The sequence below is a fragment of the Castor canadensis genome, chromosome 3 (genome assembly GCF_047511655.1).
Source record: "Castor canadensis chromosome 3, mCasCan1.hap1v2, whole genome shotgun sequence".
Classification (NCBI taxonomy): domain Eukaryota; kingdom Metazoa; phylum Chordata; class Mammalia; order Rodentia; family Castoridae; genus Castor; species Castor canadensis.
The window spans coordinates 167955465-168027553 of NC_133388.1; the positions used below are offsets into that span (position 1 = coordinate 167955465).

Below are 72089 nucleotides of genomic sequence, written 5' to 3' on the forward strand. Positions count from 1 at the left end.
ATGATTAAAGATTAGATAATAATTTCCAAGATTCCCTGCATAGTTGAAACCTTCCTCCATGTAAGATGGGACACATGAGAACTTGAAAGAGCCAACTGTTTCCTTACTCCTCACAAACAAAGCTAGTTCATAAAGCAAGTACACTTCCTCTTTTCCCATTTATATAGGAGGAATTTCACAAAAGACACTTCCAACCACTAAAATAATAATAGTCATGATGATGCCAAGGAATATTTAATTGGTCAGGCCTCTTTTTGCAGAGCAAGATGCCAAGGACAGTTAATTGGCCAGCCTACACTTTTCAGGGTAAGGTAGAAATCTAATGAGTCTGAAGTGTGCAGACAACTGTTCTTTATAATTATGACAGAATATACATCTATTTTTCCTTTTAGGGTAGGGTACAGAACCCAAAAGTAACTTAATCACATCTTAAATAAGCTATTTTAACTTCCATTTTAACAATATTTTAATAGCACTAACAGTGATCTTATTGACAGAATAAGCATACAATAAATGAAGGATTCATTCTTAAATTAACATGAAAATAAATTTTTAATGTTTGAATTCCTCTTGAGCATTTATGTGCTTGGCAATAAATTAAGTATTTATGTTGGCTTATCTTCATTAATAAAACTGAATTTTAAAAGAGGATTATATCTGTTATACATTTCATCTCTATATTAATGTTTTCCATGGTGTCCCAAAGTCATTAGTTCTAAACATCCAATGAAAGTAAGTGTCTTGTGATCAAAATCTGAAATCACTTTTCTCTTAGAAATTTAAAATGCATTTTATGAAGGATATATGAATTCACTATATAAATGGGCTAATAAGAACACCAACATGACTTTTTAATAGATTTAGAGAAATAATTTGGCAAAACTCAACATATACTTAAGCTAAAATCTTTCTGCAACCTAAGAATAGAAGGTAACTCCCTCAACTTGATAAAGTAAATTTACAAAACTCATATGGTTACCTATTGTATTTAAATGTAAAGGATTAAGTGCTTTCTGCCTAAGATTGGGAATAAGGAAAAGATTTCCCTTCATTACTTCTCTTCAACATTATCCTGGAGCTTCTGGCTAATGAATTAAGTAAGAAAAAGAAATACAATTAGTTCAGACCAGAAAGGATGAAACAAAAGTTTCCTTATTTACAGATAACATTTTTTCAATATAGAAAATCCTGCAAGTCTACCAGAAACAAAACAGAACAAAAAAACCCCATTAGAAATAATAAATGAATTTAGTAAAGGTACAAGATAGAATAGTAATTACACAAGTATCAATTATATTTCTAAAGACCATCAAAATAATTGGAAGTTAATGTTTAAAAGTTTAAAATAAGTAGAAGTTTAAAACATTTACAAATAATATAAAGCATAAAATATGTAGGATACATATTTTGAAATATGTAAGGTTTATACATTGACAATTATAAAACATTAATTAGAGAAATTAAAGGAGGTCTAAGTAAGTGGAAACATACACTGAGTTCATGAATTGGAATCTCAATATTGTTAAGATGTCCGTTCCCCCAAAATTTATCTCTAGTTTCAACAAATTCTCAATCAAAATCCCTGTAGTCTTTTCTGAAGAAATTAACAAGCTGATTTTAAATTTTGTATGGAAATACAAAGTCTAGAATAACTAAAACCACTCTACGAAAGAATGATGTTGAAGAACTCACATCAAGTTCACCTGACATCAAGATCATAAAGCCAGAAAATTACAGTAGTCAGTGTGTTATTGGTCTAAAAATAACATAAACAAATGAACAAAAAACCATGGAAATTCAATAGCAAAAAATAATTATCATATGACCAAAGAATCCCATCCCAGTTATTTTTCAAAGGCAATGAAAATATAGGCATACACAGACTTGTTTATGAATATTCAAAGCATCTTTATTCATAAAAACCATAAACTGGAAATAACACAACTGCTCACCAACTTCTCAAAGAATAAACAAGTTGTGGTACATCCAAGTAACTTACCACCACATAAAAATGACTTATTTATTATTATTATTATTATTATTATTATTGTGGTACTGGGGTTTGAACTCAGGGCTTTATATTTGCAAAGCAGGCACTCTTCTGCTTGAGCCACGCCTCCAGTCCAGGAATTAATTATTGATATGTACAACATAAAGATGAAACACTATGGTAAGTAAGAGAAATTGCATACAAAAGCTACAAACTATAAGAAAGCTAGAAAAGACAAATTATTGGGCCAGAAATGAGACCAGTATTTCCCTGGTCTGGGGATGGAAATAGGGGAATGACTTCAAAGAAAACGGAGGTAACTTTTTAGAGTTATGTAAATATTCTATCTCTTGCTTATGGAAGTGGCTATACAACTATACACATTGTCAAAACTCATAGAATAGTGCATTTTAAAAGGGCAAATTTCACCTCAGGTCACAAAAACCTAACTTGAGGGAAAAAGATTCTCAAAAATACTAAAAATCTGATTTAAATATTTTTTAACTCGCAGTTTTCTAATATGTTTATCATTGAAATTCTTTGTTATTTTATCATCTTATAGAGCCCTCTATAATACTCTACTCATATTAATTCTAAAATGTTAAATGTAGTGTATTCACTGATATACTACATAGAAATTGGCAATACAAGAAATTAATGATTATTAAAAATGGAAAGTTTTGGGGGCTAGTGGAGGGGCTAAAATGGTGACTGCCTAGCAAGCCTAAGGCCCTGAGTTCAAACCCCAAGATAACCAAAAAAAAGAAAAATGGAAAGTTTCTTAAGTAACTTTTAGTGTTGTAGGTATAATAGAGGCATAATATTCTATGTATTTGGATGTTACCTACAGAGAAGCAATATAAAATTGTTCCCAAGAGAAAATGTTTCACAACTTAAGAATATCTACTATTGATAAGATTCTCAAAAGCTATTGAGAATACAGTTGCCTTCGGGTTGCTCAGAAATAACTGTAGAAAACAGACTAGTCAATTGTCCCTGAAAATTCAGCACCATCAATGGAAACACTAGAAGTGTTTGCATATTGATGTGGATGCACTCAAGAGGGCCACACAGTTCTAACACAGAGAGGGGAAGGCAAAGAAGGCTCAAGGAGGAGTTCCTGCAGGTAACTTCTAAATGAGGTTTGTTAGCACAGGTTGACTTCAGGTAGGCACAGAATGTGGGTAAGGGGAGACAAAAACATTGCACCAGAAGAAAAAACATGTAAGCATACAGAATAAAATTTTTGAGAGAAAATTCAAGAAGTTCAGCATAATTGGAATACAAAGATTTTCAGGAGATTTTAATTGGGGGGATGATATCAACTTTGGGTTTTAGAAGGCAATTTTAATTGCATGTGGTGGTGTTTGGTAAGACTAAAACACAGAAACCAGTGAAATGGCCTGTATGGTGTATGAGGGGAGACACTAGGGTGTAAACCTGGGTGGTATTAATTGATATGGGAAAGAGGAAATGTTGGACAGAAATACTTAGAAGGCAGATTTGATCCTAATTGGATACTCAGTGGATAATATGAATGACATAGAAGAGGGGACTTATGGTAATCAGCTTTCCACTACAATAACAAAATATCTGAGATATTTAACCTACAAAGAAAAAGGTTTACTTTGGCTCACAGTTTTGGAGGTTTCTGGACCAAGACTGAGTAGATGCACTGCTCCTGGGCCTATGTCATGGCAGCACATTATAGTGGGAGTGTGTGGTGCAGCAAAACTGTTTACATCACAAGTCAGGGAGGAAAGGAAAGGAATGGGCCATAGTAATCCCTTCTGGAGGCACACCGTCAATGATGTATGGACCTCCTACTATATCCCACCACACAAAGATTCTACCACTTCCCAATAGTGACAAACTGGGGATCAACCTTTAACACATGGACCTCTGGGGGAGTTCCAGATTCAAATTATAACAGGGTCTTTTCTGGAGTTACTAGCACAATATATAAAATAGTACTTATACATGCTTATTCTTTACAATTCTCTTCAGTGCTCAACAGTCAGGACAGTCTCAAGAACTGCTTGTTGGATCAATGACAACATGAATGAATTAGAATAGTGGAAAACCATATATTCATACTTTCAGATTTGGGGAATTGCAGACAAGAGAGAATTTTTAGAAACTATAATCTAGAATTTCAAGAAATTATAATTATTTCTAAATTCCAGAAACTGAAGAAATTCAGTTTTAAAGAACCAAAACAATAAAAGACTTTATAAGACTAAAAGTTCAGTGTCTTTATTTTTGATACTAAAATATGTTATAAATCTGAATATAATTAATAAAATGAAGTTTTTGAAATACTACCAGTTACTTAGATGTACCATTTTAAAAAATCTTTTCAAAGCATTTTCATTTTCATTTCTCTTATAAAGAGCTGTTACAATTCCCCATTGATGTTTTATAGAGTTTCTCCCTGAAAAGACATTTACATGATTTGGATATATTTTTAAAAAGTAACTTTTAATAAATTTTCCACCTACTATTCACATTAACTTTTCCATTCTTCCCAACTGCTCATTCTTATTCTTATTCCTTTTATTTTCAGTTGAAGATCTTACCTCTCACTTCGCTAAGAAAATATAAAGACACACATCTTGGGCTGGAATTTAGTTCGGTGGTAGATGGTAGAATACATGCCTAGCATGCACTAGGCCTTGGAATCTGATCACCAACAACCCCGCTCCCCACAAAGAAAGAGGACATTCAGCCAAGCTTCCTCATTGTCCTTCTCTATGCCTCTCAAACCACTGAAAGATTTTCTTTAATAGGAAATTATTTCAATAATTCTAGTGAAAGTGATTGATTTTTTGTAAACATTGAACAAAAAATATGAACTCTCTTGATATTATGTATGCTAGAAAATTTTAATGTTTATTTAAAGGATGAGCTGGATTTTCAACTTCACTTTGATTCAATTATACGTGGGGGAAATCTATTTTTCTTTGATTAAAAAGAAATTTTATAAGAGAAAAAGAGACAAACCAGCTACAGTCTATCAAATTAAAAGCAAACTGGTTATTTACAATCTAGCTATGAATAGGTTAAAATAAGTGTGATGGGGGTGCAAGTAAGTGGTAGAATGCATGCTGAACACGTGCCAGGCCTTGTGTTTGATCTCCAGAACCACATCAACAGCTAACAAATATATGTCAGTGGATATGTGGGGGGAGATATTAGGAAAGTGGGAGGATGAAAGAAAGTGGCCATTTAGACAGAGCAAAAGTTTTGAGGATTTCTAGTAGGTTTTATGAGTAAGAGACCAGAGCAAGAGGCGATTGGACCACTGGGGCTTAAGGGGAGATGAATAGGGAATAAGAATAACAAGGTATTAGACGAGCAAGTTGCTGTAAACCTTTCTATTCAGAGCATGACAGGAGCTCCAAGGGGGTGGTGTTCAGTGATGAAATTATGGAATCTAACTTAAAACCCACTGACTTTTATATTGAGGGTAAACCAGAACTAGTAAGAAGGCAGATGTAATAATCCAGGTGAGAGATAGATATGGTGAGAAGTGGTTAAATTCTGGATATATTTAAAAGGAAGAACCAAAAGGATTTGGAGAGTGACCAAAAAAATGATAAGGTTATTGGCCTCAACACCTGAAAGGATGGAGTTGCCATTACTGAGAAAAGGGAAATGCTGGGAGAAGCTGGTTTAGAACAGGAATGGAAGAATAGACAATTGGGAATTCAATTGTAATCATGGTAAGTATGAAATTCTTATTAGAAATACTATTGTGATTATCAAGTAGGCAGTTAGATATGTAAGTTCTGAAGTCAGAAAAGAGCTGTACAAACTTAGATGTCACCAGAAGATGGGTGGCATTTAAAGCCATGGAATTGGAAGAGATTATCAAGGGTGAGGATAGACATGTTCACAGACTCAGCTTTAGAACCTTAAAGTTAGGCCAAAGAGATGTGGGAGGAACCAATAAAAGAGCTTGAGAAGTGGCCAGCAGGGCAGGAAGAAAGCCAGTAGTGTAAGTGTCCTAGAAGTCACTGTTTAAGATGCTACTCATAGGTCAAACAAGATGAAAACTAAGAATGAACCACTGGATTTAGAAAGGTAAAGGTCATTTGTGTCCTTGATAAGATATCTGGGAAATGGGGAGAAGGGTTTACAAAAATCTGATGGGAGAAATAACAACACGGTTTTATGTTTATAATGAAGCAGGAGAAGAAAGAATTGCTGGATGGATGGCCTGAGTTGTTGTAGGGATGCAATCTAGAGATCAACTGCAGAAATTGGATTTATATTGGAGCGCAAACAACTCGCAAACAAATGGAGAAGACATCAATGCTATTTTTCTTAGATCTCTCTATATATTATATTGGTTGTATTTATTTCAAAATAACAAAAAGTATTATTGTAACAAAAAGCATGTTACAATACTTTGATTTGATTATTAGTGGTATGGGGATTGAACTCAAGGCCTTAGGTAAGCACTCTTACCACTTGAGCCACATCTTTCCAGTCCTTTTTGTTTAGAGTTTTTCAGATAGAGTCTCCCACTAATTTGCATGGAGTGACTTTGAACCATGATCCTCCTGCCTCCACCTCCCAAGGAGCTGGGATTTTGGGCATTTGCCACCACACCCAGCCCTTATTTTATTATATATATAATAAAACAGTGGCATTGTGGTTTTCCAGATTCAAGAATATCTTACACTGAATTCAATCAATCCCAGTATGCTATAACACTTTTCAAATGTCATAAATACTTGAATTCATAGAGGACATTCCAAGACTCTTTCCTGTTTTATCTTAACTTAGAAAAAGTAACCAGCACACCTCATAATGGAATTCTACAAACAAGGCTATGACAGGTAATATTTATTTTCAGTCTATATTATTTATCTTGGATGAATAATTTTTACATCAAATATCTCCTTGTATGTTATATTACTTACTCAATGTAATAATACACTGCAGTATAATACAATACCCTTAGGGTAAATAATACACTAATAGTGAGGTATATCGGTTAAGTAAAATGCATACATCCTCTTTCTTACAATTCATAATTTGAAGCAGGTAAGGGAAATTATGCAAACTTTTCTATGTATAACATGCTTACTTTTCAAATATTGTTGATTTATCAATAAATAAATATTATTAATGTAAGTAACATATCAGAACTACCACGTTATTTCACAAATTCCAATTATATCTTAAAGTGAAAAGCTATATTTTTCAAAAGTTATAATTTAGATTTTTCTGCTTATAATTTACTTCACATATGTGTGTGTACACAGCTACTATTCAGTTCCTTTGTCCAGCAGAATTTAAGATTTTCATCCAATAAATTGTCTGGTAAAGCAGAAAAACAAAGTTAAATTCTATGTGTACTGTGATGATGCTGACTGCATGACTGGATAGCAGTTTTATTCATGACTATGAAACATTATACCTTATTTGTTAGTAAAATTTAAACTAAAACCCAATTATGAATAAAACTTTAAATTTATAAAATTACTAATCTTTTTCCATTTGTAGAAAGTATGTCATTTTTTTCCTTTTTCCTTTATATATATATATATATATAATTCTGCTTTAAACAGCCTATTAGTTTGTTAGGACTGACATACAAAGTACCACAGACTAAATGACTTAGCCACAGAAATTCATTTTATCCATTCTGAATGCTAGATGTCCAAGTCTCTCACCTTGGCTTGTAGATTGACCTCTTCTGTGTCTTTACATGGTCTTCTCTCTGTCTGTGTTGGCTGTATACCAATCTCCTCTTTTTGTAATGACACCAGTTAAATTGGATTAGGACCTAACTGTATTATTGTATTTGGCCCTATGTCCAAATATAGTCACCTCTGGGAGTTAATACTTCAACATATAAATTTTGGGGAGACAGTTCAGCTCATAAAAATAGTGTAGTAACAGAGAAAATGCATGACTTGGAGAAGGCCTTAAGATGTTTTATGTCATCTGTTACAGTTTGGATCTTAAATGTCCTGAAAAGGCCCATGTGTTAAAGGGTTGGTCCCCAGCTTAGCCCTGTCAGAAGGCATTGGGGCCTTTAAGAGGCAGGACCTAGTGGGAGGTCTTAGGTCATTGGGGCATGCCATTTAAGGAACTAATAAGATCCAAGCCTTTTCCTCTTCCTAAGCCATGAGGTGAGTGGTTTTGCTCCATCATGTGATCCTGATGTGCTGCCTTGCCACAGGTCCAAAAGCAATGGGGACAACTGATTATAGATTGAAACTTCCAAACCTATGAGCTAAAATAAACCTCTAGTCATCACAGCTACTTGTTATAGTGACAGCTGCCTAACAAACAGTTATACATCTTAAATTGTACTTCCATCAAATTAATTCATAGGCATTCACTTTATAACAATGATTAGAATGTTCATTCTTTACCATTTTAAGCGTAATCATCACTCAGTGTTGTTTAAAGAACTAAAAATGGTAGAATAGACTACAGAGATTTTTAGTAATTTATAAAGCAATTTGTATACATTTATTGTTTTAATCTAACAACCATATGAAATTGGCACTCATAGAAATTAAAAATTATGGCTGGGTCTAAAATTGTTTTTATCTTAACCCAATAATCTTAACTACATTGTTAGACTTAAAAAAGAAGATGAAAGACGAAAATTCATGTATCTGAGAATTTGGGAGATTCCAATAACATAAGCCATAAAGGATTTTCTAGAATACTGATTTGGGGCTAAATCCACAATTACAAAACTCTTTTTTAAGGACTATAAGAAAGGTTGCCTGTGTTTATGAGAGGTGGCAAAAGGAAGGTTAAATTAAGATGAAGGGACGTTCTGATTTCATAAACTAGACTAAGTAATCTTCCTCAACACTTAAGGTAGCATAAAGTTTACAATCAGACTTTTCTCAGACTTGTATGAAGTAATTTAAAATTTTTTGTCAATTATAAAACTTCAGATGACTCCCAATGGAGGACAGTGTCTAATAAACTAAAAATCTGAACTCTATTTTTAATGGTACAGTTTAAACGGCAGGGCACAACATTTCAGGGGATCAGTGGCAAACACATGGTATTTCCTACTCTGGGGATTTCCCCAGAGCTCCATCACTCAGCTTGATCAAATTAACTTAATCATTGTTCCACTCATTGAGCCAGGGTGTTCATTGCCTAAAAATTCACAACTCTGCCAGCTGTGGCTATCATCATTATGGTGTGTTTTTTCCTGTTGGCTAACATTATGCTTTTTAGTGAATAAAACTATCTAATATTATAATTAAATTCAGGAAAATTTTTCATATTGAAATCCCTACAGCATTACAACCTAGATATAAACTAAAGTCCTGGCAAGAAGAATGAGTATAAGTATCTTAATAAGGGAACTTGAGTTTATACTTCATGAAGTGAAGAAAAAACTTTTAGTTAAACATGCCTCTGTTTCACCATCCTCTGGAAGTCCCCATAAACCAAATAAAGGAATAATAAAAGTCCAGAAATATAATAAAAGTGAAGGGAGATAAAGAAGCTGAAAAATTTAACTGTCACCAAGAAAATATTACAAAGTTTGATAGTTCTTCCTGTGCTAGAGCTGAGTGATGAATGGAAAAGAAAACAGAAAGACATGAAATTATGACTTCATAAAAGTGATTACTTTTAACCACTTAAAATGTATTCATTTGTCAAGTATTATGCTAAGTCTTCACAGATATTTCAACTTAACTTTCTCAAGAACCCTCTAATGTAGGTATATCTTAGATAGAATACATCTTAGGTATTACCTTTCATCAAATAAGATGACCAAAGATAAGGCTGTATGATAAATAACTAGCAAAGCCAAAAACCACACCTAAGTTTCTGGATTCCAAGGAATATAGTGTTTTAATATATTATCTGCAATTGAAGAAAAATAACTATTTTAACACTTTCATTTTGACAGTGAGAAATGGCATGTCCTTATATCTCCTTATGTTTATTCAGTTCATTATTTGCATGTCCATGATTCATTTGCATATCTATTCCTTAGTGATTTCTTTAGAAACAATGGTCGCCTCATAGAAGCTCAGCTACTCAAGTCTTTCAACAAGAGGTTTTTTTTTTTTTTACATTTTTTACATTTTTTTCTAATTTTAATAAACCACCTATTTGTTATGGTCTTACATGACCATAATCTGAAACTTTGTGAAATACTGTCAAAATCAGACCAGTGCACTCTGGTTGAACTTTCATTTTTCAGTTAATTCTGCTTAGTGTGCAGCTTATGTTGATAGTCTTGTCTGCGTTGACACTTCAGTATCTACTCATTGACATTATACTGCCAATTACAACTATTTTCATAAATGAAAACTAAATTTAGCTCCTGATAGTTCAAAAATATTTAACTACCATCATTAGCATTTTCAAAAAATGGTATTGGGATCATTTTGTTTTTCACTTCCTAGAATTTTTAGAATGAGAAAACTGGTGTTCAAAATTAGTGGTTTAAGGTATTATTAACCTACCTATGTATGAACTAAATGAAAATCTACATGACCAGTTTATGTTTTAAAACTACAAAGTGCAAATCAGACTCCTTTTTCCCTAAATTCATGCTGAATCAGATAATAACAATCACAAATACCATTTGACTACTAAATTATCCCTTTAATAAATTAGGTAGTGTCTTACTTAGGGCAACCATTATGTTAAATACATTGCTTTTCACAACTTTCAAATGTACATGTTATATGTTTCAAACTGGAGTCAAATGTACTGGTCTTATTTTCAAAGAATTTTGGTGAGGTTAAAAAGACCACTATATAAAAAAAACCCCATAATTTCTATTGAGAGTTTATAGTATTCAGAGAGCTGTAATCCATGAGATTTCTAGTTTTTATTCCTATATATGTATACTGCTTGATTTGATGTTTTATTGGGAGGCAGGACTTTAGTTGGGAATTTATTTTATAACAGAAAATAACATGGTTTTATTTTTCTTATTGTAAAAATTAACTAAAAGAGAATGTTAAGGCTTCCTTTTTTTGCCAAAAGGATACCAAGGAAATTACAACAGAAAGTAAAATAAAAGTAAGGAGAAAGTATATTTGAAGGCACAGATTCAGAAATATCTCCCAGCCTAAAACATTACAAGTGACACTGCATACAAGCAGGATTTGTAAGCGAGTCTCCTGTATTCACCAAAGATCTAGCTTACGTCGATTTTCCATCCACTAATTTTCATGACTCGACTTTCCCAAAGGTTGCTGTAATTTATCCCATGAGTTCCCCAAACAAATGAAATTTAAAATAGAACACTGTTGTTGTATTTTTTATTGTCCTTTGAATTTGTTAGTACCACACCTACTTGTACAGATAACAGTACTTCTGCTCCAGTTCTAACGAAAATTCTCTTTATATATTCACTATTTTGTCACTGAGATCAAGAATTTTTGTGAAGTGAATAATGTGAAATGAAAAACTAACACATTTATTCTGCTTTAGGGTAAAATTTAACCAAAATGAATTCTGCTGAATTTATGAGACAAGACCTATATCCAAAATAAATTTGCCAGAAATTATTTGCGTCATGTGATACTTCAAGTATAATTTTATTTTTCTTCTTAGATCAGACTGGAGCAACCCTTCCCCAAACATGTTTTAAAAATAAACAAAATTACAGTGTTTTTACTTTCTACTCTGTTCACTCCTTCAGAAATTTAGTAGGAAAGACAGAAAAAAATCTTGGAGATAATGAGTCCCAGCTGGAAACCAGAGGCCAAGATGCTCAGTGACCTTTTTTCTTTAATCACATAGAAAATAAGGGTTAGAAACAAATTTATTTAGAAGAGTTACTTAAAAACAAATGAATCTAGAAGTTTCTACCTTGAAAGTAGGTGAATTACCATTTCATATTGCCCTAACTTATCTATCAGATGGGACTGAAACATTTTGCCTGCTGTTCTCTAAAGTGTCTGTGACATCATTCCAGGTAGAAGTTGTCACTGGTCTCTAGTAAAGAAGTTAAATTCACTTTTTTCAGGAACTGTTATGTAGTGAATCCTCACAACTTCTTTGGTGTCAAAATAGCAATTTTAAGATGAAATTATGTGAAACTAAATTGTAGTTGTTACTTTTAATGTTCTCACTTAACAAAATAAAAAGTTGACAATCTTTTAAATTTTTTTCTTACCACCTTTTCCTTTAAAATTGTACTAGTCCACAAAGCTCCCAAAATGGTGAGCAATGTTTGAGTGGAGTTTCTGCCTTCCTTCAAGTACTTATTGAGTCTCTGGACACAAGTCATGAACATGACACACAGGTGTCAAAAAGAATTCGGAGTGTAATAATTATAATAGAGTAGGATAAGTGTGTTTGAGGAAAGTGGAGGGAATACTGTATAAAATGAAAAGGGCACCTAACACCAATCTGAGTAAGTCAGGTAAGGATTTATAAGAAACAGCTGAGATTTTTTGAATAGATGTTATGGTTTGGATAGTAAGTAGCCCCTCAAAAGGCTCATGTATTCAAAGTTTGGTCTCCAGTTGGTGGCACAACTTTTGGAGGTTCTAGAAACTTTAGAAGGTAGGGCCTGGCTGGAGGAGATAGGGCACGGGTGTCATGGCCCTGGGGACTAAATCTTGTTTCAGTCCCCCGTTTCTCGCTGCTTCCATTTTGCCGTCAGGTGAGAGGCTTCTGCCACATGCTCCCTCCCACTGCCATGATGTCCTACCTCACCATGGTACATAATTAAAAAAGGACTATGGATTGAAACCTCTGAAACTATGAGGTAAAATAAATACCTCCATTAAGTTGTTCTCTCAGGGAGTTTGGTCACAGCTACAGAAAGCTAACACAGTGGGGTTATCAGCAAAGTATCTCCTGCATAGGTACTTGAGAAAGCAAATCATGCCATTTTATGTTATTAGAGCAAATGGTTTAACTAGAGTTTGCAGAACTTTGATGAGATAATCATGTCCCATTCAAATAATAGTTCTTTAGTAAGCAGTATTCATCTCTCTAGATACAGAGAAGTAAGATAACATTTCAAAGAAGTGATATTCTGTTTCTCTTTTCGGAAGTGACTTTTCTCACTCTAGACCCTTATTCCTTATCTCAGGGGGAGAGAGAGTCAGGGGAGAAAAATGGGAAGGGGAGAACCTCATCTCTCTGGCTTTGGTTTTCACAACGCAAAGTTTTCTTTTTTACCAATCATCTTTTGCTGCTACAATTCTTTCTTTAAAAGAGAGGATTCTTCAATAACTGTATTCATGTAAGTCTTGGAATCACTTTGCCTCCTCCCATCAGCTACTAATTTCATTACATCATGTCTTCTGAAAGCTCAGCATAAGGGACACTTTAAATTCCTTCCTAGGAGAGCATCAGTGCATCAGAACAGATGCTAGGTAGGGCTGCCTTGACATTCAGAAGGGATAAGTACAAGTTGACCATAAGGGTCTGTAGAGTTATGCAGCAGTCATAACTCAAACCTGTGATCATACCCCAACCTGCAAAATAGTTGGGAGAAAATACTGATAAAAATTAGCCTCGCTTAAGTTTATCAACAAGCAACCATCAATGACAACATAGAGCTTGCCAATGAGTTAGTAAGAGGTACTCTAAGTGCATGTCTAGAATTTTCTAGTACTTCGTGGAGATACTGAGTTTCAAAATTTTATAAATGCTGTCATTTTTCAGTTACACTATTATTTTTAGAAAAACATTTTAAAAACTCTAAGTTATGTGTATATATTTAGCAGCTGAGTGAAAAGAGAAAGAAGGAATATTAAGTTCTAGGCAATCTATTGATGGTAGCAAAATTAGTAGCATTAGTATTAATTAATGGTAGTATTAATCCCTACCTCAGAAAAGTGATTCCTAATTTGTTCTTCATAGAAAGACAAGCAAACTGTCAAATCTCCATGGATTATATATCTCTATCTATACACATATATGTGTATGCATATATATTCTCTCAAACCTACAACACAAAGGAATAATTATTGAGCTAGTCATCATATACTAGAAAAAATGAAAGACATCCTGTGGAGTTGAGATATAATTTCCATATATCAAATAGCTCGTGACTTCTGACTCAGAAGAAAACAGATCTCTACTTTTCATCAATAATCATTCATTTAATAGTGTTGATGCTGTGCACACCCAGAAGGTGAAAATATATGGCTACTGTAACAGCCATAGAGGTGTACTACTTGAATCTCCCTTCAAATTATCAGCTGCAAAGAGTGAGGGGAACTGACAGTGTCTTAATTATTAAATCTTTAGGAATTATCTTAGCTTTTGATTTGAGGCCATGACCTTATGTGCACCCTTGGCCAATAACTGAGGATATGAGGCCTGGCCATTTCTACTCCAGCGTAGGACTTCTCTATTGGGTAATCTTTTCTCTGATGCTTGTTATTGAGTTGGCTGATACTTTGTCAGATCTAAATTATGGACTGAGGCTCCTCCTGCCATACCTTGCTTCCCACCTATACTTTTCTTTCTCAGGTATCAGATATACATCATGTTCTAAAATCTCTTGCCCTCTTCCCTTTCCATTTTTCATACAAAGTATTCTCATTAAATTTTTCTCTGTCCTAACTCCACCTCAATGTCTGCTTCCCAGATTACCAAAATGGCACAGCTACTATTTACTAATTAGCATATTTCAATGTTCAGAAGTTATTTAATCTTTCCTAATTGTTCTCTCACTTGTGTTGTTGCAAGAATTAAAGGAAATAATCTGAAAAAGATAAAATCTGTACAGTTCGTATTATACAGTAAGTACTCAATAATGAATATATGACATTAAGAATATTGTTAGTAAGTCAGGTGTTATGATGTGTGCCTGTAATCCCAGCACTTGGGAGACTTACGCAGAAGGATCAAGAGTTCAAGTACAGCCTGGGCTCCAAAAAGAGATCCTGTCTCAAAAATCTCTTAAAAACAAGAATATTATTATGCCAGACTAAGAAATTTTGTGTTTATTACTTATAATCCTTGTTATAATCAGCAAGTATTATCATGCTTATTTTACATTTGAGGAAATAGGGCTCAGTGAACAACTTCCTCTTGTTACGTATGTAATGGACATACATAGGTTCTCAATGGGCAACCTGGGATTAAAACCAAAAAGCTCTGTAGAAGAGAGCAATGTAAATGTATATTGGCAAAGAATCTATTGCTATTACCCATGTGAAGGACCTATGAATCCTCTTTCACATTGTATGTACAATTTGCAAATAATATAAACTATTTTGGGGATTCTTTCATAAATGTAACTCTGAATTTTACAAAACATATGACATTAGAATGTCAATTCATTTAAGACTAAACATTCATCCAAAAACTCAGAATAGCAAAATAAAATGCTACTACCACTCCCTGATGAATACAGGCCCGTTATTTTTTGTAGAATGGTTCTCAATTTGGGGGACTTTAATCAAGATTGTATTGAGCTTTTATTTAAAATTTCCTAATATTGCTATTCCTAGAAAAATTTTATCAACTGAAATTATCCCCTACCCCATCATCTCTTGCCCCTTTAGTAGACAAATGTTCAAGGACATTATTTAAAGAGTCAAACAAATGTACTCTAGAAACATATTGAACACAAGGAAATTACAATATTATAATGCTAAACTAATTTCTAGTGAAGTGGTAGCAATTTAAACGAAATGACACCTTTTGAGGCACATCAATATTATTCCTTACCTCATAGTTTTAAGATAAAGAATTTTAAGTAAAAATTTTGTTACATGAAATGCTTTGAAGTTGGTATTTGTTTCTTCAGAAATGAGGTGGTAATGCATCATGAGGTTGGTGGAATGGAGTTAAGGGGTGGACAGTTCTCAGAGAATTTCCAGGAAACTAGTCTCTTCCCCAAACCAAACAAATTCACAGGATTGACTAAGGTAAGTCTTCCTAATTGTGTTTGTTTGATTAGCTAGGCACCAGCGTCTCACACTTGTAATCCTAGCTACTTGGGAGGCTGAGATTGGAAGGATTGAGGTTTGAGGCCAGGCCAGGCAGAAAATTTATGAGCTCCCATTTCAATTAATAGCTAGGCATGGTGGCATGCACCTGTCATTCCAAACTACAGGGGGGGGGTGCTGAGATTGGGAGGATCATTGTTCTAGGCCAGCTTGGGGGAGGGAAGTTTGTAAGACCCTGTCTCAATGGACAAAAGGTGGGGCTGGTGGTTTGCATCTGTCAACTCAGTTATGATGGGAAGCTTAAAATAGGGGGATTACCATCCAGGCCAGCCCAGGTAAAAAGTGAGACCCTATCTCCAAAATAACCAGAGCAAAAAAGGACTGGAGGTATGGCTCAAGCAGTAGAGCACCTGCATAGCAAATGCAAAGCCCCAAGTTCAACCCCCCTACCCACAAGACCTATGACTGATGATTTGAAAGATGAGGCTTTATTCCCATTGAGCTTATTGGCCTTTTAAGCTATTTTTAGGCAACTGTTCAGAATGACAATTGAAAGAAAAAGGTGTCCAGTAAATGACATGTGGCCTGATGGCTAGGGTGGAATAGCTCACAATTACAGGTCTGAGAGAATGATTTAGTCACTTGTAGCTAGAATGCTGTTACCAAACCACTAAAGAGAGGAATCATTCAAAAATAAAAATTACATCTGTAACAGAAAAAATTCAACTAATAATATACGTATAAGTTTATATTTAGTATATTTTTTTTGCATGAGTTTGACATAATTCAATTTATTTATTGGAAACAAGTACCTTTTGGGGCATTTTACAGTCTTATTGTAGAAAGTAGAGTCTAGAAGATCTCCAAAGACCACCAGATCACAGCAGTAGTCCTTAGGGGCTCCTAGATATTTGTACCCAAAATGCATATTTATGAAAAATACATTTTTAAACAAATACATGTTACGGTTATACAGATGTATCTTTGTATAAGAACAAAATATGCACCATGGGAAAATTAAATTAAAAACATTGGAAAAAGTGGGCTCCAGTTTGGTTATAAATCTGAAAAAGAAACAGCTCCAATTTATTGCCCATGTGGGAGAAATTCTGGGTATACTCTTTCTGGATGTACTTTTCACTTCTGCAGCTCTGGGGGGCAATCATCAGTTTGTGAATTCTACTGTTAAAGCACAGAAATGACCTCACTGGAAATGTTTCCCAAAGACTTTGTTGCTTTCTAAAATAATATAACTGGATATGAAATGAATGGCTGGCACATTTAAAACCATACCCATTGAAAGTGACAGCAAACTTTTTCCCTTAAAAAGGGATTAGAGTTATGATCCATTAATTAGAAACAATAACATGATTTCAATCTATGATAAATTTTTATGTGATAATTACAGCAAGACCAATTTACTTTGATGGCTAATTGTCATAGAACATAGGGGTTATAAACTGTGCTGCATAACACAGCACACTTTAATTCACTATGGTTAAGACAGAACAAAGCAGAGAGTAAACTCTAAATAAGTAATTTGATGAAAATGCTGAATATTACAAAATCAATTAAAACAGTATTATGCTTTGTCCTGTTAATACATTTAGTAAATGCCATGAAGTTTATTAAATTTGGGAAGCTGCTTTATTCTTTCATAATGTCCAAAGATATTAACTGAATTAAGCAAATCATAAAACAGATGTACTCTAAAATCCTGTGTAGGCCAATCCAACTTGATAATCAAACTTTTTACCATTTCAAAGAAAATGTTACTTAAAGTTATTCCTGCCTGACTCTAGTTCATTCTGGTTATCATTCTAATATTCAGACATAATCTTGTAGGAAAAAACAAAATTACAATGTAGCTTCACAAACAGAATCATAAGACTACATTCATCTGTCTTTTTCATTGTGTTATTGATAACATTAAATGAGCTAATACCTCCCAATATGTCTGATACATTTTATCCATATTGTGGGCACAATAATCAAATATTTAGATGCATGGACATTTCCTTCAAATTTATCACCAATATTTGGCAGTATTCAGTCCAAGAAACTAGATATTATTATCATAAATGAATGAAAACTTTTTCAAAATAGCGAGAGTAGGAAGCAAATAAAATTCTGTAAAAGTGGAGTTATAGAAGGTAATATTGATGCTTAAATTTTCAGTTACAATTTTACCTATTGAAGATATTTCTTTTTCATTTTCAGTTATAATTACACGATATATAATACTAAAGAAGAATATAGACTTGTGTCACTGACAAAAGTGAGCATGCTTGAGGAAGGCGAGTTTTATTATATATATAAACTGTTATAATCAATAAGCAATCACTTTCCTCACTTAAACAAAATTTCCCTTAAATGTATTTTTTCTCATTAATAGTTCAATTCTCATCATGAACTAACAAATCATCTCCTATGAATAACACTTTGTTGTCTACTAGTGTTAAGATACTGGGCAAAACATTTCACTTCAGGGCTGCAGATAAGAAAATATGTACAATGCTCATTGGTGCATTTTAAACTATAGGTCACGACCCCATTATATGTCATTTCAATATTCTTAGAAAATGAAATGGAACTGACTCAATTTTGAACTGAAAATAGAGGACAAGACATACAGTAAAGCCAGCTTGCAAATTTGCAGTTTCAATGCAAATGCATGTGACAATATCAAACGCATTCCTTCATTCTTTGGCAAAAAGTCTGACTATTATTGTTCTAAAGAATCATCAGTCTGTTCTATCTCTAAAATGAAATCTCTCTTTTCCAGTTTATAAATTTGAAAATGACTTCTTTTAACCTAGTGTCATGTGACTTACTGCCTGATAAACAGTAGCTAGCTACAAGTACATTTAAAGTGATTAGAACATATTTACTCTATAACTTAGTTGTAACCACTAAAATTCATTGCAAGTGTGTAAAAGACACCTCACTGGGCTATTCTATGGAACTTAAGTTTCCTCAAAAAAAAAAAATCAACAAAACATTAAATAGCAACAATTTAATGCAAGTGTTAAGTGCTTCTTGTATGTAACATACTGTGCATGGTCCCTGCATTCATTAAGTTTATAATTTTTAGGAAAGTAGTAGGCACGAAAACATCTTATCCTTAATCAAGCAAGAGTTCCATGTGTATTATTATGAAATATTATCCTTAATATTTACTTATTCAAGCCATCATTCACTCATTCAACAAACATTACTATGTGCTAGGTATTTTTACAGGCTAAATGTTACAAAGTTAAAATGACAAAATCCATTCTCTCAAGTTTATAGAGTAGTGGAAAACACAGAATGTAAGCAAGTAAACAAAAAGAGAAAACTACCAAACAGTGATGACTGTTATCATGATGATAGGCATTAACTAGGGACTATTTTTTATTGGATGGTCAAGAAAGGCCTCTTTACTGATGTATTTAAAAGTAAGATATGAGTAACAAAAGGAAGACAGTCACTCAAGGCTTTAAAGAGGAACAATCTAGGAGAATGGAACAACTGGGCAAATGCCAGATCCAAGACAGATAGGATCTTGGTATGTTTAAAGAATTAGTACTAGATGAGAATGGCTGGGGTCTTGTGAATGAATAGTAGGTGGCATAAGAGAGATAAACGCAAGCTAGATGGAATAAAACTCTATAAACCATTGTAAGCTTTTGGAGCTTACAATTTGTACCCATAATTTTATGGGTACAAGGAGCCATATGTTGACTTTAAGCAAGGGATTTCTGTGGTCTGATTTTTGAAAATGACCAGTATAGCTACTGTATATAAGTTACATTTTACATACCAAAAATAAAACAAAATTGATTAGGAGATGTCAGTCATTCAGGCAAGAGTTGATTGAGGCTTAGATTAAGGCAGAAGCAGTAGAAATGAAAAGGAGATTTGAGGAATGTTTTAGAAGTCAAATATTGAATTTGCTGATAGAGGGAATGTGGGGAAGGATAGTAAAGACAGGAATCAAGGCCACTTCCTACAATATTAGCTTGTACAATTAGGTGGATGGTTTCATCATTTGTGATAGGGAAGAGCAAAGTGGGAGTGAGATAGGTGGTAGCAGAAACCCAGAGATCTGCTTGGGATGTAACTTTGAGGTGCATAATAGCTAGTTAGATAAGGGAACATGCCAAGTAAACAGAACGGGGTTTCAGGAAGAATTAGGAACTTGGGAGTCATTAGCATATAATAGTATTTAGAGACATAGGACTGGTACCAATGTGAGTAACACACGAGTGCTTTAGCTCAAGTATCTCTTTAGTCTTCAAAAAAGTCAAGGTAGGTATTTTCTTTTCATAGAAATATTCTTGGCTTTTTACATATGAGCATCTCTGATGCTTAAGAGAAATACACAGGCTGAAAAATCACCCCACTATTAAATGATGAGGTCTGAATTCCCTTTTCACCAGATTGTTTTATTAGACCACTAGGAGAACATGAATTTCTGTGAGTGGAGCATTTTTTAATTTTTTGAATGGAGAAGTTTTAAAAAGTCTGTTCACTCTTGAGAGAACAAAATTCATTGAGAATCTAATCCAAGTCCATAAATCCCCTTTTCTGTCCTTAAATGACTTCTGTGTGGCAGATGTGGCAGATGTGGCAATGTGGCTGCCAGGTGCTGGGAAGATGTTGGTCAAAGGGGACCAACTTGTGGTTATAAGATGAATACTTCTGGGAATTTAATTAAAGCATAGAGATTATAATGCACACTGGATGTATACTGGAACTTTGTTAATAGATACTGTTCCCTAACCCCCATGGTAACTATGAGAGATGAAGAATTAATTTGATAGTAGTACTTATTTAAAATGATCACTTTGTACACCTTAAATATATACAATTTTGTCAACTGTACCCCAATAAAGCTACAAAAATTACAATCTCTACTCTCTGGTTTGTGAAGTACTACTTTTTTTTTTTATTATCCCTTTCTTGCTTCTTTCTCACCAATCCTTAACTATGGCTGTTTCACAAAGATTCTTAGCCTTCTTCTCACTGTACACACCCTCCCTCTACAACCTAATATTTTCACTTTTTCAAAGACTAAGTATATGCCTACGACCCTTGATTTTTTTTTTTTTTTTTTTTTTTTGCTTGCAGTCCAGACATTTCTCTTTAACTTTAGGAGAGCAGGTCCAAAGTTTTTTGAAGCCAATTAGGAAGATCCACCTGGAGAAGTAAATAAGAGAAGCTTAGTTTAGTCACTATGAAAGTCGTCCTTGCACCTTCATTTATTCATTCATACAATCACTCACAAAATCGCAGTGGCTGCTTTCTCTCTTTTTTTTTTTAACAGCATTTTTCCTTTATTGTGCTGGGTGGGGGTGAACTGTGGCATTTACAAAAGTTCTTACAATATGTCAAATGCATCATAGTTGAATTCACCTCCTCCACCGCTCCCTTTTATCCCCTTCCCCCATTCCTGGAATAGCATCGACAGGTATCATTTGTATATTTACAGGCATGTGTACACATTTGCCGCACTATACTCGCCCGCCCACACACTTCCCCCACCTCCTCCCCGCTGGGCAGGACTTGGTCAGCCTCTCCGATTTCGTAGAAGAGGAAAGGTAAGAAAAACATGACATTTTTGCTTGTTTGAAAAAAGCTATACAGGGCGATTCTTGGGATATTTCCATGTATATATGGGTTATACCCCCAATTGGTTTATCTTCTCTAATTATCTACATTCTAGGTGGCACACAGGGGTAATTATGTACAAGATGGGCACTGACTAAGGTTACGGGTCTCAGGAGGGCATTCACGTGACGACTGGGAATCATTGGCCACAGGCACATAAGGCGCAAAGGGAGAATCCCACCTAGTCCCCCAAAGAGATTTAATGAGTTTTTCAGTTTAGTCGAATGTTAAAAAGTACGTGGCACGCGAACCCCATCAGGGAAAAAGGAAAGATGGGGACAAGTAAGGTATTAGAGCAGAATGCTGAGTTGTAGCAGATCCTGAAAACATCGATGTGAAGAAAAATGAAAAGAAAAACAGGACTGGTGGATACTAAAGATCTAACAATGGTTAAAAATCCACGCTTTAAAAACCAAACCAAACCAAACCAAACCTCACCCGGCACCGGCTCAGCCGCCCCACCAGATTGCACAAGCTCGGGACTCAAGGCACACGGCCCTTCTAGCTCCGCCCCCTTCCTCCGAAAGCCCCTCCGCAGATTTGCGTGCACGTGCGCGGTTGGTACCGCCCACTCCGCTCTATCGGCCAATGAGAAATCGCTTCGTAATTCTCCACAGCCCTGTCAGATCAGCCTCTCACCCACGCAGATCACGTGCCTGCGTCTCCCCGCCCTCTCACCCTGCTTCCTGTACATCCTGGGAAGATGGCGAAGGTCTCGGAGCTTTACGATGTCACTTGGGAAGGTAATTTCGGGCGGGGCGGGTGCAGAAAGACCCACAGGGACACGGTTCGGAAGTACCCACTTCCACCGGAGAGCTGGGTTCTGTGGTCTGCCTTCGGCGTCCGAGCTCTCCCTGGACGGGCCAAGCCGCGGTGAAATGAAGGCTGAGTTTTTTCCATCGTCCGGGTCACGAACTGCGGGATTGCCTTTCTCGTCCAATCTTCAATAGACTGACCGACTTGCTTTTTCCCACGGCACTCTAGCGGCCATAGAACCTTACATCTGTGAGGCAGGAGGGACAAGGGGTTAGGACTGTCACACTCTCCATGTGGTTGTTAGGAGGTGCGGAGGAGGCGGAATTGGTGGCTGTTGAAGCTTTGAGGCCAAGAAATACAGGGCCTCTGAGGCCTGTGCTAAGTGTGTGGAGGGGATACGGGTCTGTGGAATAAGGGTGTGTAGATTTCGTGTACGAATCTGATTCTTCTACATAAACTACCTTTATTTCTCTTCGAAACCGGGTTTCTAATTTGTGTTCTTTTTATTCCCTGCCCCACACCCCCCAAAGCCTTTTTACACACAGAACACCATTTCGTACTTTCTTTGAGATTTTTCCTTTCTCAAAAACTTGTGGGAGGCATGCTTAAGACAAACATGAGTTTGATTAAAGTATGGAATTTGTGTCGTTGAAATTCATATATCCTGCATTTAGCACATTACGGCATATTTCAGTAGATAATTTGCCCAGTGAATGCCAAACAATAAATGGGATGTTTGTTGTTTGATTATGAATAAGTCAAGTATTATAAAGTTGCAAACATGTAAGAGTTGTTTTACAGTTCTACTGGGCTTGATAATATATTGGCTTTAAGGGCATTAGCACAATATAAACATTGTTTTTTTCCTACTTGTATTAGGGAAATCCATTATATTAAACAAAACTCTTAAGTGCATAGTACTAAATCTTACATAAGTTAAGTAAGACAGGGTCCCTACCTTCAAAGAGTTTATGGTCTAATGCAAAAGACGCACTTATAAGTACCTAAGTTTTAAAAGTCCTGTGTTACAATATATGTGTACATTGCTATTTTAATGCTTTTTAAAACATGTTTAAATATTTTGTAATTTTAAAAAATTGATATTATAAAGGTATGTTCAGTATAGCTTTTTTAGGTGTTAGCTTGAATATAGTTTTGAAGGACAAGTAGGTATGCAACTACCTACATAGTAGTTTGGACCTTACCCTGTGGACAGTCTAAGGAGCAGTGATGTAATTAGATTTGGAATAATAAGTAATAACTGCTTCACAAGTTGGTTGAGGAACAAAAGAGAAAACATATGTTAGTGTTTGGTAAACTGTTCAGTACTAGGTAAAAAGTTGTGTTATTCATTAATATTATTATGTCCCTCTCCTGTAAGATCCTGTTTTATGTTGAGCCATTCTGTCCCTCACTGTATGAGCTGACTATGCTGGCCTTTGTTGAATTCCCTAAATTGCCATGCTCCTTTTTTGTCTTAAGGGTGGAAACAGGCCGTTCTTTTCATCAGGAGTGCTCTTCCCTTTTGGCCTCACTCTTGTGTGCCACCCGCCCCCCCTTTGTATCATCTGAATTCCCCTCAAAGGTCATGTACTGCATACACCCTTCCTTCACCAACCAGCTTTCCCATCCCTTCACCAAAATTTTAAATAGAAAGAAAAAAGTCCCAAACAACAAAATCAAACAAAACCCATCCCTGGATTATATATTTTCATACTGTTGAATCACTTATCCAGTTGTGCTAAGTTTCAAATTTTTGGCTCTTCCAGAATGAAAGGGACCAGGCCTAATTTTGTTCATTGTCACATCATTAGTGCTTGACACATGGGAGGAACTCAGTGATTATTTATTGATTGAGTGAAATGTTATCGCTATTAATAATAAGCACTAACAAATTTTCAGAAATTATAATTTTTCTAGTATTGGAATCATTTCTTTAGTTTTTTTTGGTGAATTTAGGCAACTAATAGAATGCAGTTTACTTATTTTTAAAATAAATGTTTAGACCTTTCAAGAATTAAAATTTTTTAAGGGAATTTTATAAAAGGGTATTCTAGACTTATTTTAGAGATCTGTGATAACAGATTTTAAGGATATGGAAGGGTATTAGGAGAACTCTGAGATTAGTGTTTTGTTTAGCCTTGTTAGACAAGGGCAGGAAGCAGTGTCAGAGCTGTGTCTTTAGGAATTCCATTGACTAGCATACTGAATAGGTTAGTTCAAAGAGTAGTGTAATTCTTGTGATAGGAAAATGTATCACCTATTTATAAAAGACCTGTCTAGCAAGTCTTAACATTGGCCAACTCTCAACTAGGCTCTATAAATAAAAATGTTGAATATATAATTTATTCAGCCAGTTCAAAGCATCTGTTACATATGGGCTTTATTACTTAGTTTGGAGGTGGGAAAGAAAATGTAGAATTTTAAGGCCAGTAGTCAAGTTTCTTTGAATACGCATTTAGGCAGGATTGAATAACATTTGATGCTTGGGAGGAACACAGTGATTATTTATTGACTGAGTGAATTTTTGAATAGTATTATTAATAAATACTGCACAATGCCTGGCATTTGATGGACATTAAGTGAGTGTTTAAAAATTTAACATGTGAGAGAATTTTAGTTGTTTATGATCACTATCTGTACTTCCTCTTTTCTTATTTAGTCCCTCAAGCAACCAGTTTGTTTTTCATGTCCTACTTCCCCTCTAAGGTCTCTAGGAAGACCTAATGTCAGTTCAAATGTTTGTATTTTGTATCTGTACTATATTTACTATTATAGATAACACTTTGTATAAGAGGTTCTTTTCTTTGTTTCTTAGTAATGTTCTTCCAGGTTTTTTTCAGTATTTTTCAGACCTTGCCATTGCTGAGTTCTCTATATCTACTTGCTACTTACTTTTTCCTAATCCCAAGATCCTTTCCTTCTTAATATATTATAAGCAGTTATTAAACCTGAGAGCAGTAGATTCCTGATTGTGTTAAATGGTTCATGAAGTTAAGTGCAAAATTGAGTGTGTATTATACATACAAATGTATATGAACATATGCATATTTCTGAGAAAAGATGATTCAAAGATCTCATCAGCTTTGAAGAAACCTAAAAAAGATTGTGTTCTGTGGGCAGTCTTATCCTCACCCAAGTTTAAATATCAGCCCATATGCTAAATTACACTAATTGAACATTAAGTTCAAGACTGAACTGGATATTTCACAATATAGCTCAAGACTGAACTCATCTTTTTTCTGCTTACTGTTTCCAAACAGTACCAGCTGTCACCACTTATCATTTTTATTTTCCCTAGAAAAATGTATAGCACCATTATCTGTCCCTGTCCACAAGGCATCTTTTTTTTTTTTTTGGTGGTTCTGGCAGTTGAGCTCAGGGTTTTACACTTGAAAAGCAGGTGTTCTACCTACTTGAGCTACTCCACCAGCCCTTTATACATTGGTTATTTTTGAGATAGGCTCTTGCTTTAGGCCTAGTTTAGCCTGGAACCAATCCTTCTATTTGTGCTTCCTTGCATATCTAGGATGTCAGGCATGTGCCATCTTCCCAGCCTTTGGTTGAGATGGGGGTCACACTCACTTTTTGCTTGGTCTGGCCTTATGCAATCTTCCTGATCTCTGTGCTCTTCCTTTAATATATAAACCTGTTCTTGGAAATTATGCTTTAAAGAAGTGCATCCTCTTTTCCTACAACAGTGTATTTTCATAGCACACTAAGAAATAATGCTTACAAATTAATTTGCACTCAAGAATATTAATACATATGCATGAATGTCTGTGTATAAATTGAAACTAAAAATTCACTTAAAAAAGTATGATTACTTCTAGTTATTGTATTTTATTTCATTTCTACCACCAAATGCTAGAAGAAATACACTAAATTGATTTCATCTCCCACTAATGGGTTGTAGTATAGTTGGAAAAACACTCGTGTTGGAGTTCTCTGTACATTAAAATAAATTAACTCTTCTCTCAAATTAAATGACTCTTTCCCCCCAAAATAGCTATTTCCTACATCCTATAACAGTCTGACTAGAAAAATTTATGGGGCTATGAATAATTTAAAATATACTGTCCCACAGGTATCATACTACTTTTAAAAGGAGTATGCTGGTTCATGTAAATGAATCTGTAAGTATTTTTTTTCTTTTCAGTATTTATATCAAAGTGAAGTGGAGAAAATAAAGGCATGGAGGAAAGAATTTTGGACTAAAGATATTAGCAGAGTAAGGAGAAAGCATGTTTTTCTATCTTTCAGAGGCCAGCTGTTTTCCCAGTGACATCTAGTCCTCAGGGAAGGAATAAACAAAATAAGCATCGCGCTCTCAACCTTTGGTCTTTAGATCATCCCACAAGGCTTACACAGTAGTTAATAAAATGTGTAAGCAAGCAATGAGCAGCTTACTTACCCAGTATAAGAATGACCTTGGCTTTGAGGAGCATGCCTTTTTGTGGGGACTTAGGGTAAAATGAAAAGTTTTAAACCATTTTTGAGGCAGGGGTGCCAGAGGCCGAAACAGTTACCAGTTTTAAATTTTAAAGGAAATTAAAATTTTTGTAGCATTTTACATTTTGCAAAGTGTATAAAGTATCTGAATTCTGTCTAAGCAGATGAGGAAAGTATATAAAATTAGGTGAAGTAGCTTCTATGAAGAATTGGTGAGTACATGCCCTTCCAAAAGTAATCAAAATTAGCATAAAAATAAACCAGAAGCCCTAAACTGTTGTATTGTACAAACAAGTGAGGAGTCTGTGTTTTGCTTTATGTAATTTTCATCAGAGACCTGTAATGCTTGTGATCATGTTTGCTTTATAGGGGAAGTGTTAGAATGTTAAATGATAGGTCCAAGATCACCATGCTGATACTGATTAATGGCAGAGGTGGAATTTAAATCTTGGTCCCTTAACTGTAGAATCTTTGCCCTTTCTGCTACTTAGTGGTCTAGGTGTCAGCATATCTTTTTTTCTATAAAGGACTGGATAGTAAATATTAATGGCTCTGTGTGCCATATTGTTTGTCTCAACCATTCCTCTGCTATTGTAGCACCCAGCCATGGGCATCACCTAAAAAACAGGAGTGGATAGATTCTGATAAAACTTACGTACAAAGTTAGTGACCACACAATTTGGCCCTGGGTTGTAGTTTCTTGTATTCTAAACACAAATTAATTCATATTTTTACAATGACTAGATGATTCATTTGGTTATCATTTATTGATACTTTTATCTCCATTTTATAGATGAGAGTATTGAAGTGCAAAGTGATTAACTCAGCTAATACCACACAGCTAGAAAGTGACAGAGCTGGAATTTGAACCCAAGCAGTTTTGAGTATGGTATTTCTACTGTATAATTACTGTGTGCTACTGCTGCTACATAGGTATAAGTGAAAGCTAAAGAAAGAAAAAATGTAAAAACAAAATGGAAATTTTGAAATCTTTTGGCAGTTTTGCAGTTTAGTTTTTCTGTTAGCTTGTGAACCTAATTACAAGGATTGTTCTTTTTTCATCTTTATGCTTCTACCATATATCATTGAAGTCATGTAAGTGAAGACTTACTCATTGTTATATGAAATTATCTTTCCTCAAATTTTAAAATGAGGTATGGGGTTCAGTAAGTTTTTTCTTTTAACCTCAGATAGCTCCCTCTTCTGTTGTTTTTGTGTAGCATTCTTGCTTTCTGAGATTTCTTGACCATATACCCCTTCATGTTGACCTTGATCTGCTGAGTTTTGATTTTACTAGCTTCAGTTTGGAATCTTGTCCTAAAATGAGTCTTGACCAGTCAGATTTGAGAATTTATAGAAGCTCCAGCCAGTTCAGTCCTCACCACCAGCTACTTGCATTCAGCTAGGACTGGGAAAAGCAAAGTCTTTCCTTGTTTCAGATACTCATATTGGCTCATGGTGTTTTCCAGTGAATACATATAACTCTTATTGCTGAATTCAACAGATGCTATTTGTTGCTTCCTTTACCTTTCTTCTGTATCACTGTTGGAACCATGCAGGTCTTACAGCTGTTGATTGCTGTCATAGTTGCCATCATCCTTCCAGAGTTTTTCCCATCTAATTTTTTTTAAAAATAAATACATGTGTAATTTTTGTGCCCAATTTCCTCCATTCTGTACATGTATTGTCACTGCTTGATTTTTGTTTCATTTAAGACTGTTCATTGACATAGAAGGAGCTAATGCTTACTGTGTGGCAGATTGTTCCAGAGCCATCTGGTCCCTGTGTATGACAACCAGCCCCGATGTGCTCTAAGACCAGAGAGCAAGGCAGAAAGATTTAGGGGTTGACACAGAAGGCAGTTTATGGGGATTCACTGAAAAAAGCATGGTCCTGGGGTGGCAGCAATATGAGGATACTGGCAATTTGGGTGAGAGGTAGGAGACTTACGTAGTGGTTAGGTCAGTTACTTCATCCAGACTGGAATGTACCTGGTTTATCTTAAGCTAATACCAAGGACATCAGGCACATTCCTGGTGCTGACAGTGTCAGAGTCTGGGTCAGTAAAGCTCCACATACCAACTCTAATGATTTTTCTTTATAGCATGCTGGAAAACTGTGAGGAAAAACAGACCAGGGCACTCATGGACATCATGGTGGTTTTGACCCAAGATGATTGTAGTCATGTCAAGCTGAATCCCTACACACGTTTCTGTTTTATTTCCATATATATTCATATATGTATTTATTTATATATTTAATTTGTAGGTCTAGCTTATGAAGGAAGACACGTGATCTTTGACTTTTTGAGTGTATACATTTAACTTGTAGGTCTAGCTTCTATGTATGAAGGAAAACATGCAATATTTGATCTTTTGAGCCTGACTCACTTTGCTTAACATGTTCTCCAGTTACATCCATTTACCTGCAAACAACATAATTTCAATTTTTTTCTTTATGCCTGAATAAAACCCCGTTGTGTGTATATACCACATTTTCTTTATCTATTCATCAGTCATGGGGCATCTGGGTTGTTTCCAAAGCGTGGCTGTTATGAATAGTGCTGCAGTAAATTGGGTGTGCAAGTGGCCCTATCTTATTCTAGAGCACATTCCTTCAGATATATGCCCAGGAGTGGTATTTCTGGATCATATGGTAGTTTTATTTTAGTTTTTTGAGGGACTTCCATACTGCTTTCTATAGTGGTTGTAGTAATTTACCTTCCCACCAACAGTGTAGAAGTGTTCCTTTTACCCGCATCCTCTCTAGCATTCGTTACTGTTTGCGTTATTGATGATAGTAACCATTTTGACTGGGGCACTGTGGAATCTCACTGTCGTTTTGATTTGCATTTCCTTCATGGTCAAGGATGTTGAGCATTTCTTCATGTATCCATTGGCCATTTTTACTCTTCTTTTGAAAAGTGTCTGTTCAGTTCATTTGCCCATTCAGTGGAATTTTGATTCTTTGAGAGGTTACTTTTTGAGCTCCCTGTATGTTCTGGTTATTAATCCCTTATCAGATGTATAGTTGGTAAAGATTTTCTTGTATTTTATGAGCTGTCTCTTCAGTCTGGTATTGTTTCCTTTGCTGTTCAAAAACATTTTAGTTTAATGAAGTCCCATTTGTCAACCCTTTCTCTTAATTGCTGAGCTATTAGGGTTCTATTCATAAAGTTATTACCTATGCCTATGTGATCCAGGGTGTTCCCTATTTTTTCCTGATGTAATTTCATCATTTCAGGTCTTACATGAAGGTCTTTAATCTACTTTGAATTGATGATAGTGCAAGGTGAAAGACTGGGACCTAGTTTCAGTCTTGTTTTCTGAAGGTGGAAATCCAATTTCCCAGCACCATTTGTTGAAGAAGCTATCTTTTCTTCAAAGCATGTTTTGTGCTCTTTTGTTGAAAATCAGATGACTGTAGTTGCATGGGTTTGTGTCAGAACTTCTATTTTATTCCATTGGTCTTTGTGTCTCTTTTTGTACAGTACTGTTTTTATTACTATGGCTCTGTAGTATAGTTTGAAAAAAAAAGGAAGGTATTGTGATACCTCCAAATGTAGCTCTTTTGGCTCAGGATTGCTTTAGCTATTTGTGGTCTTTTGTGCTTTTGTATGAACTTTAGGATTGACTTTTCTATGTGAGGAATGTCATTGGAATTTTGATAGGGATCGCATTGGCTTTTGGTAATATAGCCATTTTCACGATACTGATTCTGCTAATCCATGAGCATGGAATTCCCTTCTATCTTCTAATGTCTTTGTTGATTTCTTCCTTTAGTGATTTGTAATTTTCATTGTATAGGTTGGTCACCTCCTTCATTAAATTTATTTCTAGATATTTTAATTTTTTTGAAGCTATTGTGAATGGTATTGTTTTTCCTGATTTATTTTGCAGGTTGTTTGTTGTGTATAAAAATGCTACCGATTTTTGTGTACTGATTTTGTATCCTGCTACTTTGTTAAGTTGTTTATTAGATCTAAGTTTTTTTGGTTGCAGGATCATTGTATCTGCAAATAGGGACAATTTGACTTCTTCCTATTTGAATTCCTTGCATTTCTTTCTCCTCTTATTTTCTGGGTAGGAATTCTAATACTGTTCTGAATAGGGGTGGGGAGAGTGGAAGGGGATTCTTAGACAAAGCAAATTCCTACATGGATTTTCTGCTAAGAACTTTATATATATCTAGTCCTAATTACATCTCCTTGAGCTATAGGTGTTATTATCTTCATTGGTTTAGAAATTAAGTGTAGAGTCAATAAGTTGTATGGAAATTTAGATTTAAACCAAGGTTGTTAAGTTCATGTTCTTTTTACTAATCATACACGGTCCATGACTGATTTCTTTTAACTTTTTACTCCCTTCTGGTTTGCTTGCTTGCACTGCAGTGATTTTTCTAGCATGTAGCTCTAATCATGTTGCCTTTATTTTGCTAAAATTTGTTTATTCTCCTGTATCATAAAAAAACAAACTTCTATTTGAGTGGGGTGAAATAAAAGACTTTTAAGAAACTTGCTCTTTTTAGGGCTGGTGGTATGGCTCAAACAGTTAGAGCACCAGCCTAGCAAGTGTGAGGCTCTGCGTTCAAACCTTAAGGCTGCCAGAAAAACCCCCAAAAATAAGAAACTCACTCTTTTTATTTCCTGTATATTCATTTCTTCAACCTTTAAGACTTAATTCAAGGTTACTTCCTGTGCAAAGTAAGAGGCAAGCTGATTTGTATGTTTTAGAAGAAGAAATTAACTGATTTTTACCAATTCTAGGGCCATTTTTGTGAGTTAAATTTAATTAAGAACTTTTCATCTTACAATGAATTTTTGTTTTGTAGACTCCAAACTATATGAATTTCAGATAGTGCACATAAAAGTAGTGACAATCCCATGTGCTTCTCTTTCTTAGGGACCTAGTGTATTTCTCATTTAACTCATCAACAAATACTTCTCTGTTTCAAGCAGATGCCAAGATCCCATCTCAACAAACAAGCTGGGTATGGTGGTACATTTCTGCAATCCCAGGTACACAGAAAGCATAGGTAGGAGAATTGTAGTCCAAGCCTGGCCTGGGCAAAAAAAGTGCAAGACCTGAAAAATAACTGGAGGCTGCAGGCATGGCTCAAGTGGTAGGGTGCCTGCCTAAAAAGTACAAGCCCCTAAAGTTCAAACTCCAGTAATGCAAACAAACAAACAAAAATTACATCTATAGAAGAAAGAAGGCGGTACTTCAAATGAGTATTTGTAAGATTTTCAGACCAGTAAGAATGAGAAGCCAGGCACCTGTGGCTCTTGCCTATAATCCTAGCTATTGAGCGGATCGCAGTTTGCCTAGGCAAAAAAAGTTTGTGAGACCTTATCTCAATGGGAAAAAACTGGGTGTGGTGGCCCGTGCATGTCTGTCATCCTAGCTACTGCAGGCAGCATAAAATAGGATTACAGTCCAGGCCAGCCTGTGCAAAAAGCAAGACCCTGTCTCAAAAAAACAAAAAACAAAAACAGAAAAAAATGGCTGGAAGTGTGACTCAATTGGTAAGTATGCCTGCCTAGCAACAGCAAAGCCCTGAGTTTAAGCTTCAGTACCACCAAAAAGAAGGAGAGTACTTGTGTGTAGTTGATTTGGACAGTTTATTCTACTCTAACTATGTTGTCTTAGTTCATGCTTCTGTAACAAATACACTATGAACTGGGTATCTCAAACAACAAATTGCCATATCGTTTTGGAGGATAGGAAATTTGAGAATCAGAGACTGGCAGATCCAGTGCTGGCAAGGATTAGATAATTACTTCTAGAAAGTAGACAGAAAAGGCAAGATCTCTTAGGTCTTTCTCTAAGGGTACTGATTACTTCTTAAAGGCCCCATCTCCTAATACTATCACATTGAGCCTTAGGATTTTGATGAATGAATTTGTGAAGAGGACAAACATTCAGTCCATAATACTATTTAAATATTATAGTCTTCATTTTTGTTATTATCAGTTCTTTTCTATTTTATGCTGCTATTGCACAAAACCTGAGATTGGGCTTTTTTTTTTTAATGAAAAGTAATTTATTTTGTCTCATGGTTTTGGTGGCTGTGAAATCCAGCTTGAGGAGCCGCACTGGGTGAAGGCCTTCTCTCTGTGTCATCCCATAGAAGGACGAAGTGTAGGGGAGAGGGAAGGGGACCGAATTCAATGTTCTATCAGGAATTTAACCCTCCTCAGTAATAACCTATTCCTGCTGTAATGGCAGTAATCTGTTCATTAGGATAAAGTCCTCATGACCTGATTACCTCTCAACCTTGTTTGCGTTGGGGATAATAGTTCCAACACATGAACGTGGTAAGATACATTCAAACCATAGCAACACTGTCCTTTAAAACTTCTAGAATTCTTGGTGTATTGTAATATGCAAAGTTGTTCTGATTTTGGTTGTCAGTGCCCTGACCTTATTTTATATTATTCCTATTCCTTATTTTAAATACAGTTAAGAGTTCCTGTGTTCTGATCTGATTTTTTTTGCTGTTTATTTCCTTGTATAGCAGTTTATCATTAAGGTTGGTTGTGGTGACTATCTCTTCAGTGTTGGCAGCCTAATATGAAACTCTGATTATGAAAATTTTATACTCTTGAAAACTTATAAGTGAATGAATTTTAGGAACATCTTGAATATTTTGAGGTTTCTATATATAATTTTATGTATTTTTCTGAGAAAGTAATCTCTAGATCTTACCAAAATCTGGAAGTAGTCTGTAACCCCCCCAAAGTTAAGACCTGTAGTTAGTTACCTTGGTTACTTTGTAGCAGACTCATGCATGCTATTCATTACTTTTAAAGATAGTGTCAGTTGTGATGCTGTTTCAGTCTTCTAAAGTATATGTTGGTTTTTATTGGATGTTCTCCTTTATCAATTTAGAGGTATCATAGACATAAACATGAGTTTATCTTTTTAATGTAAATGATCGATTTCATCCTGTCAGTGTTTTGACATTTATCGTATGTGGACATTCATATAAGTTGCTTGTTTTATTTTTTTCAGAAATGCGAGATAAAATGAGAAAGTGGAGAGAAGAAAACTCACGAAATAGTGAGCAAATTGTGGAAGTTGGAGAAGAATTAATTAATGAATATGCTTCTAAACTTGGAGATGATAGTAAGTTCTTCAATTAATTGTATTCTGGCTCAGCATGTGTCATTTATGGTTCTTCATTTTTTTTTCCTCTACTAGTTGTATCACTCTTATCTGTGACTTTTTGTCTTAGGAAATGTAATGATACTTTATTTTGAGAAAGATTTATAATTGTTGGTAGTAGTGAAACTATTAAACGAGCATTTTTGTTTTAAAGCTCACAAAGCTACTAATGTTTGGCCAAAGTATATTTCATAAAGTCATTCTGATCTGGCCAAAATGTATTTTATATAGAATCTTTTAGAATTGTTAAAGGAAAGGTATTAAATAATTTTATGTATAAAATAATTTATGTTGCTAAATGCACATGAGATTACTTTCCTTAATTTTAGAAATAATAGAATAAATAAGTAATGTTCTCTAAAATTAGAGGAATTCATTAATTTCTCTTTGGAGATTTTTATATTAAATTTAGGTTTTTTTCTCCTCTTTGTATATCTAGTTTGGATCATATATGAGCAGGTGATGATTGCAGCCCTAGACTATGGTCGGGATGACTTGGCATTGGTAAGTATTTAATTGTATTTTATCATATTTAATTTGCCTTATAAATTATATGCAAATACTTAAGATATAATATATGAAGCCAGGTGCTGGTGTCTCACACCTGTAATCCTAGCTACTCAGGATGTAGAAATCAGGAGGATCGTAGTTTGAAGCCAGCTTGGGCAAATAGTTTGTGAGACCCTATCTCAAAAAAACCCTTCACAAGAAAAGGGCTCGTGGAGTAGGGCTCAAAGTGAAAGTCCTGAGTTCAAGCCCTAGTACCGAAAAAATAAAAAAGATTTAGTGTATGGCTTGCATTTAATGTTTTCTGTAATGCATTTTGAATGCTGCTTGGGATTATAGTTCATTGGTAAAGTGTTTACCTTGCATGTATAAGCTCCAGATAATCCCTTTTCAAACACAGTAAAACCTATATAGACCATTCTTTATAGCCTATTTAGGATATATCATGTAATTAGTACTTTTCAAGTCTATTTATGTTAATTATATTTTTCAGTTTTGTCTTCAGGAGTTAAGAAGACAGTTCCCTGGCAGTCACAGAGTCAAGCGATTAACAGGCATGAGATTTGAAGCCATGGAAAGGTAACCAAATCTTTTGAGCAGTATGATAACACTTAAAAATGTCAACCATGGAACATGTGTGTAGGTCCTCCTATACCCATTGCACATCATTCATTGTACACAGTCTTTCACTGCTAAGTTCTACACAAAATCTTGCCCATTATTCCCAGGAAATGGGATTTAACATAGAAGTGTAATCCATTTGCCATCTCTGGACTAGTAAAATAGATCATGCTTTAGAGTAATAACTGGCTTCAGATACTGGTTCTAGCATTTCCTAGTTTTCTGGGAATTTTTATTGTTGTTTTGTTTGTTTATTTTTGAGGCAGGATCTCACTGTATCACACAGAGTGACGTCAAACTTGAGATCCTCCTGCCAAAGCTCCCAAGTGCTTTCATTATAATCATGTGCTACCATGTTCAGCTTCCTAGTTTTTGACTTAAAAAATCAACTTCTTTTAAGTTTTTTCAGCTCCACAGTGCTAAAGTAAGAGTACTACCAACTTTCTATGGTTTGGAGAAGTACATAAACACATGTACTCTCAAAATAAAGCACATTAAAAACATTCTTTATTCTCTATAACAGATTTTTCAAGAACCCTTTTTCCAAATAACATTAACCCAAAATGGAAAAGAGAGAAAAGATGATCAGTTCTCATTTAACCAAGGGTAGGGATTCAATTGTCATTGATAACTTTTGAAGCATATCTTTGGGGAACTATTAGAGAATTAAGAGTTCATTGTGGCTAGAGTGTAAGCTGTATGTTTTGTAGGTGAAAGGAAAACATAAAATGATTTTTGGTTTTCTATTGAATGCCTAGTTGCCATCAACAAAAAAGAAAACTGATAGAATGAGGAAGTAGTAGGTTTGGGTACAAAAACTTGAGTTTGAAGTATGGGAAATCTAGCTGTGAAAAATAAGGAAGATGTTGAATATGTATTTTAAAGAGAGGTCCATGGGGAACAAAATTAGAATACAGTCTAACCACAAAGATTTATACTTGTATTGGTAAGAATACTCATATCATGTACTACGAATGTCATCCCACTCAACTTTTCTGTCAAGAGTATAGAATGTAGTATTGCTGTTTGTCATTTTTCATAATCAGAAACAGAAATCAGTGTCAGCTTATCTGTTTACATACCCATCTGTTTTTGCCTCTTGTCCACTTTTTCCCTTAGAACCATGACAAATATAGGCGTTCATTCTTTCAGTCTGTTTATGCCAATATTTCTGGCATATTTGAGTCTGGATCTGATGTTTGCTTTGTCTCTTAAACTGGGTTACTAGTTTTCATCTTTGTATTTAGACCAAATTGAATCAGTAAATTTTCTACAAGTACTTTATGTAGAATGTGGTTTCCTTAAAAAAAAAAAAATTAGACTAAAATTTTACTGTTAAGTGAAGATGAGAAAACTTGGAGAGTAATTATGAATGCAGTTAAAACCTTGCCAATTTAATCTTTAACTGTATTTACTATTTATCATTACATTTTTAAGGTAAGATTCTTGATGTTTCTTTTTAAATAGATATGATGATGCTATACAGCTATATGATCGAATTTTACAAGAAGATCCAACTAACACTGTAAGTTTGCAGATCATTCTGAAGATAATCTAAAGTTTATTTTAAAAGGTAAAATTAATTAATTGAAGAAATAATGAAAAGATATGTATGAAACCAGGTTTTATTTATTTTTTTATTTTATCTAGTTTGTGATGAGCTACATTTTATTTTAAAAAGATTGATTCTACAAGATATCTTACTAGAAAATAAGTAAGTTGAAATTTGGGGCAAATAGACTGTGTTTACATAAAAGTCCAGTAGAGCTCTGTTTTTATAATATTTTGAAGCTTATGAAATACTGACTAGTTTTTGTAGCTGTTTTTTAGTTGTCTTAATGAAAGATGAAGAAGCTCACCTCTGATTACTGTGTGGAATTAATGCAGATTTTTTTTTCTGTTTTCTCTACCTTATACATGATTTTAAAAAGAAAAATGTATAGATGGTAGTAATTGTTTTAAAATACCCTAGTGAATTTTTTAATGTTGACAATATTTTAATCTAATAATTGGCATAACTTTTTCAGACTTTCACTAAATGAAAAGTTACAGAGAAACTTCAGATAACATTTCAGACATTTTAATGCTGTATGTCATTTCCATATATACATGTGTCTGCTAAAAGAAAATGTTTTTAGAATTTTAAACAAAAACTAGGTTTTGTTTTCTTTTATAGAAGGAAAAATAGTTATATCAACACACAGTACAAATTAATGAAACTTTTATTTGGCAAGTATTTCTTTAAAAGTAGACTTTTTAAAAATCATGTAATGCATGGTTGTAGATCTTACAACCATAAGCAAAAATGCTTAATAATTGGACAACAGTGGAAAAAAGGCAACATCATTAACACATGGTACTGAGTAACCACATGTAAAAGACTGAAATTAAATCTCTGTCTCTCACCCTGTACAAAAATCAACTCCAGATGGATTAAAGACCTTAATGTGAGACTGTAACTTTGAAATTACTATAGGACAACCTTTCGAAAACACTTCCAAGATATGGACATGAACAATGACTTTCTGAATAGGACCTCAGTAGCTAAGGAAGTAATGGTCAGAATTGACAAATGACATTGTATTAAAAACTCTTGCAAAGCAAAAGAAACAATCACAGAATGAAGAGACAGCCTACAGGATGGGAGAAAATCTTTGCCAGCTATTAATCTGACAAAGCATTAATATCTAAAGTATATATAAAGAACTCAAAACAGCAAATCTCATCAGTCAGTATGCAGTGGAACTGAACACTTTCCAAATGAAGAACAAATGACCAGTAAGTACATGAAAAGATGTTCAACTTCCTTATCCATTAAGAAAATGACAATCAAAAGTACTTTGAGATTCCACCTCACCCTAGTCAGAATGGATATTGTCAAGGAAACTTAACAAACACTGGTAAGGATACAGGGGGGAAAGGAACGCTTATTCATTGTTAGTGAAATACAAATTTGTGTTGCTACTATGGAAATAAGTGTGGAGGTTCCTCAAAAAATTAAAAATACAACTTCCATATGATCAGCCATACCACTTCTGGGTATATACCCCCAAGGAATCAGAGCAGAGTCAGCTTACTATAGAGATACTTATATCCCTGTGTTTACTATGACATTATTCATAATGGCCAAATTAATAGAGTCAGCCTAGGTGCCCATCAACAGATGAATGATAAAGAAAATGTGCATCCAGTAGAATTTTACTCAACCAAAAAAAAGAGTGAAATTATTCCTGGGAAAATGGATGGAACTGGAGATTATCATGTTAAATGGTATAAGCAGTCTCACAAAGACAAGTACCACATTTTTTTCTCTGACTTGTGGAATCTAGGAGGGAAAAAAGAAAATGAAAATAAAAGGAGGACTACTCAGAATCTAGAAAAGAAAGGGGAAAAGGGGGAGGGAGATAAGAAAGAGTAATAGAGGGGATAACTATGATGAAAGTACATTACATGCATGTCTGGAAATGTCATAGTGAAACTCCTTACTTTGTATACTTAATATATGCTAATAAAAAATAAAAACAAAGATTAAAAAAAATTAAACAGTAACTTGATTCATTTTTAAGAAATTATTTACACTAAAGAAATTACTTAGTATGAAAGTGTTAGTTTGTGGAGCACATTTATCCCAGGCACCATCCCCATCTCTGCTTACTCTTTTTGACATTCTGTAATAATACATGTTTTAGCAGTTGAAGTGTTGCGTAAGTTATAGATTCCTACTTTTAATATCTTTCTCCAGGGAGATTTTCTGTAGAAACTTCCAGGTTTGTTTATTCATTTGGTTTTATAGATATTTGAATGGAAAGGTTTCATTGTTTTGTGATGATTCTCATAAAATATAGAATGTTGAAGGAAAAGTTTTGACAGCTGTGAGTCTGTATGTTATAAAAAGCTGAAGTAAGAAATAGTTTCTAGAAATTTATGTAGATACTGTTAATAGAATTATAACTGGAAATTTTTCCAATCTTAATTATCCCAATAGCTTGCTATCTTAGTTAAGAAAAAAAAGTCTCATATAAGACGCACCCTTTTTCTTTTCCTAAAGATTTTTTCATGTACTTAACTTGACTTAGGCGACTTCACCAGTTTTATTTTACACTTAGCCGTATATTGAAAAAGGTGAAATCAAGTTTCCGAAAAGAGTTCCCAAGTTTCATTTATTTTTCTCATGCCAGGTTAATATCAGTAGCTAGTCATTTAAGTCAGTTTCTTTGAATTAGGAGTCAAATATTTTAATTCTGTTGAAGCTTAAGTTGGGGACATTTTTAATTATTTCTTTAAGATGTGAGGTAATATGTAATTAAATACTATTCTATCTTTTTAGTGCCTTTCATATTTTATGGAATTTTATGACTTGAGACTGGCTAAAAGAAAAATCCACATGGTTTCTTTCATAAAGTATATATGGGATGGTAGCAATTAAATCCCTTAGTGGTTAGGGACAAATTATTGAGCAAGGTGTCTAATTCAGATTTGCCTAATGTACTGTTCTTTCATCAAACATTATTTAATGTTCCTCAGTCCCTCCTTTCTTTAAACATTTATTGAGTACCTTTCTTGAGCCACCAAAGTGATGATGTTACTAACAGTAAAATACTAATTCTGTTACTATATTCTTGGAAAGCACTGTGCTACATGTTGAGAGAAAAAACAAAGCCATCTAAGTCTTGGAATTAATAAAGCTTGGTAGGAGACATCACTTTAATATTAGACAGTTAAATTATTGTGCAGGAGACGTCACTGTTTCTTTTTCTAAAGAACTTTTAAGACATTATCTCAAAGGTAAGAAAGCTCTGATCATCCTCACTTATAGTTGTAATTCAGATTTTTGTACTGTTTTCCACATTGTCTAAAAGTGATCATGTGACTCTTTTGTCTGTTCCAAGATACCCAGCATAGAAATGAGCTTGTTCATTCAAGCTTTAAATGACTCTCCTTCCCACTCACATGCATTCATTATTCTTTGAAAAACATTTATTGTTTGCAGTGTGCTTTGTGCTGGGAAAAAAAGGGTGAATAGACAACACCTTACCTCTGTGCTTTTTAGGAAGGGAGCATGACATAATAAAGATATAGTGGACTTTTTAAAAGATTTATTAAATTCTGTTTCTTTAGTGACTTATTACATGAATTTCAGGCCTCTTACACCTTGAAGAATGAGTGTAGCTTAGATGAAACAAAAATAGTGGGTTGGGGAAAGACATCAAATCCCAAATGAATAGGATAGCCTTAGCATTACTAATTATTCTTTCTTATGGAAAAAGATTAAGATGATTAGAAGTTTCCAAATTTTTCTCTAGAGAAGGTGGTGAAATGGAATACCTATTCCCTATTTTTAAAAGTGGTGAAATATTCTTTTGAAAAAGTAATGCATGCTCATGTTAAAAAAAAAACAAACAGATAATACAAAATGGTATATGGTAAAAAGTCCTGCCCTTGACTCCAAGTCCTCCTCCTCCTAAGTAAAGTCTGTAAATTTTCTCTTTGCATCCTTTCAGAGTTTTTTTTTTTCCATGCACAGAAAGTGTGTGCGTGTGTGTGTGTGTGTGTGTGTGTGCGTGCGCGTGTCCCTTTTTGACAAAGAGGATGGTTGGAAATGCAAGTAATGGCACATAGTACTTAACAATGTATCTTAAAGATCATGGCCTCTCAGTCCATCCTTTGCATCATCCTGTTGAATAACTGCATAGCATTGAATTGCATGGATGTATAGTCCCTGACTTGATGAAAAAAAATTTTTTAAGTACCCTTTGGTGAACCTTTAGATTTCAGAAACAGTATTACAGTAGATGTCATATATAAGATGAATCCCTAGAACTGGAATATCCAGGTCAGAGACCCATGCATTTTAAATTTTGACAAATACTACCAAATTTCCCTCTGCTAAAAGCTTTTTAATTGTACCTCTTTTCTGTGACGGGTGAGAGAACTTCTTCCCCTGTGTACTCCACATGGCATATTGTCAGCTTTTTTGTTTCATTCTTGTCGGTCTAACTGATTAAAGATGTGAGTTATAATTTGCGTTATGAGCCATGCTGAACTTCCTTTAATAGGCTTAAAAAGCCATTGTACATATAACAGGAGCTGCTTCTTTTTATGCCTTTTCTGATGTAATTTCCCATCTGTTCTGGTTAAAGAATGGGCAGGGTTTTAGTGCTCTGCCTAACTAACTTCTTCTTTCTCTGCTGGCTTGCCTCTGAGTAGAATATTATTTTATCTCTCTCAGTTGGTTGATTATACAGGGTAGGCTAGAAGAAGTGCAACAAAAGCCTATGTGAACAACTTGGTATGTTACATTTCAAAATTTTAGTTTTTCTTCTTAGAGAATGGAGACAAATTTTAATTAGGAAAATGCCATTAGATAATTGTGGAGATAACTTGTCAGCAATGTGGGGCTAGGGTTCATATGAGGTAAGAAGAGATAATTAATTTGGAGCCACTCACCTCTCCATCCCCATAATGGGTACCTTCTATTACTAAAGAAGCTTCATCCATCCATTTTGCTTTTGTGTGCATCTTGTACAGTATGTATTATAGAAAGCAGTAAGAAATCATGCTCGTAACAAATAAGCTTACCATGGCCCTAGTTATGGCACCTTTTGTTATTTATTCTTAGGCATTTGAGTTAAACAGATTTAGGTGACTCAAATTTAATAATCTATACTGTGATCTCTAGTACCTGTTACCTGAGCCTTCAAACTTGAGTCTGATTAGACATGGTAGGTGCTTTTTCCTTTGCGTTATGTGTTTCTCATAGAATGTGACATCCCACGCTAATGTCCTGTTTTGCTTTCTTAATCTCTAGTTGCCTTTCTTATTTCAGAATGGGTGTCATATCTGGGGTCCTTTTCTTAATCCTTCCGTTTCTTCCACTGTGCCACAGCCTATGTTAGGATCTCCTCCTTGTTGTTATGACACTCTAGAATCTCTATCATTGCCCTTAACTGCATTAAACTTTTTCACCTAATGTGTTTTTCTCATGAGACTGAGCTCATACAAGGAATTATTTGTGTCTTTTTATGTTTTCATTGTCTGGCACGGTGCCTGACAAACAATAGAAGTTTTGATATATACATATATATAATGAATGCATAAAGGCATTGATTTCTCTATCATCTTTAAGACTTCATTTAATTATTTTATTTATTATAAAATATTTAACACCTATTTTATTCTTTTAAAAGACCAATTGATAGAATTTTTTTCTCTCAAAATTGTGAAAAAGTTGTCAGGAGCCACATTTGTATAACATTCAAGTGGCCATGGTAAGGTTTTTTCCTCTTAATCTTCACTGTCCCTCTACCTCCTAAGATACAGATATTATGAATGAGACAGAGTAAAGGACATTAGATTGGATAAAGATTAAGAGTCCCTGCTGACTTGTAATTATCAGAATTTGGATGGTTATTTATTTGGATGAAACGATGCATATGTTGTATGCATCAAAAGTAAAGCATATGTGATTGCTAGCGGAATTTTTGAATTCCCCAGTGAGATGTCATGGGGTATGTTTATAAACTCTCACTAAGCAGTAGTTCTACAATGGAATTTCATTGGCATTGAGATAATAATTTGCACAGTCAAATTACCTTCTTTACAGAAACCCAGGGAATCATGAGAGACCTAATCCTTTATTAATGTCAACCCACAGGCTGCGAGAAAGCGTAAGATTGCCATTCGAAAAGCCCAGGGGAAAAATGTGGAGGCCATTCGGGAGCTGAATGAGTATCTGGAACAGTGAGTGTTTTACAAGAGGATTGTGTTTTGTTATTCTGATAAATCTTTTTAATTAAAATGGAATTTGCATTTGATTTTCCTGTTTGCCTCCATGCTGTTCATTTACTGAATATCTGCACACTTACTCCTTTTCCCCTTTCCTCCCACCAGATTTGTGGGAGACCAAGAAGCCTGGCATGAACTTGCAGAACTTTATATCAATGAACATGAGTAAGTTGTGAAATACATATGAAATTTTGTTTAGAGTACAGTTTTCATCACTGTAAATTCGGTCCACTGTGGTTTCCAAAGGATTGGTGCGATGATTTGAATCACCTTTCATTTTGAATGAGGAGTGAAATAAATGAGCAATTGAATGAATAATAAATCCAACAATTTGTTAGTCATAGTATGAGAATAGCTTCTAACTAGATCAGTTGTGTTTTGCTAAATTATTTTTGTTTGGGAAACAAGTATTTCTTTGGAATGCAGATGGTATTCATTGGAATATGAAAGGCTTGTATTTTCTGAGCTGTTATTTTTGGTGAATCAAAATTGTGAATTTTTAGATTCAAATTGTTCTTATACACAAAGAATGTTATACTCCCTGCTGTTTAAAAATTCTGTCAATTGTATGCATTCATTAGCCTTAGTACTAAGAGAATCTACTCTTCCAAAGTAGAAGCATTTGTTGCCTGGGTTCAAAACCAAGAATAATCAAGAATGTTGAATGCTGTAGGAACTTGCTTATTGGATGTTTAATGTTTTTGTTAAGCTTTTTTGTTGATGTAGTGACAGGAGGAAATCCCAATGTGAGAGGATTAGTGCAGAGTCTTAGTGCAGGTTTTCTAAAATCACAGCATTAATGCTAACCTCCATGGAGAGTCATAGTATTTTTTTTCCCTCTTTTTTCCCTCAGTTCTAAGTCTGAAATATTTCACCCTGTTTGTTCCCTTTGTTTTAAGAGAATAGAATCAGATTCTCATGCACATTTTCTTATTGTGCATAAATACTTAACCTTGTTCTCAAACTACAAACAGCTGACATAGGAAATAAAATAGAATGAAGACATTTGCTTATTGCCTTTGCCCAAATCAATCTATCTATCTATCTATCTATCTATCTATCTATCTATCTATCTATCTATAATGAGAAATAAAGGATTGAGGTAGTTGTTTTCACTATTTTAATAAAAGTGGGAGCTAAAATGAAAGCGATAGCTGTCATCTAGTGATGACATATACTGTATTCTAGGAACCATTCTTCATTTCTCTGTACTCTGGTTGCCAGAGTCTCTGTTTATCATTTGGAAACTATTTACTGAATCATGTTCAGAATAGATATATGTATGCTTATGTGTACATAGGTAAGCATTCTCATCTCTTCTGCATGTAAGACAGTAAGTAATACTTATATTTAAATCCATGAAACTGAATTTTTCAGAGTTCAGTTAAAAAGGAGTTTTATTTTGTGCCTACAACAACTAACAGTCATGTAAAATTTCTTTTTTTTTTTTGAAGATTTTGGATGAAGGCATTTAAAAACTTCTCAAGACATGTGTTGTGACACAGACTTACAATCCCAATATTTAGGAGGCTTGTATAGGTAGATTGTGAGTTCAAGGCCAGCCTGGGCTATGTACTAAGACCCTGTTTTTAAAGCCTACCCCCCCAAAATAAATAAGTGCATTTCAAATCATCAAGGAAATCTCTTTTTTTCTTTTACAAATTCAAGAAATACCTAATGCAGAAAATTTGGAAAACCCAATAAAGCATAAAGACCAAGACAAAAATTACTTGTAATTCCATTATCTTAAGTCAATTACTGTCTAGTACCCATTTTATCTTGCTTTATGCTATATTAGAACCAGAGTTAGAGTTCTTAACTCATTTAAATCCTAAGAATATTTATTCTTAGCCTTAATATGAATTTTGGTGTCATCTTAGTTAAAGTAATACATTTAGAAAAAAAGAAAACTGTCTTTTGATAAAGTTGATTTAAGGTAGAGACGACTTTCCTGTTTTCTTTTAGAGTGATAGATGGTAGATAGGTAGTTAAAATCCTTTTATTCTAGACATTTATTCAATCATTTGATCAGTAACTTACTAAATTCCTCTCATGTTTCAGGAATCAATGCTAAGTTTTAGATATAAAACTGTAAAGGGCTAAAAAGATGCAGTTCTTAGATGAGAATCTAAGATCTTTCATTAATCTAAAATTCTGTAATTCTTGAGTAGTCTACAGGATGTAATTGGTCTTCAACTACTGCTGTACCCATTTTATCTGTCACCGTTATCAGTTTCATCACTATCATCAGCACAGCTTTTCACTGTGGTGTGTTATGTATCTTGGCTATGTACGTTATGGTTATACAGGGGCTCTCTGAAATAGCATAGCCTGGGATTCATTTTATACCTCTGTGCCTTAGTGTTCTCAGCTAGAGAACAGTGATAATTTTCTACTTTTTAGAGTATTGATAGGATAAAGCGAGGTAGTATACATAATGCACTTAGAGTAGTGCATAACACTTATTAAAAGTTAGCTATTATTTGGGGAGAGTGTGTTGTTCGGGCTAATCAGGGGAAGAGCCCTTTGGTCTTCTAAAAGTAATAGTGAGGCCACCACCACAGTTTTAGAAACATGCAAAGCAGTTTTTATTATAATTGTCTTCTACAGTAGTAGCTCTGATACAAGTTCATTCTTTCATGTGGTCATCATGGCAGCTCTCTGGGGTGGATATTTGAGGTTTGCAGCATTATTGTGATGCATTTTAAAATGGCTCGTACAGTGAAGCTAACATATTATCCCACATATCTACTTTCTTGTGTAAGAACTCTGCATACTTTATATTCAATTATGCTATAAGCCTAAAACTACTCTAAAAAATATTTTTGTAAAATGTACTTAACAAAAAAAATTAGCTATAATTAAACATTATACATGTGTGGTCCTGGAGTATAAGTATTTTGAAAAATGAGTATGTGGGGTGTTAATGTAAACATAGGTACCTTTGCATATTGTGATAATACTAGAATTAACTTTAGATTGCTTGTTTCTGTTTAAAAGTGTCATTACCTCCTCACTGGGAATAAATCTAACATCTTTATTTATGATTACCTATAAATAGTTAGGATAGACACATGACTTTAAGCTTATAAAATACATTAAGATGAATTACAGTCATATGGCTTAAAGCTGTTTCTCCAGAGCCCTTTCTGGCTGTTGTCTTCACAGATTTTCAGCAGAAATTTTTGTTTCACTACTATATAGTTTAATAGCAGTGGTATAAAATGTTTATTTCTTTCTTATACTTTACATATTTATAGACTATAGAAGTTATTTTATGTATAGATCCAAGTTCTTAAAGCTTATGTTATTAATAGTGCTTAGATGTCATAGTTATGACCAAGTGTTTTTTTAAGTATAATATCTGTCGATTATTCATAGAATTTTAGGATTTAAACATACTTGTTTATTCATTTCATTAAAGATTTTAATGTTGGTATTTATGAATGCAAGATAAGTACTTTATTAATAAAACTATTTAAACGTTAAGGAATGAAATATCTAACATCATTAAACTGTTTTTAAATTACTTTAAGCTGTATCTAATACAAAATTCATTGACCTTTAAAATTAATTTCTTCTATTGATATTTTTCAGCTATGCAAAAGCAGCTTTTTGTTTAGAGGAACTTATGATGACTAATCCACACAACCACTTATACTGTCAGCAGTATGCTGAAGTAAGTGTTTTTAGAAACAACAAATGTGTGTGATTTTATTTTTGTTGCTGTTGGTTATTATTATGGTACTAACAGTAGTTCTTCATGGTAGGCAAGTATATAAATATTTACAATATCTGATGAATGTTAAATTGTTGGAATCAAAGCTTTAAATTTTTAATATTGCAATGAAAATACTAATTTTGCAGTAAAACATTCTATTTAAAGCAGTGAAATTCTTTGTATTTTATATGGTATTTGTCTACTGTTTTCTTTCCTAGTTAAAGCAGTAAAATTCTTTGTATTTTATATGGTATTTGTTTTCTTTCCTAGTTATAAATGTCACACTTGTCACCATTTAATTGCTTCTGAGATATTTATAATTATTAGGATTTTTAAATCTGTATACTAGTAGATTCATATTAAGACCAATACTTTGGGATGTAGAATGTATTTCATTTGTCTGCTGGTAGGAGTAGCAGTACAATGTAATGGTGTAAAGGAATATAAAAGGACAGTTTAATTATTTAAGTACAGATGTAAAAAAGATGATTCAGATCCCAAGTTTAGATTTATAATCCCTGTAATAGAAAACAAAATATTGTGAAGTGTGTGCAAGGCAGCTTGAAATAAAAGTTATAGTGACCTTTTAGTTGTGACAGCATTTTTGTTTTAAAAACAACTCAGTGGTCTTAAATGTTCATAGAATAGAATAGTTTGATTTTTTTTTAAGGAGGTTATGTTTTAAATTTTAGATTAAGTTTAACAACCTTAAGGTGAATTCTTTTAACATCTTGCATTTGTTTGCAGAATATCTGTTTCGATTACTTAATGTCTAAGGTATGATGAAACATGCTATATTTCAAAGTAGTAAAATAAACAAGTTTCAGCACTCTGCAACTTTTAACAGGTTAAATATACCCAAGGTGGACTTGAAAACCTCGAACTTTCAAGAAAGTATTTTGCACAGGCATTGAAACTGAACAACAGAAACATGAGAGCTTTGTTTGGGCTTTATATGGTGAGTTGAGGTGTATGCTTAATGTTACTTTACAAAATCTGTCATTAAAAATCCATGTAACTCTCCCCTCCAATCATTCCTTGCTCATTTTTTCTATTTTATTGGCAAGCATATGATTTTCTTTCTCTAGTTAAAAATGAATTATAGGTTGGAAGGCAGTGCTATATTTGAATGTTATAAATCCTAGCTGTTTGACATTTCATTGTAAAATATCTTTTAACATTTCATTGAAGGTCTACCCTTATGAAATTAAATACTAATAGATACCAAAGTATTTTTATTTGGATAATTTTGGATTATTCTCAGCATCATCATATTACTTACCTAATTATTATTACATGAGATAATTTTTAACCTTGCCAATAAAATATATTAGAAAATAAAATTTCTAGTATATCAAATAAGAACATTTTTTATGATACACAAAAACAGTTGGAAACTGTGAGAAGTGTGTAGCTATCGCTTATGTATGTCAAATGAAAAGCTTAGAAAAGTCAATTAACAAGAGCTGTGGGAAGCAGAATTTGCTCAGTGTTAAAATATATGTAAAATGAGCACCGTGTATAATCAGAAGGGCTAGGAAAATAAAACTTTTATTAGGTCAGTTCTTCAAACTTTTTATTTATCCTAGTCTTTCTTACGGACTTTTAGATGAGTTTCTTCTTGTTCAGCTCAGTGGAAAAGAATTTATTGAAGAAACAGAAATGAGAAGAAACATAAATGTTTTAGAAAAGAAAATATGACTAGAATATGTTTTATAGGAATTTCATGAAAATTTTCCTGGATTCTACCAGAACAGTTGGAGTGCCTTGGAAAAGCAGTATTTACTAAGTGAGTTAGGTAGCTATTTTTAAAACAATATAACAATAAATTATTACTAATAATTGCTTATACATAGCACTTTATGAGTTCTACTTTTTGATTTATTTATTTATTTATTTATTTTTGGGTGGTACTGGGGATTAAATTTAGGGCCTCATGCTTGCTTGGCAAGTACTGTACCACTTGAGTCATGTCCCCTTTTGTCCTTTTGCTATTATAGTTTGCTTTTCATTTAGGGACTCGAGCTTTTGCCCAGGCTGGCCTCCATCCTTGATACTCTTACCTCCACTTCCCAAGTAGCTGGGATTATGAGCATACACAACCATAACCCTGCCCTTTACTTTTTGTTTCAAATCATTAAATTTTTACATTATCTGTTTGAATGATACTTTTACTATTATCATTTCACAGGTGGTAACACTCAGACAGAGATTTAATTAACTTATCCTATAGGTGGACATAGAAGTCCTAAGTGATTTGTTGAGGATTCCAGCCTAGGCACCTGACTTTAGAATCTTTTTTGTAACCACTATGTTTACTTATATTCAGTCCAAGAAAGGTGATATTTTAAGGTATAGAAATTCAGTATTGGCATTTAGATATCTCACTGACAGGAGTAAAGGCAGGTAAAAGAGCCTAAAGGAATAGATGAAGTATAAAAGAAAGGCTTAACTTTTTTTTTTAATGACATGGGCATATTCTTTAAGAATAAGATATGTTTAAAAATAAAACAAAATTTATACCTTAATCTCCCAGAATTATAAACATACATTTAAAAATTAGCCTATGATTTTTGGGATTTATAGATTGTTTCATGGATCTCAAATTAAGATCCCTCACTTAAATACATTTTTTTAAAAAGGAGGTGTATCACATTATAGAGTCTGTAGAACACAGTTTGAAGCTCTTGGTGAAAAGAGAAAGTATCTCCTTTATTTCATACTTGTATTAACTTGAAGTCAGGTCACTCCTGTTGGACTGAAAGTTTTTTCAATGTAGGAAGTTGACTAAATTATTTTTGAGATTCCTGGTGTTAATATTCCATGATTCTGATATTGAAATGCTGGTATGATCCAGTAACAAAAAAATAATGCTAATAATACCCTAATGGTAAAAAGTGCTTTTTTTGACTTACAGAGTATGTTTCTGTGGCTTCTTTATTTAACTCATAGGGAATCATAGCTTTAAGAGCTGTGGCAATGCATAATTTCACTTCAGATATTGAAATACCTTTTCTGTTATTACTTTGGATTGTACCATATCTTAAAATATATTTTCATTTCAAACACTCAATTTTATTTTTATTTTTTAAAATGTCTTGGTACAATTTATAGCTTACTGCAAGTATGACCCTTTAATAGTTCTTTATTATCTTGACTAGAAAAGAGAATTTTGTTTCATGTTTCTTTTCTGTTTTTAGTCTGCAAGTCATATTGCTTCTAATCCAAAAGCAAGTGCAAAAATGAAAAAGGACAACATGAAATATGCTAGTTGGGCAGCTAGTCAAATAAACAGAGCTTATCAGGTTAGTATTGATAATTTGTTATCATGTACATTAGTTAATATTTTTTTCTTCATAATGTTTGTTTCTACAAACTATAAAGTCTAATGTATATCATTGCACTTTTATGTCTTTGGGTCTTTATCAAATATGTTTTAACTAGTAGAATTAATTTATAGTTTTAGGACCACTTTTTTCCCAATATGAATCCATTAGTATTATGATTACATAATTAGTCTTCCCATGTGGAAATCATTCTTCATTTTGCAAATATCAAGTATTTCTAAAAATCTAGGAAGGATAAATTGCATGATGCATTTCAGAAGCAGATTGGGTTATGTGAGTGTACTTTGATGAGCGGTGTCTCAAGAAATTAAAAAAAGAAGAAAAGCCTAACAGTAAACCATACCATAAAAGTTTGTGCATTACTTACACTTCATATCTTATATTAAAACTTCATTCATTTATTGATTTTCTGAAGCTCATCTCTATAAGATTTTATAGGAAATTTTTTTCATGGAAAATTTGCTCCTAGGAAAAAATATATACTTAACTCTTATGTATAACATCAGCCTTTTTATTTAAAGGATAGCTTATACATTTGTTGGCTTACATTTATGTTACTTATGTATGTTAAACATATTCTTCCATTGTTTTTAGGATAGGATGTTGCTGTCAAGAAACCCAATGCCCTCCTGACTTTTTTTTTTTCCCCCGTAAATGATTTAGGCTTTTGTGTGGTTACCCAAAAGAATTTTTTCTTTATCTTTAAATCCAGTACTCTTATTATAATATGTTTTGTTGATTACTCTTGGGTCAGTTTTCCCAAATACACAGTACACTTAATTAATATATGAATTCAGGCCTTTTATTTGAGAAAAGATGCTTTCAGAATTAAATTATATTTTTTCTGTTTAAGTTTTCCTTTTCAAGGCTTCAGTTAAGAGTATATTAATTTCCTTTCCCTACTTCTCATTTGTTTCCTTTCAAATTTTTTTATCCTTTTTTTTTGTACTTTTTGTCCAGACTAATTTTTTTGTAGAGTTTGTTCATGTTCTTTTGTTTTGTTTGTTTTTCATGTTTAAGTAAGTTAGTTTTCCTGGGCTGTTAGTAGAAAATACCTGTGGAATGGGGGGAGGGGAGGACAAGATAGGGTAGCTTTTCCAGTTGACACTTTTCTGTGGCTTCCTCTTTTTTGTTATAGGTAGCTCAGTTGTGATCTCTGTCTGTCTAGTCTTTGTCATAGCTAAGCGTAACTCAGATTTTCTGGCACTTCTCTGTTCTACTTTATACAGTCCTAATGATCTTGAATCCTGAAGTGTTGTTCTCAGCTTTAAATGTTAGGTATTATTGCAGCAGTTGTTTTCTTTTTCATTTGCTATTAATCCCTCCTTACCCTCCTTATCTGGACCATCTCTTCCTTTTGCCCTAATGTTTCTGCCTATTCAGTTTGATTTTGGTTTCTAGTAGTTTTTCTTCATGGAGTGAGGGTTTTGTGCTTCTGGAAATGGGTGTTTGCTAGGTATTTGGGAGAATTTGAAGCTTTAGGTGGTTAAACTTGTTTAACCTCACATTTGCATTCCAGTTTTTTACACTTGTCTTTGATTTGGATCCTGTGAAGACTTTGTAAGTTTTGCAGGCTATAACTCTTGTTTGAGGAGCTAGTATTTGTTCATAATTTCAGATTTTGTTTTTTCCAAAGTAGTCGGTTCTCCTTTATGACTTCTTATTGCTTCTACCACAGAGCTGTTAGTTTTGTGTAGGTTCTGCTGCTTTTGGTGACTTATCATATTGGAGGGCTTTAGACAATTGCCTATAATCGAGTTGTTTTGAAGGACATCATTTGTAGGCTTCTTTTCTGTTGCTTTGGTTTTGATTTTGGTGTTAACTCTTTGTTTTCCCATTCCTGATTAGAAAAGATTGGGAAAATTCAAAAAATTCAGTGTCCTCATAAGATCATGGAAAGTTACCTTTATGTATTTATATTATGTTTTGTAGGGAATATTAGTTCTAAAAAAATGTTCTTTTAGCATATTATAAGTCAGAATGTTTATAAACATTTACAAAACTGCACTGCTTCTACAAATGCAGTTTGGGATAACTCAGATCTGTAATAGGGTTCCACACAGACTAGGCCTGGGGTGTGGATGTGTGCATATGTGTGATTTAAAGATATTTGTAGAATACAAAACTAATAGTATGTATAATACGTCATTGTTTTAAGCTATTTATGAAAAAGAACTAGCTATTCAGAGTGATTTTGTTTGACATGGCATGTCTCTATTTTTTAAATAAATTTTCATTAAACTGTATACAGAAAAAAGAAGCTGGGTTCTGATGGCTCACTCCTGTAATCCTAGCTAGTCAGGAGACAGAGACAGGAGAATTGTGGTTCGAAGCCAGCCCAGACAAATAGTTCATGAGATACTATCTTGAAAAAAAAAACCATCACAAAAGTGAGTCCGGTAGACACTGGCTCAAGGTTTAGGCCCTGAGTTCAAACCCCAGTACCACAAAAAAAGAAAAAAAAAAAAACCACATCATAAATATGAATATGCATTTCAACAAATAAATACCTAAGCCAGTAAATATAAATATTAGCTCTTACCAGGTCTTCTCAATTTCTATTCCTCTGTCCTTCTCAAGAGTTCTGACTTATAACCCTGTAGTTTATAGGATCATGTGGTATGTATTCATTTTGCCTAACCTGTTTCACTTACTATTAGGTTTATGTGCATACACAGTGTTTTTTTTTATTACAGTCTGTCTAGTCAATTGTTGATGGGTAGTTTGGTTATTTCCTCTTTGGGACTATTATAAGGCTACACTGAATTTTCTGTACAGGTCTTTTAGAGCACATGCACTTCTGATGGGTGTTTACCATTGAGTAGAATTATCGGGTCACAGAATTGGGTATATTTAACTTTAGTAGATAAAGGCAGTTTTCCAAATTATTATTCACTCCTACTAGCAGTATCAGAGTTCTCGTAGATGCATATCTTTATCAACAGTTGGTTCTGTTAGTCTTTGTAATTACAACTATTCTAGTTCATGTATAGAAAATTTCATAATTTTATTTTGCATCTCTCCAGTGATCAATGAGGCTGAACACTTGCTGAACACTTTCATATGTTTCTTGCCATCTGGATATCTTCTCTCATGATGTCTATCTTTTTCTTTTTCTTTTTTTTTATTGTTTTATTATTCATATGTGCATACAAGGCTTGGGTCATTTCTCCCCCTGCCCCCACCCCCTCCCTTACCACCCACTCTGCCCCCTCCCTCTTCCCCCCACCCCCTCAATACCCAGCAGAAACTATTTTGCCCTTATCTCTAATTTTGTTGAAGAGAGTATAAGCAATAATGGGAAGGAACAAGTGTTTTTGCTGGTTGAAATAAGGATAGCTATACAGGGCATTGACTCACATTGATTTCCTGTGCGTGGGTGTTACCTTCTAGGTTAATTCTTTTTGATCTAACCTTTTCTCTAGTTCCTGGTCCCCTTTTCCTATTGGCCTCAGTTGCTTTTAAGGTGTCTGCTTTAGTTTTCTGCGTTAAGGGCAACAAATACTAGCTAGTTTTTTAGGTGTCTTACCTGTCCTCACCCCTCCCTTGTGTGCTCTCGCTTTTATCATGTGCTCAAAGTCCAATCCCCTTGTTGTGTTTGCCCTTGATCTAATGTCCACATATGAGGGAGAACATACGATTTTTGGTCTTTTGGGCCAGGCTAACCTCACTCAGAATGATGTTCTCCAATTCTATCCATTTACCAGCGAATGATAACATTTCGTTCTTCTTCATGGCTGCATAAAATTCCATTGTGTGTGTGATGTCTATCTTTTTCTTTCTTTTTTTCCCCAGTACTGGGGATTCAACCATTGAACCCAAAACCTTGTACATGGAAGGCGAGTGCTTACCACTGGAGCTATGCCTCCAGTCCTTTTGTTGTTATTCTGTTTTTGAGACAGAGTCTCACTGCCACCTTATCCTGGGCTGGCATCAAACTTATGATCTTCCTGCCTCTGCCTCCCAAGTAGCTGGGATTACAGGTGTGCACCACCCTGCCTGGCTAAGTCTATCTTACTGGCTTGTATGACTTTTCATTATATTTTTTTGTTTTCTGATTGTACACCTGTTTTGGCTTTATGTGTAGTAATTATCTTTTTTATGTTTGTGTGTTTCACAAACATAAATTCTGAAGTTAAATGTGTTTAAGTTTAATAGTTATTTCCGTATGATTTGTACTTTATGTGTTCTGTTTAGGAAAGCTTTTGCTTCTCTATGTTCAAAAGGTAGAATCTTGTATGTTTTCTTAATTTCTATTGTTTTCATGTTTAATTTAGTCTACTTGGAATTGATTTTTATTTTTGATGTGAAGTAGGGGTCAGTTTTTTTCTTGTGTGGACATCAAATGTTTTCTCTCCATGTCTGTACTGTGTCATGAGTCTCATTCCATGGAAGCTAGTTCCATGTGGTAAAGAGAAGATCACAAATGGTAAATCTACCTTGTCTGGGTTCAGAATTTTGCTCTGATATTTATTATTATGCAACAGACAAATTATGTAACATCTCTGGATCTAGCTTTTCTTCTACAAGATGAGCATAATAAAAGTATTCTGAGGAGTTAAAACATAGTTTTCATCAAATAACACAGTGTTTATTAATCATGTACTTTAAACTCACTGTGTTATGCCTGCTGTGACCATTATAATAACAATACTTATTGTAGTAGAAAATGTTTGTAGAGAAGTTAGTATGAATTACTCTCTTTGCCTATTTTATACCTTTTTGTTTTTTCCTCTTGTAGAGCTCGGGATTCAACCCTAGTCCTCAAGCATACTAGACAAGACTGTACCACTGAGCTATATCCCCACCCTCTTGTTTCACAGCTGAGGAAATTAAAGCACAGAAAGATGAAATAGCTTCCCCCAGGTGATATCCTGGTTATGACAGCTATTTTCAGACCCAGGCAGTCTAACTCCAGGTTTGATACCCATAAGGGTCACAGTATGCTGCCTCTATAAGAATGTGTCCGAAGGTTTAATTATAATTTCTCACTGCCTCCTGAAATATTTTCCCAGGGAAAAATTGGCTTTCTACCCCTACTTGTTTCTCTATTAATTTTAGATCTAATTCTCTTAATAGTAATTAAGCTCAAGTTAGTTTTATTTGGTTTTTTTTTCGTTCTCATCTCTTCAGTGATAGGCCACCTTGATTAGATTTTTAGGCAAACATGCTCTTCCCTGCTGTATGAAATGCGTTTGCCATTAGACATCATTTCAGTATTTTAAGCCTTTGTTCATAGATCCGAACCCTGTTCTTGGTAACATTTGCCTGCTCTGCCATTCTCTCTCTTTTTTTTCCTTGTCTTCCCTTCATTGTATATCATTAGAGCCTTTTTTTTGTTGTTGTTCAGAAAGTGTCAGTGTTCCTTGGAAAGAGCTCTGAGAGGAGCACATAAGCTCTTCAGGCTTTTGAGTTTTGCACCATAAATTCCATAGTACCCAGAGATCTTTTGCACATCTTTACTGAAGACATGATTTTTCTCTTTCATTGCATTAAAAGGATAATGCATGGAATTTTTCATGAAATTCCTCAGTTTCTCGTTTGTATTGGATACCACCCCAAAACAGTAACATACCTTTCAGTTGGTCATGTCAGTTTTTTGTGTAGCAACTTCTAATACTCCTTAATTAGAAATCACCTCTCATGCAAATTTATTTTTACCTCTTGATACCTATAACAGTTTTTAAATAAAATCTCTTGTTGCTTTTAAATCTCGCACATTCTGTGTTTACTTCAAAGGTTTTGTGTATTTTTTTCTGTGAATCAAATTCCATAAACATTTGTATCAATTATGTTTTGCTGGCCTAGTGATTTCAGGTATCAGCCTATGTGCTTGTTCTTTAGGTATTCAGCTTGATTTTAGATCTGTTCAGTAATTCTGCTAGTTGACTGTTAGCTGGATATGCTGGGCCTTGTGTCTCTTATTTGCCTGGTGTTCTCAGAGTTTCAGGAGCAGTAAACAGGTAAAGTATAGTGTGCACAAAATTTTTAAGCCTCTGATTGTATAACACTTTTCTTATATCCCATTGACCAAGCTATGTCACATGGTCAACTGAAATTCAAAGACTTCATCTCTCAATGGGAAAAGAAATCTGTATGAACTGGGAAATTACCCTGCTGTATAACTCTGTACCTCCAATCTTTCTGTTTTAGCTTATTTTACCTTTTTATCCACATTATTGTGATAAAATTGTGTATAATGCACACGTTAAGTGTAGTTTCAGAAAAGTACGTACCCCTTTCACCATCACCACAGTCAAGATATACAGCATTTTCATCATGCCAGAAAGTTCCTTTCTGTCACTTTGTAGTCAAACCACCCCTTTCCCCCAAAACAAGCAAGCATTGATTTGATTTTTTGTCACTCAAAATTAGTTTTGCCTGCACTGGAACTTTATATAAATGAGATCATAGGTTATGTGGTCTTTTGTGTCTGCTTTCTTTCACTCAGCATAGTAGTTTTTCAGTTCATCCACTCACCTTTCCATTTCATTTGTCCTATTAGTTTGTCTACCCATATTTTCTACAATTTGTATAAAAGTAATCTTGAGCTCAGTGTATCCCATTTATTATAGTGAATGAATCATTAGTCTCTGAATTTGTTAAGCAAGTTTTTATGATTTTGTTCTTTTGTGTTCTTTCTGGTGAATTTTCTTACAGATACAAAAGAGAAGCATAAGAGAAGAATTTACTTAAGCAAATGTAGTTGTTTGAAAAAAAAAAAATACAAAACTTGTGAACAATATAGAAAAGTATAGCTTCCAGAGATTGGCATGTTTGTAGTTAGAGAAATATCTAAAATATAATTAACAACTTCACAACTTATGTCTAGGCATATGAAGTTTAAGGTATATATTATTCTGTATTGTAATGTTTTTCTAGATACTTATAAATGACAGAAAATGAGATTTTAAGAACTGCTTTTCTTTCTTGGTTTCCACTTAATAATGAAACAGTATATGGCCACCACTTGGTCTTCAATTAGGTAATTGGTTTAGCATGTTCAATAGAAGCAGGCATGTTTGATTAATGCTCAAGAAAAACTTTAATCTGAATCTACAAACTAATTTTCCAGATAAATGCTGCTTTGGTACATTGTTAGATACATCTGTGCTGGTGTTCCATGTGTTATTTTATGATTGCAGAGGTGATTGTGTTACTATCCTTTTGGGAAACAGAAAATTAAATCAAGATTTGAGAAAAAAATAATGATTCTGGCTTCATCAGTTAAATTTCCATGTAATTCTGGAATAGACAAAAATAATTGCATCCCAGGCAAAATTGGAAATGAAAGATTGGTATTTCTAGATTGCTTTTTATCTGTTCTGACACAAATAAGTTAGCTTGGTTTATTCTAAATTACAGTGGTTGTCAGTAGTGTTGACACTATAGTAGTTGATTTTTTTTTAATTTGGTAATTTTTAAAACTTTTTTATGTTTAAGTAAAAACTATGAAAAATACTATATTCTGAAACACATGTTACAACTTTAGCTTTGTAAATTTATATTTCCTTTGCTATTAAAAAATTAGAAGAAATGTTGCTGCATAATGTCCGATTCTGTACCCCTTCCCCAGTCCAGTAAAGCTTTTTTCAGAAAATTGGCTTTTACATATCTGATTAGAGCCATTCTTGTTTACATTGGGTAGGCATTGTTAAAAGGAAAGCTTTTCCTAGTAAATCCTCATGAAGATGAATTTATCAAGTGGATAATAAGCACAACCTACATCCTTATTTTGCCAAGGGAAATTATTTAAAAGCAAAATTTTAAGTGTGGTAGTGTTGCTACCATATTTTATAGTTATTACTTACATTTTTAACACTATAGTTCCTTAAGGTAGTGATGCCTTATGAAAAGGGAGATGATCTTGATTTTTGTAAGCTTTTCTTTTTCCTTGGCATTTCCCTTTCATTTACTCTTATCTAAAACGCTACAGAAGCAAATGTCTTAGGAAGTAGGGGAATTGTAATGTTAAGCAGTACCCAGAAGGTCAGAGGCAGGTTACCAATTCCTGAAGCCTGTGGTTCTATGATGTTACCTGTGCTTGATCACTTAATCTTTCTGAACAGGTCATGAGAAGTTTTCCAAATTAAGTTAATTACAAAAGAGAAGAAACACATCATAAATCAAGTACTGAGTACTTAAGACTGCATGGCTATTTGAAGAAATGGTCAGTTACTTGAAATTATGTTAATGGAAAATAGTAGCTGTTGCTCATACCACATTTTAAATAATACTTTTAAGCAAGAAGAAATAGGTAACATAAATGTAGGAAATTTTTCTCTACCTACAAAAGAAACACTTATCTGGTAAATATGTTGTGTTAAATCAGACTGATAGAGGATGGGGATTGTCCATCCAGTTAGAAACTCATTTTGAAATCAGCATGGGGTGTTCCAACAATTTTTCCTCTCACTGATTACATGTGCCCGATTGAATTTAATATACCACTAATTTGATTTTATATATACAAAGATAGTAATTGATGCATTATTTTTGTTTTCATTAGAAAATCCAATCCCAGTTTAGATCGATAAAGTAATTACAACTTAGCCAGAAATGGTATTTTAAAACATGTACATCATTTTGACATGTGCCATAAAGTCTTGTTTGACAACTTTTTGTTGTAAAAAGATGATGTCATTTAGGCAACTAGTAAATCTGGAAAGTTAAGAATATGAGTTACTTTAATTTTTGAGATAACTTAAAACTTAAAATATTTAATAAAAAGTACTTCTATCTATATTGTACCTTATTTGAAATTGTAAAAATCTGCTTAGAATGGAATCAAGTAGAAGTTGACCACATTCCTACATAAATATGTGCTCAATTTCATTTAAAAATTATATTTTGTTTCATAAATGTTTTGGGATCCTTAAGATTAGGTAATTTTAAAATCAAATCTATGATTTCATTGGGTATCACAATACTTTAATGCTTAAACTGGCCAAGTATGCAGTAAAAATCTTTACACTTCACCTGAAGTTGAAATCTTAATGAAAATGTCTCCTAAACACATTTTATTTGATAGGTGATAAGGTAGTTAATTTTGAGTGCCATTAGTAGTATGAAGATAAGATTGTGATTTTTGAAACTGTCACTGAAATTGAACCTAATTGAACTTCTTTCTTCTCTTTTAATTAGTTTGCAGGTCGAAGTAAGAAGGAAACCAAATACTCTCTTAAGGCAGTTGAAGACATGTTGGAAACATTGCAGATCACCCAGTCTTAAGGTTTCAAAACTCTCTGATGTTAGATTTCACAGCTGCACAATTGAACTTACCGGCCTGTGACATACTTACTAAATGCCCCATACTATTTATATTCTAATTTTCTGTGAAGATGGTAGTTGCAAAGAATGTGTTTATGTACACCTAAAAATGCCTTTTACTGCTAAGCGGGAAGCTGGAGAAAATCCATTCAAGAAGGATTTAAGACCTATTGATTGTACATCAGTCTCTTCATGTCACATATATATTAAGACTGTTTTTAAACCACAATCTGATGTAGAAATACCCTTGTTAAATAAACCATGGTTTACTAAACTTGCATATGAAGATTCTAACTTCTTTTTTGTTACAAGCAGTGTATCATTTTAGAACTCAATTTCTAGTTAACTTGCTACTGCTGATTGGAAATACATAGTATACATGTTTTGCAGAAGCAGGATTTTTTGACTTTGTTTATAGTGTCAGGTTGGACTTTGCCTCAGTGGCTGTTTGAATTGTTTATATGCTGTATTATTTTTATCAGTCTCGCCTTAACATATTTTATTCTCCTAAGTTTAGTATCTCTTTGTGAAATTCTTCTTTTGATGTAGAGATTTGTACCTGTAAAATGCCTTAAGGTTAATTATGCGCTGTAACGCTTACATTTAACCATTCATTCCACAGTTCATATTTAGCGAACTTTTTAACTATAAATTATATAAAAGGATATTTAAGGACCATGGAGAATAGGGATTAAAGGGATCGAAGTGGCTGAGATGCTTATTTTGGGAAAAAATGTGAAACTATGCCATCTTTAGAAAGAAAATTATTACAATTCTCATATCCTATCGTCTCCTTTAGTTATAATTACAATTTATTCTTCTCTTTGTATAATAAATAGCTGTTTAGTTACCTTCAATAATATTTTGCATGTTTCAGTAGAGAATAGAAATGACTTTGAAAATTAAGCACTTCATTTGGGCACATATTAGTTTTTAAAATTGCCAGTTTTGTTTATTGTTGGTATTAATTAGTGTGTGATTTATATTTTAATCTAACTTTATTTATTTTTACTAACAATATACAGAGGCTTCTGTAGACTTTTCATTGCTGGATTTGAGCAAATAGGAATTGTGAAGAAAACTGACAACCTGGAATTTAGGAAAAAAACTGTTGTATCAACCTCTTTTATGTATTTATTTATTTACTTATTTTTTGGCCATGATGAGGATTGAATTCAAGGCCTCATACTTGCTAAGCAAGCACTCTACCACTTGAGCTATAACCTCCTAATACCAGCTTCTTTTAACTTTTTGGATAATTCTTACTCTTAGTAAGTTATTCTTCATATTCTTCATGTTATAATCTTTTTTCATTTTATTCTGTGACAGGTAATGAGCAGCTGATTAGTATCTTTTGTGAAATAACTTCCCATAAGAAGATAATTCTCTTCACTGATCTGTTATCACAGAGATACTCTTCATGCACATGAACCTGGTCACTTCATTTTCAACATACGCAGCCATTTCAAACCTTTATTTGTTATTAAGAAACTAGTACCTATACACTGTCCCCCTGCCTTTTCTCTCTCTGACTTCCTCCTCATCAGCCCATAGATTAGTATTTGCTTTAGCAGTTGTACTTGTGTAATAAGTAATTGACTACCTCCAATAGCTGTCAGCCTTAGTTTCACTTTATTTTTTCTGAGTTATTTTTCGAATAAATTCCCCCAAATTTTTATAAGTACATTTTTATATTGCAGTGTAGTGTATATTAAGTGCATTGTTAATGACAGTTTATTATAAATTTTGGTTTAAATGTACTGATAATCTCATAGTTGCAGACAGTTGTCTACACTACTTCGGTTACTTCTATTTCTTCTTCATTAACAGTACACTATTTTGTTTGCATAGTGACAAAGATCTCCTTTCCTCAAAGAGATAGGACATTATGCCAACTCCAAAGGGAGCTTTTTAATTGATGTGAAGCAGAAGTGATTCATTTCTCATGCTCAGTGATTAGTCCAAGGCAGACTTTTTTCAGGAAAGGACATTAATTGTCCTTCTGTCCATTGTGGCAGCTACTAGCCATATGTGCCTGTTGAGCACTATAAATGCTTCTGGAGTTAGTGTAACTGAGAAATTAAAATTTTAATTTTTAAAAAATTAAATAGCCACAGGTGACTTGTGGCTACCATATTAACAACATAAATCTAAAGTGTGGGCTATGCCATGGTTAGGCTAGTGAGATGAACAATAGCCTGCTGGGAAGGCCCTTCTTTCAAATGAAAAAGTCAGAGCTTTGTAGGATGACCCTTTGTGCCTCATTCTCTTTCTGGCCACAGTGCTAGCAAGATGCATAGAAGTGTAATAGCTATTTTACACTCCCTGATAATATATACTATTACACAAGAGAAATAAACTGGCTTTTTAAAACGCTGTATTTTGTGTTCCTGTTTCTTTAGCTATGTATGTTTCTGACTAATATATCCCCAATTAAGCTTTTCTTTAAACATGCAGTACTTTTAAGGCATGTCAGGAATTATATTTCAGAATATAATCATTTAAAGCAAGCAGATAATTACATATAACAGAAGAAGTAATATGTTATTGCTGCTCCGCACCTCTCATTCTAATCCAAAAAGGTTTTTAGAAAAGTCAGAATTACATAGCTTCAATCATAAGAATAATATTGATTTGGGAGCAAAGGAGACGCAGAAAAAAATAGAAATGGGAGGCCCATATTTCAGTAAGTTAAAAGCATATAATTCAACTTTTTATTGGCACATATTTCCAAGAATCTTCTAAAACCACAGCCCACTTACTCTGAAAGTAACTTCATGTTCCTTCATTTCATAGAACTAGATTTTTAGAAAGGACTTTGAAGATGATTTAGTTGTACTCCATTTTAAGAAAGGAGTCTGAGACCTAGAGAAACCCCTTGGGTGACAGAGCAGGGACTAGGACGGGTGTCAAGGGTCCTCAAGCCTTGCTTTTTCTAGTATCTAATGCATGTATCTATCTTGTGATATGTTTTCCCATTTTAAGGTGACAAAATGAAACTCATATACATGTAAGGGTCATAATTTATTAGCAGAGCAAGAATTAGGATTCAGATTTTCTGATTTGTAAAACAATTTTAATTGAATAATGTAAAAATTTTAAGTGAAATTTACCTTTTAAAAATGTTATTAAGTCAATTTGAGAACTATTTCAAAACTAGAACTGTTTTTACCCCCTTTCACTTTGAACCTCAGATGTACCCTATCTCCCTTCTCACTCTTGGCAGGTTATGAATTGTGTTCCCCACAAATTCATACTTATTCCTTTCACAAATTTGTTCTCATTGCCTCTGTGTAGAATAAAGCCTTGCTTAACTCTTCCAGAATAAAAAGGTTAGACCCTCTTGTCATACACTGTTTTGTTTTGCCAACTTTTAATTTTTTAATAACTTTTCATTTTGAAATACTTCTAAAGATTTGTAAGCAGTTGTAAAAGTAGACCAGAGAGTCTTCCTGTTACGGATTTTCCCAATATCTGTATAACCATAGTACATTATTATACAAGGACCTTGATACTGCATTAATACTAATAACTCAGGTACAGACCTTACTCAGATTTTACTATCTTTGCTTACTTTTCTTCTGTATATGCATGTTCTCATGTGTAGATTCATGTTACCATCACTACTATTAAGCTATAGACCATTAATTACATCACTATAAATAAACTTTCCCTTACTACTGCTTAATAGTTATGTCCTCATATAACCAGAAGGCTTCATTCCCACTGATCTGTTCTCAGTTATATGTAATTTTGTCACCTTAATAATATATAAATGCAATCATAAAGTCTGTAACCTTTTGAAACTGACTTTTTCACTCATCATATTGTCCTTTTCACTGTCATTATTTTTGTCAGTAGTTTGTTTCTTTTTATTGCAAAGTAGTAATATTACAGTTTACAGATGTACCACAATCTGTTAACCCACTCACTGTGGAAGGACATTTGAGTTATTTCCAATTTTTTCCTATTGCAAATAAAGCTCTGTGAACATTTATTTAGAGAGTTTGGTAAGATTTTTATTCCTCTAGAATAAGTATGTGAAGTGTAATTGTTGGGTTGTATGGTACATGACCTTATTAGAAACTGCCAAAGAATTAAAAAATAAGCAATTCTAGTTGTACATGATCTCTTCCAGAAAATATGTAAATGAAGAGAACATATTACCCTGACACCAAAATTTTTTTAAAAAGATAGTATAAGAAAAATGAACTAGAAATCAGTGCTTTCATAGACAAAAAATGCTAGAAAATTTGTTGCAGGCCAGTGTTGAGAGTTCTTGCCTTCATAGGCCAAAGAATTGGCTCATGATGCATTGGGTCGACTTGTGAGACAACAAGGTTGACACAAAAGTAGGATTTATTAGAAAAGAAAACTGCCCTAGAGACAGACAGGGAGTCCAGAAAATTGGTAGCTCTCTATTGTTTACATAGAGGGTTTTTTTATTTGGTTCTTTTTGTTGGGAAGTGGAGTCGGGGTGGAGTGGTTTTTTGACATCTCTCCATAAGAACACACTGTTGGGGAGGTGTCAGAAGTCAGGGATGGTGTGGTCTTTTAACATGTGTGTGTTCTCTACAGGAACACACACATTCCTGCGAAAGCCTCCTGGTTATGGACCTTGTAGCATTTTTGAGGCATCCCCACCGGCCATGACTTGTGAAACCACATGTCCCTTTACAGGATGTAGGGCTCACAGTGGTCTCATAGGGTTGGAGGAACTGGCTATTTTTGTCTTCTGATCCCCCAGACCCAAGAAATTGAACAAAAGAATAATATAACACAGCTACATTAGGTATATTATAGAAAGGCAACTTTCAGTATTGAAAGATCAACTTATTCTATCATGGTAGAAAGGAAAAAAAATTATATAATTATATCAGTGCAGAAATAGCTCTAGACAAAATTCAACATCCATTTGTGATTCAAAACAAACCTTAGAAACAAAAGGAAACTTCCTGAATATGATTGACAGCATCTGCAATAACTTATTGATGAAAGGCTGAATGAATTCCCCATAAGATTGGGAACAAAGCAAGGATATGCATTTTCACTACTTCTATTCAACATAGTAATAAGTGGACATGGTAAGATCACAGAATACATGGCCAACACCCCAAAATCCAATCTTTATACTAGTGTACACAACATTTTATAATCACTCAACAGTGGTGCTGGGAATACTGGTTATCTATATGCCAAAGACAAGCTTGAACCCCCACCTCTCAACCTGGACAAAAATCAATTCAAAATGGATCAATGATCTTAGTATAAGTCCTTAAACCTTGAAACTACTACAGGAAAACATTGGGAAAACTCTTGGAAGATACAGGCATAAGCAAGTATTTTCTGAATAGGACTCCAGTCACCCACGAAATAATAATTGGCAAATGGGACTGCATCAAATTACAAAGCTTCTGCACATCAAAGGAAACAATTTTCAGAATCAAGAGACAACCCACAGAATGGAAGAAAATCTTTGCCAGCTATTCATTGGATAAAGGATTAGCATCCAGAATATACAAAGAACTAAATAAAAATTTTAAAAATAATCCAATTAATAAATAGACAAATGAGTTAAGCAGCTCTCAGAAGTACAAATGGCTAATAAATACATAGAGAAATATTTAACATAACCGTAAAGGAAATGCAAATCAAAACATTGAAATTCCATCTCACCCCAGTCAGAATGGCTATCAAGAACACAAATGCTGGCAAGGTGCAAGGGAGAAAGGAAACCTCATAAGCTGTTGGTGGGATGCAAATTAGTCCAGCCACTAATCAATACAGAGAGGTTCATCAAAATACCAAAATAGACCTAGATTGTGATTCTGCTATATCACTGTGGGGCATATACCAAAGGAGTACAAAAAGACACACCCATATGTCACATTGCAGCATTATTCACAATAGCCAAGCAATGGAGTAATCCTAGCTGCCGAACAACTAATGAATTCATAAAATGTGGTGTATATACACAATGGGGTGGAAGATTGAAATTATGCTATTTGCAGGAAAATGGATGGAACTGGAGATCAAATGGAGTGAAATGAGGCAAGCTCAAAAATCAAATGTATTTTTTTGCTCATGTGGAATCTAGGTCTAAATTGATAATTAAAACAATAATAATGGAACTTGAGTACAAAAGGGACACTGGGGGAGGGAAAGTTCATCAGGAGGGGAAGATGGACTTGTCATACACATTTATTTTTGGTGGCACTGGGGTTTGAACTCAGGGCTTTGTGCTTGCTAGGCAGGCACACTCACCACTTGAGCTACTCCACTAGCCCTTTTTTGTGACAGGTTTTTTTGAGATAGGGTCTTGCAAACTATTTGGGACTGGCTTTGAACTTTGATCCTCCTGAGCTGCTAGCTCCCACCCTTGTCATTCACTTCATTTGGAGCATTTATCATTATAATTGTGCTTTCAGGTGATTATCTGCCTCCCTTACTAGATTGTCAAATTCCTCAGGGAATTTATCTTTGTCCATGATGTCTTTCAATTTCTAGCACGGTGCCTGCATGATAGTGTATATATTTGAATGCATTAAAAGTAAAACACCATTCAGGAGGCTGAGGCAAGAGGATTGAGTTCATGGCCAACCTGTGCTGCTTAGTGAGACTCCCCAAGGGCTAAGAATTTAGGCATAATTTATTTAACAAACCATACTTACAGAAGATTTTAACTATATATTCACTTAGCTCCCTGCTTAAAAAATTGTAATAGGAAAGCATTCAAAAACCTAATCTGCATAGAAAGGTCTGGATGATGGTTCTTAGACACTTGGGAACTTGTTAGAAATGCAAATTCTTGAGCCCCACCCCAGATTTACTGAGAGAAATGCTATAGTTATTCCCATGTGCTTTTTAATTTGGGGGGCGGGGTATCAGACACTGGCACATGCTAAGCAAGTGCTTCACCAACTGAACTGCATCTCCAGTCCCCAAAATTTGTATTTTAACATGCCTCAGGTATTCCTAAAAGGCCCACTAAAATTGGAGAACCAGTGGTGTAGAGTAGACTCAGTTATTGGAAAAACAGGGATTGGAAGAAGCAAATGATTCCACAGAGATTTATATGTTATTTCCTTTGTTCCTTGCATTGTGTTTGTGTGTGGCATTCCTTCTATCATGAACTCTTTTTCTGGTTTGTATCTTGTCTCTCTTATTCAATTTATTTTTGCAACCCTTCTCTCCTTAGATGCCATAGTAATAAGCTGAGGCATACATGTATTTTAAATGAAATTTTTTCTCTTTGCAATTTAAAAAATAGTACTTTATTTCTCAGAAGTCTTTTGATTTATATTTATATTGTCCTCAATAGTATTTTTTAACTTAGACTTTTTAAAAGAAAGGGGTGAAGATGAGTCAGTGGTCTTTAAAAAGATAAAGTGTATTTGTACACGTACATATTTATATTCACATGTATACCTCTCTACATATGTATGTAAGTACATGTAAGTATGCATGCCCTGGGCGCTGTGGCTAAAGGCTGTAATCCTAACTACTCAGGAGGCAGAGATCAGGAGGATCATGGTTCAAAGCCAGCCCATGCAAACAGTTCCTGAGACCCTATCTTGAAAATAATCCACCACAAATAAGAGCTGGTGGAATGGCTCAAGGTGTAGGCCCTGAGTTCAAACCCCAGCACCATGAAAAAAAAAAGTATGCATGCATACTTATTTGTGCTTATTTTTGTACCGAGTTATAGTATCAATAATGTATAGAAGATAAAAGCTTTGTTAGTGAGCATAGTGGAAAATAAGACTTCTATACTTACTGTTTCTTAATATAAAAACCCTAATAATAATTAGAAAGATTTAGGCTTCCAAAATTAGATTAGAAGCATATTGCAACAAAACCACTCATTCACAAGTGAGTAGATTCCCATAGGGTAAATTCCATCCCTACTATTCAATATAAGAAAATTTAAGCATTGTGAGAATATGCAATTCATTTTTAAGACTTTCAATTCCTGAAAATTTCTACTTCAATGAACCTCTGCCACCAACAATAAGTGATTAGTCTTTTAAGTAAGCCACTACTGGGAAAACATCTACCTGCAGAAGTCCAAGTAATGATGAAACTTTCAAATAGTGAATAGATTAGAAATTTGAAGAAATCTGAGCTCATGTCCAACTAACTTGAGATATATAATACTAAGAATGTTCTTTAATTATGAATATTCAGTTTCTTTTTAGGTAAGTAAAATATTAGATGAAAACATGGATATGAATTATGTGAAAAAGTCAGTGTATCACATCTTTTGAAAAGCTTAGGTAATAATGTGTGCTGTCAATATCACATCTACTTAAAATCAAATTGAAGGTCTCCAGAGTGGTAACAAATAGACAGGGTTTTCAAGAGCTGGGCTCAAATGACACCTGATTTTGGATCTAATTTCACTATACTAGTGTACCTGTCATAGTCAGTAGGTCAGAGAGGATAGGAGACAACACAGCCAGCTCCATTGGTTGGTAATTCATCAATAACAAAAAGTAAACTGCTAGAATAAAAATGATACAGTTTTTGTGAGGGGAATCAAAGTGGGGTGGTTCCAAACAAAACACTTGAAGAAATATTGTATATTGGAATGTCTTATGAACAAGAACTTCACCATAACCATGATGACTTAAGAAAACCAATAGCAATTGAGAAATAGACATGGTATCAAAAAAATGGCTACATTCACAGTGGCAAGCAAGAGTCAGAGCTGCACTTAGAAACAGGCCTTGTCAGAAGCTCTGGTTAGTGTGTCTAATTGTCACCTGGATGGCTTAATATTGTCTTTATATGTATGCAGAATGGTTTTCAAATAGTAAGAGCAAGAATGACTTTGGAATACATAAGTATACATATGCCGGGCATATGTATATTTGGAAATGACTTCAATGCTTGAACAAAAGCAATCTTTTAAATATTAGAGAATGAATTTTTAATATATGAAAGTTAAAGATGTTAGAGTAGTTGACTGTCATATTATTTCTGTTCCTCTGAGGTGGGTACCACTGAATACATCATTATTCTATAAGGCATTCTCGAATTTCCCACAAGAAAACATTCACTGTTCTAAAAAGTATCATCGTGGACTGTTTCGTGGTGGTAATTTAAATTAATAGGTTTAAATTCCCAATCAATTTCTATTAACAAATATCAAATTCAGTGACAAAGTTTTTAATTAATAATTTTAACATAATTTTAAGTCAGTAGAAATAATTAAGTCTTTTGTATATTTTTTCTTCTGCAAGCTTGTAGAAGTACGCCATCTAGAGTTTAACATTTTTTTAAATTGCAAAAACTGCAGGCTGGGTTGATATTATTTTTAAACTACAAAAAATAGTCATATTTTAATCAAAATCATGCCAAATATAATAATTGTGAAACTTCATTATATATGCATTCTTGGTTTCTAAATGTTGCTGTCTTAAGATTTCTATATATGGATGGGATAGACTATTTTTGTTCATTGTTCCAAATGAAGCAATTTGCCTGATACATCCATTTGAGATAAATAACTGAGTTCAGGAGTTATGATTTTAAAGCCTAACTCAGTAACATTAGGACTAATTTTAATATGTGATCATTAATTAAACTTTATAGAAAGATTTGATATATATATATGTACATAAGCACATGGAGTGCTCATTAACCTTGGTGTGCTCAATGGATTTTTAAGGTTTCATTGCAGATGACATGGCCATTGAGTAAGCTTTGGTGTTTGCATACAGAAACCAGATTTACATACATACCAGGAGCAAACATTTTTCAAGTGCTTATAAACATAAATGAAAAAATCTTTTATTTGACCTGTGTGGCTTTTCAGGTAGGAATGATAGGTATTTTTATCTGGGATCAACAATTGGGGAAAAAACAATCTAAGAAGGACTGGTTTTAAAATTTATCTATAGAGCTCATCACGGTGCAAGGTGAGGTCCTGAATTCAAACCCCCGAATTGAAAAAAAAAAAAGACACGGTAATCCCTCTCTAGGCTTCTTCACTTCAGCAGCATTAAAAAGCAGTAAGTGACATGTCCTAGAGGTTGTGTTATGGAAAGATTTTATAAAAATCAATACAAAACTTTTGGATTTAAAAACTAAGGCATTTACAGAGGTCAGGTGCTTTAGTCTTAATTAAGTCTGTTTTAAAAGATCATTTTCTCTTCTGGCTTTTGTATTTGTTGATATACCATATTTTGAATTTTTACTTTGGAGTGTTTACATTTTGGAGCACCTGAGGGTAAAAGATGTTTCTTGCAGAATGGTCCACAGAGATCAGATTCTTTAATGAAACACTGCTTTCATCTATTAGGCTTATGCATTAATGGTTTCTACCAGCCAGAGGAAAAATTGCAGAGAAGTCTTCAATTTCCTTTCACCTACATCTAACATACATTGGTCCCACAGTGAATGCTTATGACTGTTTATTTCATATTTTGTCTCCATGCCAACTGAGGTCCATGAGTAGTATTATGGAGCTACTAAACTTCAACACTCACACTAGGTTATCAGACTATGAATTTAATTGGCAAAATTTGAAGTTGTTTCTAGGGTTTATTTTTAATAGAATATGACAAATTTTATTTGAGGATCAGAAGGAACTCCTTGATAGGAGTTATGTATTGCAGAAGTTCACAATGAGAAATTACAAAATTTCCAATCCACTAAGAATATGAACCAGACAAAAAAAACAACCCACTGAGTTAGAGTAAATGTCAGTGTTTTAAAAAAACAGAAACTTTTTTTAGTTATAAGGAATGCATACATTTTATTCATAATGTAGCCTCAAGGCTTTAAATACGCTAGTTGCTATGGGTAGTTCTGTTATTTGTCAATGTAGGGTTTCCTATTTGGCAGCATTATATATTTATGATGGCATCTGTGTTTGCTGGTTGTTGCATTTGCAGTGGAACTTGTATTCCAGCCAGTTGAAGAGAGAGAGGGGGAAAGAAAGCAAATTAAATTTGATTTCTTGGCAATGAAGCAGTAGCTTCTTGTTACTAGCATCCATATATTCCAAGAACACCAAATGCAACTGCAATAGTGTTCCCTAATTACCTTTACATATAACTGACTATATTTGCAAAACCCAGAAGACCAAAACTAATTTTATACCTGTCAGTTGACATGGCACTTTTTAAGTGGAATTTTAATCTGGAATATCAGCCTATGTAGAATAATGTTTGCTTTTTTGTTTAGTCATGATATTTTCATCAATACCATTATGTAAGTTTTCATTTACTTAAAACAAGTAAAAATCTAAATGAGCTAAGTTTTAAAAATCTCCCCTCAACTTTTATGAGAGAAACAAAACAGAAATAGCTAAACTCATTAGCATCTGGTTTTTCTTCTTAAATACAAGTTCTGGTATGCGTTTTAGATTTAGTATACATTTAGCTCAAAAGCTAACTCATCTACATCTACCATGTAGATTTGTACTATTTGACATTCATAAGTACTATCTTCAGGCATCTGGAGAAGTACCTTTTTAAATATTAAGAAACACCTTCTTAATAAAGAATCAATGTTGATATATTAAATTATATTCATTGTATTAAATCATATTCATGTATACATTCAGATTTATAGATTATGTCAATTGTAATTTCTGAATTAAAAAAAATGTTGGTAGTCTTGGAGGCAAAGTTTAATTAAATATCTAATAATTTAGAACATTGTATAAGCACCAGTTATGGTACACAGTTATGTTTTCTGGTCACTGTAAGCTTAGAAAATGAATACAGTGGTGGTGCAAATATGAACAAAACATAAAGCAATGCAGAGACAAAGATCTAATATTTAGAACTTGCACTCAAGGAGATTGCATTTAACTTGAAAGACGATGTGTTCGAATGAACATTCTTTTAGTATAATCAGGCAAGAGCTCTTTAGGTCAGGGTAAGAGTGACTCATCATTGCCTAGTACATTGAAGCTTTTGATGTATATCTTCAGATGAAGATGGAATTGGAGACTGGAGGGTTTTGTGAAGACAAGAGAGGGAAAGAGGCTTGGTTTCAACATTGGAAGTTCCATAGTTTTAGTTGAATTCTGGGTAGGAAAAACCAGTTATGCATCAATCTTAAGGAAGGGGAAGCAAAACATCTTTTAGGAGCACAGGCACTAGATCTTTCTTGCTAGGATGGAGAATTTAAAAACATTGAATACAAAGAGGATGGAGATAAGGTATATTAGAATAAATGTTTCTAAAGCTCTTTATAAAGCATTTTATATAATTTTCATTTAATCTAGGTATAGTACAGTATCTTTATTCTATTTAAAAATTCAGAACTAAAGCAACTGAAAATATGAAAATATTGTTACAAATTATAAAGGGATGAAACATAAATTTCAGCCTTGGTGACCTAAAGAGAAAAATATAACAAAAATTTCTGTAGGGTAGAGTGGGTTCTAGGAACAGTGTAATAATTTAATGTTTCATTTAAAAGTACAATATATGGTTTCAAAAGTGACAGATTCTAATTTGTTTTCTTACCTTTAGATGTTTTATTTAGTAACCATATCCTCTGTGGAGGTGAAAATTGATTTGAATTTCAGTACTGCTTTGTATTTTTAATTTTTTTAAATCATGAATATTAAATTTTTCTTAAATTACCTCTGCTCATTTGAAGTATATTTTTACAAAGTATATATATTCAGAGGTGCACCATAAAAGCTAGCAATGGTTATTTTTATGTGATAAAATACTGGTAAGATTTTTAGTTTTCTTCCTTGCACTTTAGTGTACTTTCTAAACTGAACATACATCATTTTTGGAACAATAAGACATTATTCTTAAAATTTAAAAACTCCATGTAGGTACTGTTCTAAAGAATATAGTTTGGGAACCACTGATGTAGATCATTATTCCCCAACCTTTTAGATAAATGGTCTCCCTCACAAAAAAATGCATGATCTTGCTTATTCAAGAGTTTGAAATATAT

General features: G+C 33.9%; 1 protein-coding gene across 2 annotated transcripts; it reads left to right on the forward strand.

Moving 5' to 3' along the window:
- The first annotated feature begins 22130 nt into the window (after nt 1-22130).
- Emc2 (ER membrane protein complex subunit 2) lies at nt 22131-59433 on the forward strand. Of its 2 annotated transcripts, XR_012446386.1 has the most exons (12): nt 22131-22271; nt 33750-33863; nt 34342-34406; nt 34903-34988; nt 36498-36555; nt 42685-42770; nt 42921-42980; nt 46413-46494; nt 47384-47494; nt 49737-49841; nt 57953-58053; nt 59028-59433. XR_012446386.1 is itself a non-coding variant. In XM_020179698.2 (11 exons), exons 1-11 carry the CDS (start codon nt 22232-22234, stop codon nt 59112-59114), a joined length of 894 nt encoding a protein of 297 aa, XP_020035287.1. In that variant the 5' UTR covers nt 22132-22231; the 3' UTR covers nt 59115-59433. The 2 variants fall into 2 exon arrangements, 1 of the variants encoding a protein (XP_020035287.1); XM_020179698.2 differs by lacking the exon at nt 57953-58053 and having other exon boundaries at nt 22132-22271.
- Nucleotides 59434-72089: the final 12656 nt, after the last annotated feature.

Bases quoted from the DNA above. Each gene is read 5' to 3' on its own strand.
- Emc2 (XM_020179698.2), top strand. From the start codon at position 22,232: ATGGCGAAGGTCTCGGAGCTTTACGATGTCACTTGGGAAG. The intron at 33,864-34,341 runs GTAAGTTCTTCA...TTGTATATCTAG, and splicing joins TTCTAAACTTGGAGATGATA to TTTGGATCATATATGAGCAG. The intron at 42,981-46,412 runs GTAAGTTGTGAA...GATATTTTTCAG, and splicing joins CTTTATATCAATGAACATGA to CTATGCAAAAGCAGCTTTTT.